This window comes from Arvicanthis niloticus (genome assembly GCF_011762505.2).
Source record: "Arvicanthis niloticus isolate mArvNil1 chromosome Y unlocalized genomic scaffold, mArvNil1.pat.X SUPER_Y_unloc_2, whole genome shotgun sequence".
Taxonomy (NCBI): domain Eukaryota; kingdom Metazoa; phylum Chordata; class Mammalia; order Rodentia; family Muridae; genus Arvicanthis; species Arvicanthis niloticus.
The window spans coordinates 5,364,778-5,416,933 of NW_023044979.1; the positions used below are offsets into that span (position 1 = coordinate 5,364,778).

General features: G+C 40.5%; 1 protein-coding gene across 1 annotated transcript; it reads right to left on the reverse strand.

Annotated features, from left to right (window-relative positions):
• Positions 1-16,905: 16,905 nt before the first annotated feature.
• LOC143433975 (uncharacterized) lies at positions 16,906-38,153 on the reverse strand. Its single transcript, XM_076928158.1, has 5 exons — positions 38,120-38,153; positions 37,865-37,925; positions 36,517-37,185; positions 17,084-17,622; positions 16,906-16,922 (listed from the first exon to the last, which is right to left on the reverse strand). The coding sequence occupies exons 1-5, from the start codon at positions 38,151-38,153 to the stop codon at positions 16,906-16,908; spliced, it is 1,320 nt and encodes a 439-aa protein (XP_076784273.1).
• Between the last annotated feature and the right edge of the window lie 14,003 nt (positions 38,154-52,156).

Here is a 52,156-nt window from a genome sequence, read left to right on the forward strand (position 1 = left end):
TTAAACAGCAACATTAATTAAATTTTATTAGGAGGGAATGTATGTTTAAGCAGTTAAAAATAGACAGGTGAAAATATTAGTAATGTATATGTTGATCAGAAATAAAGAACGTAGTTCAGGAGATATAGCTCAGGAGTTGAAAGCTCTTGCTGGTCTTCCACATAATTGTGGTCAATTTCTGACATACACATGTGGACCAACACCTGTCCATTTCTTCATGATCATGAATTCTGAGGCCATCTTCTGACAACAGTAAAGATGAGGCACACATTCATAGTCACGCACACATGTATAACACTATTAAATAAATATCCAAAATTTCAGAAGAAACACAAGAGTTAGGCAGAACATCATACACCTGCAATTCAATGACTCTGAAGAATCAGATAATATTGATGACGTCAGCAGAAGCCATCTGGAGAAATAGAATATAATCTATAAATGTTTGCCAAATTTCAAAATGAAAGATGTAGACTAAGAGCAGCACAAAAGCATGTGCCTATTTAACAAAAATATGTCAGGTGGCTTATGTGGTTTCTACATCTACAATTAGAACAGGAAGTGCTTCACAAGGAAATTTGGTCTAGAAAAGCAAAAACAGAATGAATAAAGTTAAAAATATAAAACCACCAGGTTTGCAAAATAGCATAGCATTGAACAGCAAATGTGTGCACAGTATCTTATGTGATTTAGGGACAGAGTCCAAATGGGGAATGTATGGGAGCATGAGAAGAAAGCTGAAGGATCAGATTCAACCATAGCACTGGAGACACCCAGAACAAAATTTGTCCTGGCTAAGAAAAATTTCTAAGGTAATTCTGGAGCAGAGACTGAAGGAATGGCCAATGAAAACTCATCCAATTGGAGACACACATGGACAAGCTCCAATCCATGACATTATTAAGGATACTCTTTGATGCTTTCACACAGTAGCATTGCATAATTGTCTATTGAGAGGCTCGACCCAGCAGTTGACAGAAGCAGTAGTGGATCCACAGTCAAACATTGCATAGACCTTGGTAACTCTGATGGAAGGGTGGGGGGAAAGATTGAGGGCCCTGAAGAGGATAGGAACTCCACAGGAAAACCAGCAGACTTAACTATCCTTGATCCTTGGGGACATTCAGAGACTGAGCCACAAACAATAACACACACAGGCTGGACAAAGGACCCTGGCCCTTAAGTAGCAGATTGCAGGTCAGTCTTCATGATGGTCCTACAACAACTGTAGCAGGAGCTGTCCCAAAGCTGCTGTCTATCATTGGAATCTGTTCCTTTCACTGGGCTGACACTTCTGGCCTCAGCAGCGAGGATGCACATAACCCAATACAGACTTGATACACCATCATGGGTACCCAGGGGCCCACATCCTCTCAAAGGACAAACAGAAGATACAGTAGAGAGTCTGTGAAGGCAGGTGACCTAGAGTAGGGACTCCACTAATTCAGAGCCATTTTAATTACAAAAACTTAAAACTGGAGAGAATCCAGATGCCCTTCAACCAAAATATGGATATGGAAAATGTGGTTCATTTACAAAATGAAATATTATTCAGCTATTAAATACAATGACATCATGAATTTTGCAGACAAATGGACACAGCTAAATACTATCATCTCTGTGAGGTAACCTAGACTTAAAAGCATGTGCATGTATGTACTCACAAGTGAATAATAATCATAAAATACAGGAAACCCACACTATACTCCATAGATACAAAGAAACTAAACAAGAAGGAAGGCCCAAATGAGAACGGTTGAATTATTACCACTCAGAAGGCGGAATAAGCAATCATAGGAGGCAGATGGAAGAGAGAGAACTGGATAGAAGAGCAGAAAAGAAAGAGGAATTGGGTAGAAGCAGCAACAGGTGTGGTGAGAGACAAGAGAGGGCCAGAGGGGAAAAATGAATCAAAATCTGCAGCTGCCTGGGGAAGGGAGGGAGTACATTTAGGATGTGCTAGAGAGCATGAATTGGAGGGTGACAAGGAGTCTATGGGGTTGATCTTAGCTGAGATGCATAGCAGTAAAATATGGATGGTGCAGAGGCCACATCTGCAGTCAGGCAGGACACCCAGTGGAGAGTTAAAGACACCAACCAATCCAAAAACCTTTATACCCAAAATTTGTTCTTATCCACAAGAATGCAATCTACAACATAGATTCTGTACAGCAGCAAAATAACCCTTTGATACCATGTTGTTGTTCTAACTTGCTACTCTGCTGCTGTGATTGAATCCTCTGAGCAAAAGCATCTCAGGTAATAAGTGGTTGTTGTGCATGGTTCTGTCAGATCACAGTCCATCATTTTGGGAGCTTAGAGTAGAAACTGAAGGCAAAAATCATGGACAAACACTGTCTCCTGGCTTGCTCTTTTGCTTGGTCCCTGTCTCATGCTCAGCCTGCTCTCTCATGCAGCTCAGGACCACTTGCTTAGGGATAGTGCCACCCTCAGTGGAAGAGCCTTCCTAATCAATCATCAACACTATCTCTAACAGACATAGTAACCAGCCATTCTGATGAGGGCACGCCCTCGATTGAGTATCCTTCAGATGACTGAAGCTCTGAAATGCCGAGAATTTAAGACAACTATGACACAGACACAATAATAAATAAGAAAGTTGTAACATCCCAAAACCAATGGGCTAACCATATCAATACAAGAGGCCATGCTACCCCATGAGGGAGTTGGAGTTGTGGCTGAGCAAGGACAAAATAGGGAGGGCACCTGTCTCAGAGCAGGGAAGGATACACTGGAATGGGACCTCAGAGACTGTGCTGCTCTGGGGTGAGGTGTCTTTAACCCTGGGTTCCCAGGCCAGCACTACCAAAGATGTGGCTAAAGCAGCTGGAAGGTGGACAGAAAAGCAGATGGTCCCACACAACTCAAATGACCATCAACAAAGGACAGGATCTCTGGTCCAAGGAAGATATGATAAATTTGTTAGAATTGATGAAGAATGACTTTCCATCTTATGACAACTAACAAGTTCAAATCTACAGAGTCACATATGGACTGGGCAGAGGGTAGTTCATGAGGTGGGAAATGAGATCTTTCTCTTTCCACCCTATGAAACAAGGTAGGCAGAGCCTGACTTTGCCCAGGATGCTGTCTGGAAGAGCTCTCTGTCATGGACCAATCAATGGGTCTAGGTCCTGTTGTTAAGAAAGATTTAACCCAAGGTGTGGGGCTAGTAACTAAATCGACTAGGGTGGAGTCTGTCTTATTTCATCAATGAGAGAATAACAAAGTGCCACACACAAAGTAAATAGCCACAAGGGGACAGTAAAGGCTACCCAGCAGATTCTACCACTTGGACAGTGGAGAAAATAAAGACAGGCAGGTAGCTGTGAGCACTGTAGCAGGGTTCCAAGTCTTCTCTACCCTTACCAGAAATTAAGACCAGAGAAACACTGTCCACTATACCAGGCTCTAAAACATCTTTGAAGCCCTTAGGGGCTAGGAATGTCCAGCATATCCAGTATAGCATGGTACCATGTTCAATTTAGTCATCTCCCTCCACATATAATCAAGAAAAACCTGAAAACGAAGGCATACACAAAAATCTGGCAGAGAAGCCACTGACACAGGAAGAACAATGGTTCATTTTAACAACCGACCTTTCAATCCTTTAGTTGGGAGTCCTGAGGATCTTGGGTCAATGCACTAAGATGTTATGTCCAAGCCACAGAGAGCACAATGACCAACAAGGAGCCTATTGCAATGCAAACACGTGGAGGTCTTTATTATGAGCTCTTTAATAAGGATTTTCACCAGTCAGCCTCACGTGAGATCTAAACTGAGACACCAAGTCTAGAGGTGCTGGATATTTATTGTAGTTACAGCGAGATTGGGACATTAACACACAGGTCAGCAACTTAACATTTTAAAAACTACATGTCTGGCATAATCTGTAGGAACCAATCAAAAGGGCAAAAAATCATCTGACAACCATGATGGATAGACTAACTTTGTCTCTGTAAGGTGTATTAGTTATCAATATGTAGCTTAACCCTGCAGTTGTACCTTGACTGGCTGTGGACAAGGTGGGCTTGTCATAGGATGTTTGCTCAAGTGGACTTGGTGCACTTTGTGGACTTTGTGATTTACAAACTCATCTTTGTGCCTGAGGCCCTTATTATTGAAAGATGCTCCTGTTCAACCACAAGCCATGCAAGGCAGTAGAAAAGGTAGTTTGTCCAAAGACCTACCTCACTATCTGTTACTGCAGATCCTAATATCAGTTGTACTTACTTTTAGACAGAATACAAGTGGAAGTTGCCTCTCCCCCTGTGCATCATCTTATAGATAAGATAGACAATGCCCAGCTGCCCTTCCTTTCCTGCCTCATCCCTGTGTCTCAGCCCCACTTGAGCAGATAGTCCCTGTTCAACCACATGCTTTACCTGCCAGGAAACAGGTAAGCTTTCTATAGATCTACCACACTGTCTGTTATCCGAGATGTAATGATCACAGTTTCCCCTAGCACTGTACTAAACACCAGAGGCAGCTTTACCTCTGTCCTGACTCTATCTCCTTGTGGATTGCTAAGATCATCTCTTTCTGCCCACTGCTTCTTCCTGCTCCCAACATTAGCAAGCATTCCCTCTTGAGGATACCCACTAAACATGTCAGTAAAAGAGGCTACATCAGGCAACTTTCTCTGTAAATCCAGACATCAAATAGCAACCCAGGAGCAAAACTCCCACCCAAGCAAGACAAATCCAGAAATCAGTACCAAGATAATAATCACTTCAAACCCAGAGGCCTAGACACCAGCATAGGAATATAATAAATAACAGCCATAAAAATAAGTCACCAAAAGGCCCAAGCTATCCTATCACAGCAGGTCCTGAGAAATTAAAACATGCAACAGATATGGTACAAAAGAGGTTGTTTGGGGGCAGGGAGACGAGTGAGAACCTGGGGAAGAGATAGAGGCACAGAAGAGGATGTGCAGACAGACAGACAGACAGGCAGACAGACAGGGGGCAGAGAGAGAGCCCTGAGAGTAAACAAAGAGAATAGAGAGGGGCATGAACTAAGACAGGGAACAAACAGAGAGAGCTGTGTACCTGGTGGTTCCTGTATATAAAGCACACCTGACAATACCAGCAGGTGATGGAGGCAGGGACTGACTTAAGCTGTTGCTAAGTCCCTGAGAGCAGAGCATTGAAATTGCCTGTGCACTGGCAACTACAGAGACAAGGTTCACTCAGAGAACAGGAAAGAAAGAGAGAATCTCAGACATTAAGAATGACTATGACAAAATGGATACATCATCAAAAAATGTGGATTTGAAAAATTTTCTGGCCCTAAACAACCAAAAATTCTGAAACATATGAGAAGGGAAAACTACAGATGATTGGAATAGAGAAAGGTGACTATCAGCACAAAGGGCTGATAAAAATTATTTTCAATGAAATCATAAAGGAAACTTTTCCTAAACCAAAGAAGATGACGGTTAATGTACAAGAAGCATCCAAAACTCGCAACATATTGGAGAAAAATAAAAGTCCCTTTACCACATAATAATCAAACACTAAACGTAAAAAATAAAACATAAAAAACTGTTCCAGAAAAAAATTAACAAAAACTAAACAAAACAAAACCAAGTAACATATAAAAGCAGATCTATTAGATTTATGTTGGCTTCTTAATGTATACTATAAAAGACAGAAGAGTTTGGACACATGAGATGCAGAGTCAGAGAAACCACACGTGTTTCTACAGGAAAGTAACTGGTCCAAATGTTTTGTGCAGATTCAGAATCAGTCATGATAGTGATGTTACTCAGAGGTCACCTCCTGATCTAACATGTGAGGAGCATCACCAGGGACCTCACAGGTGGTCACATCTGGCTGATGCTTCCCATGCAGCCCCAGAGAGGACCCAGCACCCCAGCTCCCACTGCTTAGCCACCTGCCCCTACCCATTGTGGGCAGTGATCCTGTGCTCACCATGACTCGATTTCAGAGCTTCCCTGAGGTCTCCACATAGCACCAGACAGCAGGGCTCAGAGAAGGGCACAGATGACCATTCAAGCCTGCACAGGCACAGTGAACTTGCAGATTGACACCCGGAAGAACCCGCCTCCTTGTCTGATTGGCAGGTCTGGCTGGAAGCCTTGATTGGCCAGTGAGTCTTACCACTCCTCAAGGTTAAAGTGAGCTTCCAGTCCAGGGTCAGATTTTTCCAGAGCTGGGGGGGAGGGGTTGGACCCCATTAGCATTTGTTTCTGTCTTTAAAGAGGAATCTCATCCCACCCAGCCCTGGGGGAGAACCCAGCATTCCAGCTCTGGCTGTTCAGCTGCCTGCTCCTGCCCTCTGAGAGCAATGATTCTGCAGATACCAGGACCTGACTTTTGATAAGTACATCCACCCGTGTTCAGGGACAATGTCTAGATACATTGAGGCAGAGAAATGGAAGCCCTAAAAAATTAAATAAATAAATAAATAAATAAATAAAAGAAATGGAAACCCTAATAAAAATAAATACATAAATAAATAATAAAAGCAAGGAATGGAAGTCCTAAATAAAAAATAATAAATAAATAAATAAATAAATAAAAGAAAGAAATGGAATTCATAAAAAAATAAATATATAAATATATAAATAAATAAGTAACAGAAAGAAATGGAAGCCCTATAAAAAATAAATAAATAAATAATAAACAAAAGAAGTCTCTGACAGTTAAGCCGTCCCACTGATTATAGCTGATGATTCAGTGAATGATCACACATTTCCAAACAAATGCATGAGCATGACTACTGTTTGAAGCTCTGAACTGTGGTGATTTTCCTTTACTGGTGTCTTTCAGGATTGTCCAAGAAACATGTTTTCATGCTGCAGTTGTTCACTTTTGGATGGGGCCTGCATAACAGGCAGAACCTTCAGTAAAGCAGGAACTAGTTATTTCTTCCTCAGTCATTTGATGATAGGACCTACACCAGAAAGGTCTAGGTGCATGTATAATACCAGGAGCATTGTACAGGAATAGAAATTATAGGCTTCTAGGCAACTCAGGTACCTAGCATTAGTGTCCAAATTGCCCTCTCCCCAGCAAAACCCAAGCCTAGCTTCACTCTCTAGGCTAATCCCAAATAAAACTAGAGTTTTCAAGTTACACCCTAAACAATACCAGCGTCTCCAGGTTATTCCCCCAACAAACCTGCACCTCAGGTTACAAGACCATGCCTAACAACCACTAATGCAGAGGGGAGGTGAAGTTAAGTTTATGATGTGACTCCCAGCACCAGCCAATTATGTTAAAGACCACAGCAGCTTTCCAATTAGATGCTTACACACATCCTCCCAATTGCAAGAGATATTTAAAATGGCAACATTCAATCAGGCTTTTCTTAATTCCCTGCCATGTTCTTGAATAGCCTAGGCCTGTGGCCAGAATTGGCTGTGGCTGTACCCCCCACTGCACAGCTCAAGCAGTCTGCTCAGGTGGTCAGAGACACCAGCCCTGCTACCCATGAGATGCCAGCATGGGAGATGGCTCTGCCAATGCTTAGGTTATCCAAAGGCTCTCTATGTTTGGCAATGCTCAATAACAAGATGCCTATACAATCAGAGATGTAATCCAATACCCAATCTAGATATACCAACTACCTTTGACTGTTAAAGACACTCGTACTTCTGCTTCTATGTTCCCCCTCTCATGTCACCCTCCCCTAGCTCCTCCTCTTCCTCTCCTTACTCCTCCCACCTTAGCTACTCCTACAATTCCCCACTTGCTGCTTACAATAAATCCTTTCCCCATAGACATATGGGGTTCCACCATCACCAAAACAGTCTTGACTGATGCTGGTGCATTGGGGATGGGGGCAAGCTAGGTCAAATAGAATAAAGACCCTCCTGTGATTTGCAGCAGATCGGCTCCTATGTGTGTCTTTTTGGGGATCACTAACATTTCCGTGGCATGATGTTCAATTTCTACTAAGATGGAGTAGCAAGTGAAGATATTTTTTTCCCAAGGAAAAATAGTTGGATAGAGTTGATGGTAGAGCCTTGCTCCATTATTCAAAATCTATGATTCACAATAAACACCTGCCAAAGGCTCCAAACAACATTCCTTTCTAACCATGAAACTGGTCCCACAGCCTGCACAGCATCCTGGTCCTGTTACAGAGCCTTCTCCTGGTTTTGGCCACCAACAGAAAGCTAGCAGCTTTCTGAGCTACTTGATACACTGTCTGGTGTAACACACACAAGTGAGGAGTGTGCTGTCTCCAGAATCCTAATCAGCAGGTGGATGTTCTGCTTCTTTCTATGCAGTGGGATTGGCCAGGTGCACTGACTTATCTTTCACCTTAAAATTATTATCTCTGAAAAACCTATGGCACTAGATTCCTAAGCATTTCACTAAATTAGAAGACTACTGCCTGGAAGTGGTGGCACACACCTTTAATCCCAGCACTTGGGAGGCAGAGGCAGGTAAATTTCTGAGTTTGAGCCAAGCCTGGTCTACAGAGTGAGGTCCAGAACAGCCAGGGCTACACAGAGAATCCCTGTCTCGAAAAACCAAAAAAGAAATAAAAAAGACTACTAAGTTTTGGTTGGATTTATTTTCTGTCCTCTGGTGCCCTTATGGGTTTGCAATTAGTATAATTTGGTTGACATCTCATGTGCCCTAGGTCAGTTCTACATAATGTGCACTTTAGATCACTAATATCATATTTTATGGAAGACACAGATGATCAAGATTCTTTCTAACTAAGTTAATGACACAGAAAATGATGAAATACAGATTCAAATAGAAAACCCAAAAGCTAAAGTAAACTTTATTTTCCCCACACAGAGAGTTATTTTAATATATTATTATTGATTCTACTTGTTTTCCCATTGCTGTTATACACAGCATTGTATTAATATTGTATTCATATAGTAATGTGAAAATATTAATTAGAAAGGTATATGTACATATGAATGGATGCATATAACAAATTTTTCCATCTTCTTTGGATGAACATAGTTGAGGTGGAAGTGAGACTGGGTTTAATTTAGCTTAGGCTAGCCTCAAATTCATTACATAGCTAAGTTGCGTCTTGGCCTTATGATCATCAAGCCTTGTCTGTTAGGTTCTGAGAATTTAGGCACGATTACCCCAGGGAGCAGCCCCTTGTGTTTCAGCTTAAACATCTAATAATGGGTTACTGGAACAATCCCTTCCTTTTATCTTCTTTAAAGAAAAGGTGTCTGAAAGCACAGCATGACATTTTCCAGAAAGAACCAGAGCCAGGACTACTGAGTAGTCTCTATCATCTCACTTTCAATTCCATTTCAATCGCTGGACACAAACCATAATAACAGCCATTTTGTTGTGGTTAAATATTATTTGGGAGTTTCTTATCCCACTTATAGTGTTACCAAATAAAAAACACAAAAGATTTGTATTTACCATAAGCAGTAAAGCAACAGAGCTGGGCAGATATCAACCCTCCATTCCTATTTTGTCTATTTCCCTGTTAATATCTGTGAGATATCATGGGCCATGTTCTCCCTAGGCTGCTCATACTCCCAGGCCAGACCTACTGGCCATGCACTAACACTCCACCTACCCCATGGTGCCTTCTTCCTTCTTCCTTCTCTCTCTTTCATGGTCTCTTCCCCAGACACCTAACATGGGACCTGAAGCACCATCTACCTTTCTTCTCCCCAGCTTCAGGCTTTAGGCATTTTTATTAAGCAATCATGGAAGACAGGAAAAAAATGTAGAAATGATTTAATTACAGTCCCAAAAATTATTGTACAAAGTTGAACCAGGCTTTATGGCCATGTGTCAAGAGTCTACGATCCTGTATTAGAGCACATCAAATATTATTTTTACTTTTTGTCTCAGGCTGAACATTTTAAACCTAGAAAATAATAGTCTTTAAACAGGGACATTTCATGATTCCCAGATTTTCTATCTTGGTTGACATAGTGTAACTAGTGTAAACTGATTTAACATAAATTCAGTCTTTTTATTAAGATGCTTTTTTGTTGTTGTTTTTTTTTTTGTTGTTTTTTTTGTTTTTGTTTTTGTTTGTTTGTTTTGTTTTGTTTTGTTTTGTTTTTTTTGCGACAGGGTTTCTCGGTGTAGCCTTGACTGTCCTGGAACTCACTCTGTAAACCAGGCTGGCCTTGAACTCAGAAATCTGACTGCCTCTGCCTCCTAAGTGCTGGCATTAAAGGTGTGTGCCAACACTGCCCAGCCTTTATCCAGACTCTTGATTGACTAGTGTGCAGACACAAAAAATTACCAATCAGGATATTTGCTGATCATCTAAAATTAATTACCTCACAACTCCTTGCTAATATCAATCACTGTCAATTCAGGGAAGCTTTTACCCTCTTTTTCCATTAATTTTTTGTGCTGTGAGTAACCCTGCTTCAAAGTTGGTCATAGAACTTGATTCTTGCACAGGCCTCTCTTTATTTTAAGACCCAAAGAAACCAGAGAGGTTAGAGGAAACTCACTCAGTGTTTTATTTTTGTTTTGCACTGACCAGTCAAGGACCAGTCAGGCAGAGTTGCAAGACACTCTTTCCAGCACTGAGCAGCAGAGAAAGGATTGGGTGCTCAAAACAATTCTCAATCACATACAAAGAGGCAAGCCTCAACTACAGGCAACATTCCTATGAACAAAAATAAATAATCAGCCGAAGTTGAAATAAATGGAAAGAAATTATTAATGACTTGAAATTGAAGGGGAATGAAAACAAGAGAATATAGCAGTGTTGTGTTTGAAATCAATAATTAACTTTTAAAACGAATAAACATATAATGAATTAGTTAGTCTTTCTTCTGTTTCTATTTTGTGGAAAAAACAAGATGTATTGGTCTTAGCTCTTCTTTGAAGTACTGGTAGAATTCTGCACTAAAACTACCTATCCCTTGCCTTCTCTTGGAAAGGAGATTTATAATGCCTGTTTTGATTTCCTAAGGGGTTATACTACAGTTTGGATAATTTACCTGATCTTGATTTAATTTTGTTTCATGGTATCTGTCTAGATATTTATCCATTTCTCTAGCTACATATTTTATCTAGATTCTACAGTTTGTAGAAAGAACTAAGGATTTTCAGAAGTTTTCTCAGTTTCTATTGTTATGCCTCCCTTTTCATTTCTGATTTTGTTAATTTGGATACTGTCTGTGTGCCCTCTGGTTAGTCTGGCTAAGGATTTTTCTATGTTGTTGATTTTGTCAAAGAACCAGCTGTTGGTTTTATTAAGTCTCTGCACTGTTCTGTTTGTTTCTAAATGGTTGATTTCTGGTGAGTTTGATTATTTCCTACTGTCTATGTCTCTTAGGTGTGTTTGCTTCTTTTTGTTCTAAAGCTTTCTGGTGTGCTGTTAAGTTGCTTGTGTAGGATCTCTCTGGTATGTTTATGAGGCCACTTAGAGCTGTGAATTTTTGTCCTACCACTGCTTTTATTGTGACTCATAAGTTTGGGCATGCTGTGTCTTCATTCTCATTAAATTCTAGAAAATCTTTTATTTCTTTATTTCTTCCATGAGCAAGTTATCACTGTGTAGAAAGTTGTTCAGTATGTGGCTTACTGATGTTTTTGTTATTATTGAAGTCCAGATTAGTTTGTAGTGATTTAATAGGATGCATGAGAATATTTCAGTCTTCTTGTATCTGTTGAGCCTTGATTTGTGACAGATTACATGATCCACTTTTGAGAAGATACCATGAGGTGCTGGGGAAAAGAATATATATATATATATATATATATATATATATATATATATATGTTTGGCTAAATGTTTATCTATCTTGTTGAATCTATCTATCTATCTATCTATCTATCTATCTATCTATCTATCTATCTATATATATGTATTATTGTAGGGTGAAATGTTCCATATGGAAGAATCAGAAGAAGGACTTAAGGAGGTAAAGAGGATGGCAACCCCATAGGAAAAACAACAGTGTCAACTAACGTGGACACTACAGGGCTTCCAGAATCTAAGTCAAAAACCAAGAAGCATATAGGGGATGGTTCATGGCCCCAGGCATGTGTGCAGCAAAGGACTCCCTTGTCTGCTCAAAATGGGAGAGGATGCACTTAACCCAGTAGAAACTTGGTGCCACAGGGAAAAGGGAAGCTGGTGGAGGTGAGGTCCTGGTGGGTGTGTGGGCGGGTGGGAGAGAAACCTCTCAGAGGCAGCAGGGAGAAAAATGGGAGGAAGACCTCAGGGAAGAGGGACCAGGAAAGGAGACAATTTGAAATGTAAAAAAAAATTAAAATTTAAATACAAAAGAAAAAAAAACATAATTAAAAAATATACGTCTACATTGAATTTGAAAAAGAGCAGATGGTTTTTGGGCAGAAAATGTGGTATTAATACAGTACATTTTGACCTGGCTGCTATGTGCAATGTTAGCTTCTGTGATCTGTAACATGACACACACAGCTACAGCCAATGAACTGTGTCTCAATCATCTGACCTGATTTAACACTGATAGTGCATTGGACATATCTACAAATTGGAAATTCAATATTCCTTGGATCATGCTAAAGTTATTAAATTGTATACCTATCAATCTAGTTTGTCCTCATTCACCTGATGTGAATAAATACACACTGACAAATTAGAAAATTATTACCCTGAAACCACCAGTTTTGTTTTGTTTGTTTGTTTGCTTGTTTGTTTTGGTAATGGTGACTCCAGTTTTAGTAATTGGAAGTCACATTATTAAAACCATCATCGCTTCAAAAGTAACTTGTTTTAAAAAGTGCTTTACTTGCCTCTCTGCCCAATGTAAGGAGAAAAAACAACCATTGCATCAATCTAACATTGGGTTAAATGTAAGCTGAATACTTCACGGAATCTATCATGGAGCCTATGGTGGGTCCCACCATAAATTTCATTGTGTGGAAACAAACTATTGTATATCAAGTGCATTGACATAAAACGGACCTTTTCACTTCCAGAATTTATAACCACATTCCATTACATGATGTTGGTACTTGATTACGTAATAAGGGGTAACATTTATCACCCTCTGGTTGATGAGTGTGAGCCCATTTATGTTGCCAAAGAGGGTCTTAAATATTCCAACATAGCTGACATACTAGAAAAAGGCTTTGAAACCACCTATGTGAAGATAATATAGGCCCTTAAAGTGAAAATGACTAAATCACTTAAAGAAATACAGGAAAACACAAACAATTGGAGGAAATCAATAAACACCTCAAAGACATCCAGGAAAACATAAACAAAAAAGTGGAGGAAACCAACAAATCTTATAAATAAAGCCAAGAGCTGGGCGGTGGTGGCACACGCCTTTAATCTCAGCACTTGGGAGGCAGAGGCAGTGGATTTCTGAGTTTGAGGTCAGCATTGTCTACAGAGTGAGTTCCACGACAGCCAGGACTACACAGAGAAACCTCATCTCAAAAAAAAAAAAAAAATCATGAAAATAAATAAATAAATAAAGCCAAGAAAAACAAACGAAGATTAGAAGGAAATAGAAACAATCACAAAATCACAAACTGAGGGTAAAATGGAAACAAAACTTTAAGACTGCAAAGAGGAACTCCGGAGGCAAGATTCACAAACAGAATACAGAGATGGAAGACAAATCTCAGGCACTGAAGATACAATGGAAGGAATGGATATATCACACAAAGAAAATGTTAACTCTAAAACTTCCTGACATAAAATATCCAGAAAATCTAGGACACTGTGAAAGGGTAAAACATAAGGATACTAGGACTAGAGGAAGAATAATATTAGATCAAATTCTCCTAAAACATTGATAACAAAATCTTAGAAGAAAAACTTCAAAAATAAGGAGGGAGGTGCCTATCAAAGTAAAAGAATCATGAAAACACCTAACAGAATGGACCCTAAAATAAAGTCTCTTTCCTGTATAATAATCAAAACATCCAGTACAAAGAAAGAATACTAAAAGCTACATTGATCAAAAGCCAATAAACATTTAAATGAAGATCTTTTAAAATTGCAGATGACCTTCAAGGAAGTTAACAATACACATGAAAACATAGGTAGTATATAATCTTTTATTATCTGCAAAAGAAAGGAAAGCACACAATTACCCCAACATCATCACCACCAGCAGCAGCAGCAACAACAAAATACAAGGAGTTAACAATCACTGTTCATTGACTCTCTCAGTATTAATGACCACAGTTGACCAGTAAAAAGACAAAGGCTAACAGAATAGATGCTAATAAAATCTATCCTGCAATTGCATACAAGAAATATAGCTCAACATTGAGAATAGGCATTAATTTTAGGTAATGGAATGTAAAAAGATTTTCCAAGCAGATGGACCAAAGGAGCATGCTGGTGTAGTCATTTTGGAATATAGCAAAATAGATTTTAAACAAAATTAATCAAATGAATTGTAGAAAGACACTACAAATTCGTCAAGTTCAAAGTCTGTTTTGAGTTTTATACAATCATGTAACTGTAATCTCCTATATTGCCAAAAACAGATAGCATATCATAATCATCCAAATTTACAGGATATACTTCACCATTCTTAAATGCCATTGTGAGGAAACACTGGGCCAAAAGAAGACCAAAAGCCAGCAAGGCAATCTCCAAACTGCATCTTCATGTCTGATGTCAAAGCATTCTTCAGATCTCCAACTCCTTCCTGCTTTGCTCACTGCAGCACAATTCTTTCTCTTTGGCTGGTTTTATTCCCTAAAACTGTTTTCCTGAGCAGGTACCCCAGAGCTCTGGAATCTCAAAGTATTAGGGTTTCAAAGGTAACTTCAATATTACAGCTTCTTGTTCCAGTATCTGGGATCCACATATGATCAACTGCACTCCTCAAAAGAGATTCACTGGCTCTTCCACCTATTCCACTCTAGCTTCTGCCTGACTCCACTTTACTGCTACTGCTGTTCTTTCTGCTCGTCCCATGGGACTGACATCTTCAATATGCTGGGTTCTTCTGCTGTAACTAAGATTCACTGTGTTCCTCTCATGCACTCACTTTACAGGACCAAGCCTTAGCTGCTCTGCATGGCAGATTCATTTATGCCTCTGAAACCAATACTGCCTGGGTGATTCTCACACATGATCAACACCAGGTGCACAACAAGGTACAAACTTGGCTGTCTCTGGAACACAGCTTCTTTGTTCTCTCAGAAATCACTCACCACAAGATTTCACCTCAGTGATGCTGGTTTCTTCTTTGTCACCACTAATTTTCTAACTACAGCCAACCAACATCAATTGTCTCAGTCACCCTGTCTCTCCTATCCTCTAAAAGCAGAGACACATGGACAAAGCTGCTGAGTTCCTCTGCTTGCTAGGGCTGGAACATGGCCCCCTCTATTACTTCATCACCAGCTTTTCATTTTTCAACAACTTCACTGCCTAAGCTTGACTGTCCTGGATCTTACTCATTATATTAACCTTGAACTCAGAGGTCTGCATGATTTTGTCTCTTGAATGCTGGAATAAAAAGTGTATAACACTTGGCCTGTACCTAAGCTTTTCATTACCTAAAATTTGTTCTATACCAGGATGACTTTAACCAGAAATCTGATTGACTGTCATTTCCTGGGATTTAAGGCACAAACCACCATGCCTGGACCTAAGTATATCCTTTTTCATTTTAAATTGAAAACCCAGTATAGTAATAACAATCTGTCCATTGTAAATTTTACACATACTTGTATCTCCTTATGTCTGCATAAAAACAATAATTAGTTAATAAAAATGTCTAATATTATACAGTTCTCTTTCATACAACTTCACAATATATGTTTAGGAGGATGGAATCTTGCCATATCACCATTTCTTTAATACCATTTTGTATCTTTCATCACAGGATTTAGCTTCATTCAACTTCCTGGTGACATTTTCTCTTTGAGCCTAACATTTTATACTTTTCCTTTCTAAGTTTACTAAGCATGATCAAAACAATCACCATGAGAGTAAACACAGGCCAAAGGCTATGCTTGGCTTTCCTGAGACTTCCTTTGTCAATGCAATTAACAAAATAAACCTCTTTACTTTCAGATGAGAGCAAAACACAGGAACATTCTTTAGCAAAACATTATGAAAATTATATACAAAATTCAAACCACCCTTAATATATATGTGTTCTACTACCATGGCTCATGAAGTTCCACTTAATGAATGTATAAATCCAAATCTAATAATCCACACTGCTTCCAACAAAAGCATGGTAAGGCCTACCAATAAGAATACTTAAGTCTGGGATACCAACTTCTCTCTTAGATAGAATTTCCATTGCTAAGAAGAGACACTGTGACCAAGGCAACTGTTTTAAAGTCAGAGAGTTAATTCGGTCTGTCTTACACTTTCAAATGTTTAGTTTGTTACCAACATAGCAGGAAGAATGGCAGAATGCAGGCAGCTATGATGCTAGAGGAGCTGAGAGTTTTGCATTTTCATAAGAAGGCATCCAGGAAGAGACTGTCATCCAGCAAAATATTAGGAGAGTCTATTTTGGACTGGCTGGAACTCCAAAGACCCCCACTCTAGGAATTCACTTTTTTTCAAAACAGTAATATCTAAGTAGGCCAAACATACTAATATTGTCACTTCTTAGGGCCAAGCATATTCAAATCATGGCAGTTTATTTCTACTATAAATTCTTTCATGCATTTAAATATGATTATGACATGCAGACACTTTATCACACTGATTACTTTCAGAAGGTTTCTCTCTAGTATGTGTTGATTTTTGTATTCAGAGAATACTGTGGCATGTAAAGGATTTTCCAACTTGAGAACATTCACAAGATTTCTGTCCAATTTGTGGTCTTTTCTGTCCTTGTAGACTACAGTGATAGACACAGGCTTCTCCATGTTTGTTACATTCATAAGGTTTCTCTAAAGGATGTGTTACTTGAAGTATTTGGAGACTACATTGTCATGCAAAGACTTTACCTCATTCATGGCATTCATGCAGTTTCTCTACATTATGTGTTCTTTTATGTATTGGGCGATGCCTGTGACATGCAAGGGCTTAGCACCTTGAGGACACTGAGTGACTCTCTTGAATGTGTTCTATTATGTAGTCGCAGATAAAAGTGAATTGTCAGTTTTTCCACATTGATTACCTAACTAAGGTTTCTCTATGGTATGTGTTCTTTTATGATATTGGATATGACCTTGTTGTGTAAAGCCTTTACCACATTGATTACATTCATAAGGTTTCTCTCCAGTATGTGTTCTTTTATGATATTGAAGAGTACTGTGATCTGAAAAGGCTTTACCACATTGATTACATTCATAAGGTTTCTCTCCAGTATGTGTTCTTTTATGACATCGGAGACCATTGTGACATGAAAAGGCTTTACCACATTGATTACATTCATAAGGTCTCTCTCCGGTATGTGTTCTTTTATGAGATCGGAGATGACTGTGCCATGAAAAGGCTTTACCACATTGATTACATTCATAAGGCTTCTCTCCAGTATGTATTCTTTTATGTCTTTGGAGACCACTATGACATGAAAAGGCTTTACCACATTGATTACATTTATGTGGTTTCTCTCCAGTATGTGTTCTTTTATGAGATTGGAGATTACTGTGCCTTGAAAAGGCTTTACCACATTGATTACATTCATAAGGTTTCCCTCCAGTATGACTTCTTTCATGCCTGCAACAATAATGGACACATGTGAAAGCTTTACCACATTCATTACCTGATCAATCATTTTACCAATATGAATAAATTTTGCAGTTGGTCTAATAGTAAAGAACACTCAGATCTTAAGGTTTTATCACTTTGATGTTCCCGGTTTTTATATTTCTATATGATGTATTTCACATGTCTGAAGATATCAGACTATGAAAATACTGATTGCTTTCTTAGTTTTTCCTGTAGTGTGAATCACACCACAGCAGCACTGTGAGCCAGGACAAACAGAAGAATTTCCAAACTTCTAGTACCCATAGAGATTTTCTGCAGTGTGACATTGGGGATGTCCCCAGTTATGTCAGAAAACCAATTTGTTGCAAATGTCTATCGTATTCAGAAAGTCTGCCAAAGGCAGAATACTATATATCTTCTCATTTTTTGAGTAGAAAGAGGTATGTTGCTTCTTTCAACATCCCTATGATCACAAGGTTTTATCTATTCTGACAATTGATTAAGAGAAGAACGAGTGAAAGGTTTTTATATTGAATTCACACCATTTGACAGTTTGTTCTTTGTAGACATGTTGTATATAGAATAAGGTTTCTCCACAATTTCTTCACTCTCACTAACTGACCCCTCAATAAACTTAGAAATGTCACTACAGGAATATGAGTATCACTAAATTTACCATGGACTATTGCTTCTTGGATGGCTTTGGATATATATTTATCACTATTCAATGTGCAACATCTAAATATTATGAGACTATTTGGATTGGTAGTTCCACAGCAAAGCTCTAATGGAGCTACACATCAATTAAATGTATCTCTTAATGCATTGTTTCCATGTCTTCTTCCTTAGAAGAATGCCTTAAAACATAAATCAGATAACTGACATTGAGGCACGTGGCTTTGTGAGAATATTATAATCATAGCTATACTTAAAGGAGTGATTTCTTTTTACACACTTGCTTTTCTTTAGAGCTTCCAGAACACATTAAAATTTCCTCACAGGCATATTTGTATCAGCTTGTACATGAAAACTACCTTTCACGCCTTCTAGAACTTTGATGTTGTTCTTCAATATGATGATCTTCCCAACTGTAACCTAAAACACAGTTCCAGAAAATGAATGATATAGTACTGGAAATTAAGTAAAATGCAAGTTACTGTGAATTTTGACAGCACTGGACCTGATTTATTCAGCTTAATCTTCCTCATTCTCAATTGAAATAACAGAGGATCATCAATAACCAAGAATCACTTGTTCCATTATTTTGAAAAGCAAAACAAAATTCACAGTTTTACCTATAGCAGTGAGGTTCTGGTAGGTCTCCAGCATCACATCTTTGTAGAGATTCTTCTGGGAAGGATCCAGCAAATTCCACTCTTCTGCAGTAAAGTTCACATGCACGTCCTCATAAGTCACTGCATTCTACAATATCCCATACATGTGTACAACAGAATGCATGATTGTGACATCACTGTAAATAAATGGATACTTTCTAGGCAATCTATTAATGTAATTCTTGTGCTTCCTCTACTTAATTTCTGAAACAGAAGTTATAATCAAATCATTCTATTATTTTAGAAGGAAATTGAATTATAAGTTTCACTTCTGTTGCTTCCCTTTGAATAGGATAAAGCCTTGCAACACAAATGAGAGGGATATACAGGGGGAAACAGATCAACTGTACTGAGCACACATCTGAAAAGCTGTATGAACAATTACTAACTACAAAACTGACGGGCACGCTGCGTGTATTTGCTCATGTCTTTAATCACAGAAGTACAGGCAGGTGTATGTCATTGAGCTGGCGTAGTCTATGTGATGTGTTGCAAGATAGCAAAAGTTACATATTAAGACCCTCACTCCCCTGTAAAAGTCAACAAAGGAAACAAAAATGATAGAGAGAACTCACAGTTCTTTACTGAAGTTCCTATGAAGAATTATACATTCACTTCAGTTCTGATTTCATCTTGCAAAAACATGAAGTAAACCAGTTTAAACAGCAATATTAATAATTTTACTAGAAGGAAATGCATGTTTAAACAGTTAAAAATGGACAGATGAAAATATTAGTAATGTATATGTTGATCAGAAATGAGGAACATAGAGCAGGAAAGATAGCTCAGGAGTGGAAAGCTCTTGCTGGTCTTCCACATAATGGTGGTCAATTTCTAGTATTTATATGAGGATCAACAACTACCCATTTCTTCAAGATCAAGAGGACTGAGGCGATCTTTCGACAACAGTAAAAATGAGGCACTCATGATATTCATATTCATGCACAGGAATAATACTCTTATTTATTCTAAAATTTCACAACAAACACAAGAGTAAGGCAGAACGACATACACCTGGAACCCAATAAGTCTGAAGCCTTGGGCAGTATTGATATCATGAACATATGCCATCCGGAGAAATAGGATATAATATATATATATTGCAGAATTTTAAAATTGAAGATGTGGATGAAGAGCTGCACAAAAGCATGTGCCTATTTTACAAAAACATGTCAGGTGGCTTCTGTGGTTTCTATATCTAGTATCAGCACAGGAAGGGCTTTCCAGAGAAATTTAGTCACAAAAACAATAAACAAAAGATATAAAGTTAAAAATATAAAACCACCAGGCTTGCAAAATAGCTTAGCATTAAATAGAAAATGTTTATACTGTGTCTTATGGGAATTAGAGACTGAGACCAAATGGGGAATGTATGGGAACATGAGAAGAAAGCTGAAGAATCAGTTTCAAGTACAACACAGTAGACACATAGAATAAAATATGTCCTGTCTAAAAGAAATGCAGGGGTAAAGCTGGAGCAGAGACTGAGGGAATGGCCAATGAAAACTTGCCCAGCTAGAGACCCACCTTATAGATAAACACCAATCCATGACATTATTAGAGATACTCTGTTATGCTCCCACACAGGAGCCTTGCATAATTGTCCATTAAGAGGCTCCACCCAGCAGCTGACTTAAAACAGATGCATAGAACCATAGTCAAACATTGAATGGTCCTTGGGGACTGTTATGGAAGAGTTGGGGGAAGGATTGATGGCCCTGAAGACAATAGGAACTCCTCCACAGGAAGACCAACAGTCTCAACTAACCTGGACCCTTGAGGATACTCAGACTGATCCACAAACCAAATAACACACACAGTCTAGACTAAGGCCCCTAGAACATATGTAGCAGATGTGTAGCTCAGTTTTCATGATGGTCCTCCAACAACTGTACCAGGGGCTGTCCCTAAAGCTGCTGCCTATCTTTGGAATCTGCTCCCTGAACTGGGCTGCCATGCCTGGCTTCAATTGAAAGGATGAACTTAACTCAGCAGAGACTTGATGCACCATGGTGTTGAGATACCCAGGGACCCACACCTTATCAAAGGAGAAACAGAGGATATTAGATAGAGGGACTCTGTGCAGGCAGTGGACCTAGAGTAGGGACTTCACAAAGTTCATAGCCATTTTATTTATAACAGCTTGAAGCTGGAAAAATACCAGATGTCACTCAAACAAAATATGGATATAGAAAATGTGGTTCATTTACAAAAGGATAAACTATTCAGCTATAAAATACAAGGACATCATGAATTTTGAAGGCAAATGGATACAACTAGAAAATATTATCCTGAGTGAGGTAACTCAGACCTAAAAGCACACGGATGTATGTACCCACTTACAAGTGAATAATAATCATAAAAAAGGAAACACACACTATACTCTTTAGACCCAAAGAAGCTAAAGAAGAAGGAAGGCCCAAATGAGCACAGTTGAATCTCACTCAGAAGCGGGACTAAAAGAGTCATAGGAGGCAGATGGAAGAGTGAGAATTGGGTGGGAGAGCAGATAAGAAGGGGAATTAGGGAGAACCAGCAACATGTGTGGTAAGAGACTATGGAGTTGATCTTAGCTGAGATGCATAGCAGTAAGATATGGATGCTGAAGAGGCCACATCTGCAGTCAGGCAGGACCCCCCAGTGGAGAGTTAGAGACAACAACCAATCCAAATACCTTATTACCCAACATTTGCTCCTGTCCACAAGAATACAATCTACAACACAGATTTCATCCAGCAGTAAAATATCCCTTTGATACCATGTTGTTGTTCTAACTTGCTACTCTGATGCTGTGATTGAATCCTCTAAGCAAAAGCATCTCAGGTAATAAGTGGTTATTGTACATGGTTCTGTCAGATCACAGTCCATCATTTTGAGAGCTTAGATTAGAAACTGAAGGCAAAAAGCATGAACAAACACTGTCTCCTGGCTTGCTCTCTTGCTTGGTCAGTGTCTCATGCTCAGCCTGCTCTCTCATCCAGCCCAGGACCACTTGCTTAGGGATATTGCCACCCTCAGTGGAAGAGCCTTCCCTTTTTTTTGGTTTTTCAAGACAGGGTTTCTCTATGTAGCCCTGGCTATCCTGGAACTCACTCTGTAGACCAGGCTGGACACAAACTCAGAAATCCGCCTGCCTCTGCCTTCCAAGCGCTGGGATTAAAGGTGTGCGCCATCACTGCCTGGCATAGAAGAGTCTTCCTAATCAATCATCGACACTATCTTTCACAGACATAGCACCCAGCCATCCTGATGAGGGCATGTCCTCAATTGAGGTTCCTTCAGATGACTTTAGCTCTGAAATGCTGAGAACCGAAAACAAGTATGACACATATACAATAATAGATGAGGAAGTTGTTATAACACAAAAACAATGAGCTAACCATATCAATACAGAAGCTCCTGCCACCCCATGAGAAACTTGGAGTTTTGGCTGAGCAAGGACAAAATAGGGAGGGCACCTGGCTCAAAGCAGGGAAGGATACACTGGAATGGGGAGCTTAGAAGCTGTGCTGACCTGGGGTGACGCATCTTTAACCCTGGGTTCCCAGGCCAGTGCTACCAAAGCTGTGGCTAAAACAGCTGGAAGGTGGACAGAAAAGCAGATTATCTCACAGACCCAGAAATGATCACCACAAAGGACAGGATCTCTGTCCCAAGGAAGATATACTAAATTTGTTAGAATCGATGAACAATGACCTTCCATCTCATGACAGCTCCAAGTTCAAAACTACAGACTCACATATGAACTGGGCAGAGGGTAGTTCAGGAGGTGGGAAATGAGGTCATTGTTTTTCTACCTTGTAAAAAAGGTAGATTTTGACCTAGATGCTGTCTGGAAGAGCTCTCTGTCATGAACTGGTCAATAGGTATAGGTCCTGTTGTTAAGAAGGATTTAACCCAAGGTGTGTGGCTAGTAACTAAATCCATTAGGGTGGAATTTGTTTTATTACCTCAGTGAGAGAATGGCAAACTTCCACACAAAAAATAGCCAGCCACAAGGGAGTGGTAAAGGCTTCCCAGTAGATTCTTCCACTTGGACAGAGGAGAAAATGAAGAGAGGATGGCAGCTGTGAGCCCTGTAGCAGGGTTCCAAGTCTGCGCTAACCTTCCCAGAAATTAAGACCAGAGAAATACTAGGCTCTGGAACATCTTTGAAGCACTTCAGGGCTATGACTTTCCAGTCAATGCACTAAGATGTTATGTCCAAGTCACAGAGACCCCGACAACCAACAAGGAGCCTATTGCAACACAAACACATGGAGGTCTTTATTATGAGGTCTGTAATAAGGATTCTCACCAGTCAGCCTCACATGAGATCGAATCTGAGAGACCAAGTCTAGGGGTGCTGGGTATTTATTGCAGTTACAGCAAGATTGGGACATTAACACACAGGCCAGCAACTTAATATTTTAAAAGCTGCATGACTGGCATAATCTGCAGGAACCAACCAAGGGGGTAAAATTATCTGACAACCATGATGGGTAGACTAACTTTTTCTCTGTAAGGTGTGTTGGTTATCGATATGTAGCTTAACCCTGCAGTTGTACCTTGACAGGCTTTTGACAAGCGGGATTTGTCATAGGATGTTTAGTCAAGTGGACTTTGTGCAATCCCAGAAACAGAATTGATTGGGCTTCACAAACTCATCTTTGTGCCTGCAGTCCTTATTATTGAAAGATGCTCCTTTTCAAGCACAAGCCATGCGTGGCAGTCGAAAAGGTACTTTTTCCAAAGACCTACATCCCTATCTGTTACTGCACTATCTGAAACTGTTTTCCTGAGCAGGTACCCCACAGCTCTGGAATCTCAAAATCTTAGGGATTCAAAAGTAACTTTAACATTATAGCTTCTTGTTCCAGTATTTGGGATCCACACATGATCATCTGTCCTCCTCAGAAGAGATTGGGTCCCTTCACCAGCGCTTCCATCTATAGCACTCTAGGTTCTGCTTGACTCCACTTTACTGCTGCTGCTGTTCTCTCTGCTCATCTCTTGGGACTGACATCTTCAATATGCTGGGTTCTTCCCCTGCAACTAGGATTCACTGTTTTCCTCTCATACACTTCCTTCACTTGGCGAAGCCTTAGCTGCTCTGCATGAGATTCATTTATGCCTAAAACCAATACCACCTGGGTGATTCTCACACATGATCAACTCCAGGTGCACAACAAGGGACAACCTTGGCTACCTCTGGAACACGGCTTCTTTTTCCTCTCAGAAAACACTCACCAGAAGATTTCACCTCAGTGATGCTGGTTTCTTTTTCATAACCACTAATTTTCTAACTACAGCCAACCAGCATCAATTGTCTCAGTTGTCCCTTCTATTCTTCCCTCTAAAGCAGAGCCACATGGACAAAGCTGCTGAGTTCCTCTGCCTGCTGGGGCTGGAACATGGCCCCTTCTATTACATCATCACCAGCTTTATATTTTCAACAAGTTCACTGCCTAAGCTCGGCTGTCCTGGATCTTACTCAGTAGATGAACCTTAAACTCAGAGGTCTGCATGGCTCTGTCTCTTGAATGCTGGGTAATACATGTGTAACACTTTGTGTGTATCTAAGCTTTTCTTTACCTAAAACATGTTCTATATCAGGAAGACTTGAATCAGAGATTTGCTTGACGCTCATCTCCTGGGATTTAAACATGTACATGATGTTTCCCACATGTCCGACTGAATTAAGGACTGAAACTTTCCACTATTTTTATGATACCCTTTCTTGTTTTCTCCCTAACCTGCATGATTTGTGTTTTTTTCCTTTAAATACCCTTCTCCCCCTGGCCTCGAGGTCGACATTCCTTGCTCTGAGTCTCGACCTCAGCTGGATGACTCCTAAAATAAAGCCTCTTGCTGTCTTGCCAGTTATTGGAGACTAGAGTGAGGGTCTCCCCTCCTGGGGTCTTTCAATAACAACGCCCAAGGTGATATAGTTCTTTTTCCTACAGGTCTGGGGGCGTGTCCATAGGTCTCCCAGCCACAGTACCTGGAAGCAGCTCCGGTCATGCTCCTGCCTCAGATTCACAGGCACCGCCACCCGCTCACGGGCAGCCCGGGGCCTCTGCTTCCACCCGCCGGCCACGGTACTGGAAGCTCCGGTCATCTCCCCGGTCTGTGGCGGGTGATAGGATTGTGTTGCGGTGTCTGTGACATCAGAAGGAGCCCGCCGATGCCACTGGGACCAAGGTGATCCTCCCTGACTGCGGTGGCGGCGGCAGTATGGGTAGTGCAGTCACTCTGGACCTCGGTGAAGTCAATCACATCTGGCAGGGGATTTCTAAACATCAAGCCTGTGCACAGGGCCAGAGGCTTCATGGGAAATGTAGTCTTCGGCCCACCGCCATCTTGTTTTTACTCACAGCATCATGGGATATGTAGTTTGAAGACTAGCCGCCATCTTGAATTACGTTTACTGCGCATAAGCAGTTAGTTTTCTGACCACAATCTTGGCACAAGTCCTTATGGGAAATGTAGTCACAGGCTGCTATCTCTGTGTAGCCCTGGCAGTCCAGGAACTCACTCTTTAGACCAGGCTGTCCTTGAACTCAGAAATCTGCCTGTCTTTGCCTCCCAAGTGCTGGGATTAAAGGCGTGTGCCATCAATTATTGATCGTTATTGGCTATTGATTAGTATTGATTATTGATTAGCACTGGCTAATGATTATTGATTTTTGATTATCATGATCTTTGATCACTTTTGGTTAGTGATTAGTATTGCTAATTGGTCATTGATTAGTATTGATTATTGATTAACATGATTATTGATCATTGTTCCATCACTGTCATCCCCTGACTCTGCCTCCCGAGTGCTGGGATTAAAGGCATGTGCCACCACTGCCCAGCTATACCTGTCTTCTTAATGTAAACTATAAAAGACAAAAGGGTTTGGACACATGTGCTACAGAGTCAGAAAAACCACCCGAGTTTCTACAGGAAAGCAACTGGTCCAAATGTTTTGGGCAGATTCAGAATCAGCCAAGATAGTGACATTACTCAGAAGTCACCTCCTGATCTAACATGTGAGGAGCATCACCAGGGACCTCACAGGTGGTCACATCTGGCTGATGCTTCCCATGCAGCCCCAGAGAGGACCCAGCACCCCAGCTCCCACTGCTCAGCCGCCTGCCCTTACCTATTGTGGGCAGTGATTCTGTGCTCACCATGACTCAATTTCAGAGCTTCCCTGAGGTCTCCACACAGCACCCACAGCAGAGCTCAGAGCAGGACACAGATGACCATTCAAGCCTGCACAGGCACAGGAAACCTGCAGAATGGCACCCGGAAGAACCCACCTACTTTTCTGATTGGCAGGTCTGCATGGGAGCCTCGATTGGCCAGTGAGTCTTACTACTCCTCAAGGTTAAAGTGTGTTTCCGGGGCCTGGGTCAGACATTTTCCAGAGCTCAGGAGAGGTTTGCACTCCATTAGCATTTGTTTCTGTCTTCATAGAGGAATCTCACTCCACCCAGCCCTGGGGGAGAACCCAGCATTCCAGCTCTGGCTGTTCAGCTGCCTGCACCTTTCCTCTGAGAACAATGATCCTGTACTTACCAGGACCTGACTCCAGACCTTACCTGAGCTTTCCTCACAGCACTTGCCTTCTTCTTCCTGTAATCAGGGTGAACAGCTTCCATAGCCCAGTACTCAGTGTGCAGTGGAGGTATCAATCTGACCCACAAGAGGAAGGATGCCCTGGTTATTTCTTAGCATTCTATCTAAACTCCACCCCAGTTACCTGGCAACAGCCAGGTATGCTCCTCCCCACAGTTACCTGGCAACAGCTGGGTAGGCCTGATCCCCTGTAAATGTGGCTGCTTGCCTTTTCCTCTCTCTTTTGATCTCTTGCACTCTCTTTCTCTTGCCCTCTTAGGCTCTTCCCTTCCCCCTTCTCTCTGCACATGCTCATGCCAGGCCTCTACTTCTCTACTCTCTGCCACTCTCTGCTTTTCTCTGCCTCTACTACCCTCTTAACTCTCCTCCCCATGTCCTGAATAAACTATATTATATACTATAATGTCTTGTGGTGGGTTGCTCCTGGGGAAGAGCTGTCTCAGCATGAGGCATTGAACCACCCCCAGGAAGAAATATCTCAGGAGGAGGCATGAGCCTGCTGAGACATTTCCTTCCTCCATACCTCCCCACACATCTATAGAACCAATTCCATCTGTCTTTAAAGTGAGGTAGTGAATGACCCCCAAAGGCAGATCCCCACTCAAGTCTCAGGATGGTGCACACCCAAAGACTCACGAGAGACCGGCTTGATGTAAACACATGAGGCAGTTTAATATCAGAGCTCTGGGTCAGCACATATCTTACTCAGGAGAAAGTGGAGCTGACCCCAAGGCTCAAAGGATTAGGGATTTTATAGGCAATGGGTGGGGGAAGTGGTAGATTTTCATGTGGGTACACATGATTGGTTGCTTTACATTTTTGAACATCAGCAGGCTGTGTATGCCAAGCGGGCCCAAAAGGGGGAAGGGTGGAAGAACACCAGATGGCCCATTACTCATTTGGACATATCTCTGTTCTTTTAAAAATGTCCTTGCATGCTTTTTATCTTTCATGCCCAGCCAGTTTCTTGGATGATTCAACAGGCCTTTGTCTTGTAAATCCACATCCTCTGTAACTAATTAACTGGGTCCAAAACTGCTGACAGGCATTTTTAACTATTTAGGTAATAGAAAAAGAATCACAGGACCCTGCTATTCTTATTAGTTTGGGCCTATTTCAAAATTTTCTTTCAATAGCTACGGGGAGGAAGATACCTGGCTGTCACCAGATAACTATGAGGTAGAGTTTTAGACAGAATGCTAAAACCATTAATATTAAAGAGGGATTTTAGAAAACATAGAAAACAAACATCATGCTGGGCTCAGGGAAACTACAGCTTCCTTTTACCAGATGATAGTATCAATCAACCCTGGAGAAAATCCAGAATCATAACGGAAACATAGTTGAGCATCAAAGGGTTAAAAAATTTTGATTAGATACAGGCTCTTAGAGAATAGCCAATACAAAATGTTCCCCAAGAATGGGCTGGTACTTTCCACAGGTGCTCTCCAATAGCCCTCCTTTACTCCCCCTGGGTTGTGGTTTCCCCCCTGAGTTGTGGTTTTTGGCTTTAAATTCTCTCTGTCTCCAAAGCCCTGGGTGTTAGACCCTACTGCCCCTGCATGGGTCATGGCTCTTGACCTCAGTATACTGATTAAAATATACCATTGCTGATTACATAAAGTTCGGTGGTGTCTTGTGAGTTAATGGGTGGCCACGAATTCCCGAGGCTTGGGTGAGGTTCTTCCTTTGTTTGGGCCTTACAAGCACTATTGTTAGCCAGCACATCTTCATCAATGGCAAAGTGAAGAAAAAACATAGTCGAATTAGTACAGGTTCTGTAGATAAACATACCTCAAATCATAGAATGAATCTTTGTATACAGAAAGGCTATTTAATAGAATGTCCCAATTAAAGCTGTTAGACAAGGTAAATTAGAAAAACAAGAACTGGTTCTTTTCATGTTGTAGGATATTACAGCTGATAATCAGTGTATACGAGGATTCTGAAGAGATAAGTCCTTACTAATGCCAGTTTTAAAACACAAACAAACTACCTTTGTTTTGTAAAAAAGTAGGGCAAGTACAAAAAACAAAAACACCACCCTGTTCAATGTCCTTTATATATGTAGGTTGTCAAAAGAATTTATAGCACAGGTTAAAGGTGGATCTGAACATCTCAAAAGATCAAGATTAATAAAGGCTTTCTCATGTCAAAAGTTGTAATTGAGAAATATGCCCCACAGCAAGCAGGATTTGAGTTAGGGTTAGGGGATTAATCAGTCATGGTTAGGATTAGGATAAGGGTTTTTAGAATTAGGTTTAGGAGGTTAGGAAATTAAGAGGTGAGGGTTAGGATAGGGTTAGGCTCAGGGTTAAGGTTAAGGTGGCCACCATTATTCTTGATGGTCCCACTGAATCAATATTATCTCTATTACACAAAGAAGAAATATCAAGCCTACAAGATATTCATTTTATATCTTAATGGTTTGTTTTATTCTTATTCTGATAGCTTCTCTCTTACTTAGAGAAAGGCTTCTCAAAATAACCTAAAAGTTTTTTCCAGCCATTTACCTCCAAAACTAGCATACTAACAAAGGATGCAAAAACTTTGATATTCACAGAACCCCACAGATAATCAAAGGATAAGTTGCTAACAGCCAGAGTGACTGCTTCCCGCAAAGAACATTTATGCTACCCTATGCTGGGTCTCACCATCAACTATTTCTGCAGTTAATTTTTCTCTGAGATAAAATGCCCTAAGTACTATTCTGCTCTAGACATGTCTGGTTTATTTTCTTCCCATCCTAAAAATATGCTGAATAAAGATTTTTTTTGGTTTCTCAAGACAGAGTTTCTCTGTGTAGTCCTGGCTGTCCTGGAACTCACTCTATAGACAAGGCTGGCCTCAAATTCAGAAATCCACTGCCTCTGCCTCCCAAGTGCTGGGATTAAAGGCATGCACCACCACCACCTGGCTACATATTTTAAATTTTATGGAGGCATATACATGTTAATAATTTAAAAGATATTTATATTTAGTAAAATCTTTTTAAAAACAGATAAATATACAAAGATAGGAAGATGCAGCACAGGGCTTATCTTCTAAATTAAACCACAAACATTTTCATATCTTTGGCTCTGTTGAATTAAAATAATCAGAGCAGGGCTTTTTAAATATTGCTAAACACCTGAAGGGGAGAGAGAGAGAGAGAGAGAGAGAGAGAGAGAGAGAGAGAGAGAGAGAGAACATGTTTGGCCAGTATTTGTACAATATGGAAGTGGAATAACTATTTAGGTAATGTGAATTTGCCTCCTGACATACTAAGTAAAATATTTTTGATGTGACCGATCATTTCTTTCAGTGCTTTATTCTTGTGAAGATCTCTAGAAAGAATCTGATTTCTGAGACTGGCAGTGAATCACTGGGTCAATGTGTGGGACAAGAAACCTTATGGGTCACCAGACTGGTGCTGTAAAATCAAGGATTCAAAGAATCTCCTGTCACCTGATCTTCATGTGAGTAGGGGTGCCATGTCTTAGACTACAGAAGCTAAGATATCATGTTTCCCATTACTCACTTAATCTTGAATCTCTCTATCTGAGGTCCTCACATAATTGTATTATTTGTGTTACAGCTGTGATACTTTACACTATTGACTGTCTTTTCCAATAGCTGTAACAGCCCAACATCAAAGCATCACCTGAACAAAAGGTTAAAGGAAGGTGGCCATTTTGAATTTGTATCTGAGCTGAGATGGTTGCGGGGCCCAAACTGCTGTAAAAGTATTCAGTGCTTGTCTAGTATATTAGTCAGAGTTCTATAGAATACCAAACTAATAGAATAAATTTCTCTTTATTTAAAGGCTATTGTTTAGGATGACTTAGGGCTGTGATGGCCTAGCTAATTCAACAATAACTAGCTATAAAGGCCAAGTGCAAGGATCCAGTAGTTGCTCAGTCCACAAGGCTTGATGTTTCAGCTTAGGAGTTTAGAATCAGCTGGAATTCCAAGTAAGGTGGCCCTAATGTCAGCGAAGGAATGGATTTGCTATCAAGTTGAGAGCAAGCAGCTAGAGCGAACACCTTCTGTTGTAGTAATTATTTAAAAAAGCAGCCACCGGTTAAGCCAACTGACTCAGGTGCAGCGTCTCTGTCTGTAGGGCAGTGGGCTGTGACAAGCAGCTGGGTGTTTGGTTGAGCATGAGTTTTGAACCCCAGAACCTTTATTGGACGGCAGAAGTTCAGCTCTGCTCCCAGGCCCTGGTTCTTTTCACTTAGCTTTAGTCCTGCAACAACCCGTCCCACAGAGAGTTCTGTGGCCATCAGTCACAAGGAACAGTCCCTCAGTCCCTCCCACATGCAGATGAGATATCTCCATGCTCTCAGGTCAAGCCAATAGACACTATCTGCTGTCAGAACCTAACAAGAATCATCCTGGTGTCCGACGGTTTTTGTCACAAGAGCTGTAACACTTGGGGAGAGCTCTGCTCTCCCAGAACCTGCCTGGGACACCAAGCTGCCTCCTTGCCAGCCAGCTCCTTACCGGCCCAGCCTGGACCTGGACCAGCTCAGCATGGAGAGACCGGGCAACACCTTGGAGAGACCGATCAGTGACAGAGTGAGCAAAGGCAGCAGCAGGGGCAGGCAATATCCCCTCCTGCCTGCACTCTGTGTCCTTTGGCCTCGACCTCCCATATCAGGCCGGGCCAGAGACCTCCAGACAGTGGAGATGCAGGCCGGAGGCAGCGTGGAGACAGTAGCGAGCCCTCCCTGCTCTCACCCTGTCCCCAGCTGGTAGATCGTCCAGGGACACCATCCAGAACATGGAACCCACATCTGTTTATCTCAGCCACCATATTGCATGGCCAGCTAGAAACCGGCAGCCAGAAACACCAGCCCTGCCACCCACAGGACACCAGCGTGGGAGATGGCTCAGCCAATTTTCCATTCTGTCACTGCAAGGCTGGACACTGCCCAGACCATCCTGCCAACCACACTGGCTCAGTACAAATGAGCCTCTAATGCTTAAATTATCCAACAGCTTATATATTTAGTAATGATCAATAACAAGATGCCCTTACAATCAGAGGTATAACCCAGTACCCAACCTAGATGTAACAACTACCTTTGACTGTTACAGACAAGTGAACATAGGCCTCCATGTCCCACTCTCTCATTGTTTGTCTCACCCTTAGCTCCTCCTCTTCCTTCTCCTCCTCCCTTTACTCCTCCTCTTCCTCTCCTTACTCCTCTCACCTCAGCTCCTCCTACAACCTTCTCCTTCCATGTCATTATATAGGCTTGCAGTACAAGTCATGGATCAGATTAGAGCTGGGGCTTTTCAGCTCAAACATCTGGATTAAAGCTGTGTCTTCCACTATCAAGATTGAGATTAAAGTCACTCATGGAGTTTTAGTTAATTCCAGATATAATAGAGTTAACAATCAAGACAGCAGTCTCTACTCTACCCCATGTCAACTTCACACACAATCATATCTTTTTATGTCATGGTTAATTTCCAAATGAAAAAAAAATCATAATAATGCCTAAATGTTACAATTTCAGCAAAAAGAAAAACCATTATGTATTGTACCAGGTCACTATTATGCCTAAAATGATTGAACTACCCCTTGTGCAAGCACAGACACATAAAAATGTTAAAATGCATTGTGGGAACATTTTTCAGTGTAGCAACATCAAATGTGAAAACTACTGATATTCTCTTAATTAATTTCCTGAAATTGAGAAAAGAAATCACAACTGTCTGTAGAAATTCAACATTAACAAAATATGACAGGAGCACTCACATCACTTATAATCCTCATTTCTGCAATTAGCCATGTGGCCTTTGTTTATATTTATAATGACCTTCCCCCACTACCCATGCTGTATTTTCCCCAACCTTGGTAATAACCTCAGCAGATCTGGAACTTTTCCTGGAGGAGTGATTCATACCTTCATTTCTGATGGGTCTGTGCCCTTTGTCATTGTGTCTGGAGAAGGCTGTTGTAGGCTTCCATTGATTTAAATTACAAGATGTTTAGTTGCTTTTAATCATCAAGAGATACCATAAAACGCTAGTTCTCAACCTGTGGGTCACACCCCCTGTGGGACTCTAAGAACCTTTTCTCAAGTGTTGCCTGTGACCAACTGCAAATTAAATATTCATATTACAGCTCATCACAGTGGCAATATTACAATTAGGAAGCAGCAGTATAATTCATTTTATGCTTTGTGTGTCTCTATAATATGAGGAAGTGTATTCAAGGGTCCCAGCACTAGGAAGGTTGAGAACCACCACTAGAGATTCTGCAGTCTAGACATAAGCCTTTGTAACTCCATTTGGAGAAGCAATTTAACTTCCCCATGGTGATTAATCAGCCTTTCTAACACTGTTATTGCTTTCTTTTTTAAATGTTATGCAAACTGCTTTTTTATTAATTAATTAATTTATTTAATGTATATGAGTACAATGTAGCTGTCTTCAGACACACCAGAAGAGGGCATCAGTTTGCATTAAAGATGGTTGTGAGCCACCATGTGGTGGCTGGGAATTGAACTCAGGACCTCTGGAAGAGCAGCCAGTGCTCTTAACCACTGAGCCATCTCTCCAGCCTTCTGTTATTACTTTCTTATCTTGTTGGGTGAAGGGTCTTAGATGCCCAAGTTGACCACTGGGAAGACTGAAGGTTTGTTGTAGTTCCTGAAAGGCGAGCTCACCTCTCTATAACTAATAGGAACAGGTGTGGTGAGAGACAAGAGAGGGCCAAAGGGGGAAAATGAATCAAAATCTTCAGCTGGCTGGGAGAAGGGGTTGTATTTAGGATGTGCCAGAGACCACGAATAGGAGGGCACCAATGAGTCTATGTGGTTGATCTTAGCTAAGATGCATAGCAGTTAGATATGGACACTGAAGAGGCCACATCCTGCAGTCAGGCAGGACCCCCAGTGGAGAGTCAAAGACACCAACCAATCCTAAAACCTTTCTACCCAAAATTTGTCCTGTCTACAAAGAATACAATCTACAACATAGACTCTGTCTAGCAGCAAAGTAACCCTTTGAAACTATTTTGTTGTTCTAACTTGCTATTCTGCTGCTGTGATTGAATCCTCTAAGCAAAACCATCTCAGGTAATAAGTGCTTGTGGTACATGGTTCTATCAGATCACAGTCCATCATTTTGGGAACTTAGATTAGAAACTGTAGGCAAAAAGCATGGACAAACACTGTCTCCTGGCTTGCTCTCTTGCTTGGTCACTGTCTCATGCTCAGCATGCTCTCTCATACTGCCCAGGACCACTTGCTTAAGGATATTGCCAGCCTTAGTGAAAGAGTCTTCCTAATCTGTAGGTATTTGTAGCTGGGAAATGCTGAGAGGGTTGCTCCAGGGTGAAATTAAGTGCCACAGCAGTAGTTCATTAAAGGCCTCTTCCAGGTTTCCTCATGGCTGCAGTCCCAATGACACAAGGAAGTCCATGGGTTTTTACAGGCTTTTATGTCATAGTGGATGGTGGTTGGATCTGGATGCACCCCCCCAACTCAGGGCAGACCTTAGTTAAATAGGGAGGGAGATGGGGGGAGGGGCTGGGGAGGAATGAATAATTGGCTCCACCCTCTGGCCTTCAGGTGCCTCATGAGTATGTAAATCTCTCTAGGGCCTGAGACCTGTTCCTCATGACTGATGGTAGTAAACCTCTCTGTATGAGGGGCTGTGGAGAAGGCTGAAGCTAAATGAAAAGAACCAGGGCCCAGGATCAGAGCAGAACTCCTGCCATCCAATAATGGTCCAGGGTTCCAAGCTCATGCTCGATCAAGCACCCAGCTGCTTCTCACTGCTTCAACTGCCCCACCACCCCACACTAATGAATCATCAACACTATCTCTCAAAGACATAGCAACCAGCCATTCTGACTGAGGCTCCTTCAGATGACTGAAGCTCTAAAATTTTGAGAACTTAAGACAACTATGACCCAGACACAATAAATGAAGAAGTTGTAACAACCCAAAACCAATGAGCTAACCATATCAATACAGGAGGCCATGCTACCCCAAGGGAAAACCCACTACCACAGTCACTATAGTTGTTTTTGCGGGTTGAGATTGACAGGAGCAGGAACAGGGATTTTCTTACTTGTTTTGTTAAGATCAAAAACTATGAACAGTTCTGCATTTCTATAGATTTAGAATCTGCTATAACACATTTGTAAACAGAATAGAAGAGGCTTATGCTTTTTATTCCTCGGACAGAGAGAGTTATATGTTGCCCTTAAAAAAGAGTGTTGCTGTTATGCTGACTATTCAGGCATTGTTAAGTTGATTGTCTTTCGGGTCCAAGCTGTTCAACAAACTGATGGCTTTTGTATGACAACAGATAGACGCTATTCAAATGAAACCCATACACATCCATTATTACAGGCTGGAAGTTGGGGATTCTAAAACCTCTGTCATCAAGACTAATGAAGATTAACCCCTAACTTTTGCACTAATCCGGATAGTCAATGACGGGTAAGAGAACACTTCAAGACCCTTGCCCCTAAAAGGGGAGGCCTTACCATCCTAAGACAGGAGCTCAACCAATGGCTGTTGTGTATCCAAAGACAGGAAAGGGAGGCTGGGGTCCTTTGTTATGACCTAAGATCTAGCTGCCTGCAGCTATGGGACACTGAGTTTACCTGAGAGGAAGGCTGTGAATCAGAGGGGAATGGAGAGCAAGAAAAGCATGGGGCCAAGACAATGTATTCTGATCAAGGCCCAAAGTTTAATATTTTGCTTTCACATATAAAGGGTAAGCCCCACCCCATGAGTCTCTTCTTGATTCAGCCCAGGGGCTGGGTAAGGAGATAGTAGCCTGAAGGTGTCAAGGCAAGCTCAGCAGGCAGTCCATTCTCCTTAGCTCCTGTAGTAGACTGCAGGGCCCCAAGGCCAGCAATGCAATGCATCCCATGTCCTATTGTTTGGTCTATTGAGGTAAATTTGGTCTATTGTGGCCTGCTAGGGCCTGGGGGAAGGGCACACTAAGGCATGCACTGTTTCCATAAGTTTTCTCAGCCTTCCCTTTTGAAAAACAATTTAAAAGGGGGGACCTGTGGAGAGCCACCAGAAGGTGGCTATCATCATTGCAGCCATATCAAGCCATATACCCTGACAAGAGACTTGTTTTCAACAGCCTACTAAAGTTAAGCATACTCTGATAACATCTTGTTTTAGATACCTAGGATTTTCCCTTGGGTGTGTAAGACTTACCGGTGTGACTTAAGAAGTGAGATTTAAGAGTGGTATAAAAAGCAACAGGCAGGCAGAAGAAAGTATTTGGGATTTTGAGACTTGCGATTAAGGACTTGGGACTTGAGACTTGAAAAGAGAGAAGAAGAGAGACGGGAGGAGAGGGAGACATAAGAATAAATGGGACTGAATCACACTCTGTCTGTTCTTCATTCTTCACGTCCATCCTCACTCTCTCTTGCTGAACCCTGACCCACAGACTGGAGCAGCAGTATGAGCCAGAACAATTTAGCCCCCAATCTTGGGACAGTTCAGGCTCTAACAATTTTGGCCCCCAAGCTTGTGGCACTAAGGATTCCAACATTTGACAGAGCAGTCCTCTACAGTAAAGTTGTAAAAAGTCTTTAGCACATTGGTTACATTCATGAGGTTTCTTTCAATATTGAATTTTTTATGTTTTCGTGACTAATGGAACATACGAAGGATTTAACCACAATGATTACATTCAGAGTTATGTCCAATATGGCTTCTTTTATATTTTGGGGGACAATCTTTATTAAAAGGATTTTACCACAATAATTACATTCATAGGTTTTTTTTTTTCTAATATACATCCTTTTATGGTTTTAGAAACAAAAACATTGTGAAAAAGGCTTTTAAAAGATTACCTACATTCATACAGTTTCTCTCCAGTATGTGATCATTTATGTCTCTGGAGACTTTTCACTTATAAATAGGTTTTTCCACATTGATTATATAACTAAAGTTTCTCTCTGGTATGGGTTCATTTATGATATTGAAGATGACCTTGTTGTGTAAAGCCTTTACCACACTGACAACATTCATAAGGTTTCTCTCCAGTATGTGTTTTCTTATGACATTGGAAACTACTGTGACATGAAAAGGCTTTACCACATTGAGTACATTCATGAGGTTTCTCTCCAGTGTGTGTTCTTTTATGAGATTGGAGATGACTGTGACATGAAAAGGCTTTACCATATTGATTACATTCATAAGGTTTCTCTCCAGTATGTGTTCTTTCATGTATTTGGAGACCACTGTGACATGAAAAGGCTTTACCACATTGATTACATTCATAAGGTTTCTCTCCAGTATGTATTCTTTTATGATATTGGAGACCACTGTGACATGAAAAGGCTTTACCACATTGATTACATTCATAAGGTTTCTCTCCAGTGTGTGTTCTTTTATGTAATTGGAGAGTACTGTGGCATGAAAAGGTTTTACCACATTGGTTACATTCATAAGGTTTCTCTCCAGTATGTGTTCTTTTATGTCTTTGGAGATGACTGTGCCATGAAAAGGCTTTACCACATTGGTTACATTCATGAGGTTTCTCTCCAGTATGTGTTCTTTTATGAGATCGGAGATGACTGTGACATGAAAAAGCTTTACTACATTGATTATATTCATAAGGTTTCTCTCCAGTATGACTTCTTTCATGCCTGCAACAATAATGGACACATGTGAAAGCTTTACCACATTCATTATCCTGATCAATCATTTTATCAATATAAATAAATTATGCAGTTGGTGTAATAATAAAGAACACTAAGATCATAAGGTTTTATCACTTTGATGTTCATGGTTGTACTTGCTCACTGTGGGTTGTTTTCTGTCTTTGAAAATACCTGTGATGGTGGGAACATTTATTACATGTCTCACATTTATAACATCCTTTTTCTATATGAGATTTCTATATGATGTATGATGACCTTGCAATAAACTTAAAAATTTCACTGAAGAATATGAATGTCAGCAACTTTATTATGGAATATTTGCTTATTAGAAGGTTATGGATACATGTTTATCACTATTCAGTGTGCAACAACTAAATATTATGAGACTATACAAATTGGTACTTCTACAAAATAGCTCTAATGGAGATACAAATCAAATAAAGAAATCTATTAAGGCATTTTTCCTTCTCTTCTTTCTTACAGAAATGCCTTGCAAATACCAATCAGATAACTGACATTGAGGTGCACAGTTTTGGGAGAATATTATAATCATAGCTACAATAAAAGGACTGATATTTTACACTCTTGCTTTCCTTTAGAGCTTTCAGATAAAATTAAAATTTTCTCACAGGCATATTTGTAATAGCTTAAACATTAAAATTACATTTTGTGACTTCTAGAAGTTTGATGTTGTTCTTCAATATGATGGTTTTTCAAATTATACCCTAAAACACAGTACCAGAAAATAAATAATGTGGTATTGGTATTAGGCAAAATATAAGTTACTCTGAATTTTTGCTGCAATGAACCCAATTTATTCAACTCAATATTACTTGTTCTCTATTGAAATAAGAGATGATCATCAGTAACCAAGAAACATTTTCCCTTATTTTGAGAAGCAAAAAAAATTCAGTCTTACCTATAGCAGTGAGGTTCCAGTATGTCTCCAGCATCACATCTTTGTAGAGATTCTTCTGGGAAGGATCCAGCAAATTCCACTCTTCCTAAGTGAAGTACACATGCACATCATCAAAACTCACTGCTTCCTAAAATATCACATGCATGTGTACAACATGGGAAGAATCCAGCAAATTCCACTCTTCTGCAGTGAAGTTCACATACACATCATCCTCAGTCACTGCATCCTAAAATATCACATACATGTGTACAACACAAAGCCTGATACTCACATAACTACAAAGTAAATGTATGCTTCCTAGACAATGTAATCATATAATTCAGGTGATTCCTCCACTTATTTGCTGACATATAAATTATAATAATCACCATGTCAGATTAGAAGGAACTTGAAATATAAGGCTCACCTATGTCACTTCTGATCTTCTTTGAATGGTATATAGCCTTGTAACACAAATGACAATTGAGATGGATATACGGGGGAAACATATCAACTGTACTGAGCACACATCTGAAAAGCTGTATGAACCATTACTAACTATAAAAGTGATGGGCAAGCTGCATATATTTGCTCATGTCTTTAATCACAGAGGTACAGGCAGGTGTATGTCATTGAGCTGGATGTCAGGATGATCTATGCAATGAGTTTCAGGAAAGCAAAACTTACTTGTTACGAACCTCACTCTGCTACAAAAATAAACCAGGAAACAAAAATGATAGAATGAACTCACAGTTCTTTACTGAAATTCCTACAAAGAATGAGACATTCGCTGTAGTTACGTATTCATCTTGCATAAACATAAAGTGAACCAGTTTAAACAGCAACATTAATTAAATTTTACTAATAGGGAATGCATGGTTAAACAGTTAAAAATGGACAAATAAAAATATTAGTAATATATATCTTTTGGTTTTTTGTTTTTTCAAGACAGGGTTTCTTTTTATAGCCCTGGCTTTCCAGAAGACCCTTCTGTAGACTGGGCTGGCCTTGAACTCAGAAATCTGCCTGCCTCTGCCTCCCAAGTGCTGATATTAAAGGTGTTCGCCACAAATGCCCAGCAGTAATATATAGGCTGATCAGAAATAAAGAATGTAGTTCAGGAGATATAACAAAGGAGTTGAAAGACCATGCTCGTCTTCCACATAATTGTGGTCAATTTCTAGCATACACATGTGGACCAACCCCTTTCCATTTCCTCATGATTAGGAGTTCTGAGGCCATCTTCTGACATCAGTAAAGATGAAGCACACATGATATTCATATCATGAACCCAGCCATAATACTTATTTATTCAAAAATTTCACAACAAATAAAAGAGTTAGGCAGAAAATCATACACCTGCAATTCAATGAATCTGAAGCAACAGATAATATTGATGACAGGAGCAGAAGCCATCTGGAGAAATAAAATATAATCTATATATTAGGCTGAATTTCAAAATTAAATATGTGGACGAATAGCAGCACAAAAGCATGTGCTTATTGAACAAAAACATGTCAGGTGGCTTACGTGGTTTTTATTTCTTCAATCAGGACAGAAAGAGGTTCACAGAAAAATTTGGTCTAGAAAACCAAAAACAGAATGAATAAAGTTAAAAATATAAAACCACCAGGTTTACAAAATAGCATAGCAATGAATAGCAAATGTGTGCACAGTATCTTATGTGATTGAGGGACAGAGTCCAAATGGGGAATGTATGGGAGCAGGAGAAGAAAGCTGAAGGATCAGGTTCAACCACAACACTGGAGACACCCAGAACAAAATTAAGCCTGTCTAAAATAAATGAGGAAGTAAAGCTGGAGCAGAGACTAAAGGAGTGGACAATGAAAACTCAAACAATTGGAGACACACATGTACAAGCTCCAATCCATGACATTATTAAGGATACTCTGTGATGCTCCCATATAGGAGGCTTGCATAATTATCCTTTGAGATGCTCCACCCAGCAGCTGACTGAAGCAGAAGCAGAGATCCACAGTCAAACATTGCATGCACCTTGGTAACTCTGATGGAAGAGTTGCGGAAAGGATTGAGAATCCTGAAGAGGATAGAAACTCCACAGGAAGACCAACAGACTCAACTAACCTAGATCCTTGGGGACATTTAGAGACTGAGCCACAAACAATAACACACACAGGCTGGACAAAAGACCCTGGCCCATAAGTAGCAGATGTGCAGCTCAGTCTTCATGATGGTCTTACAACTACTGTAGTAGGAGCTGTCCCTAAAGCTGCTGTCTATCATTGGAATCTATTCCCTTAACTGGGCTGCTACTTCTGGCCTCAGTGAAGAGGATGCACCTACCCCAATAGAGACTTGATGCACAATCATGGATACCCAGTGCCCACAACCTCTCAAAGGACAAACAGAAGATACAGGAGGAATTCTGTGATGGCATGTGATCAAGAGTAGGAACTCCACTAAGTTCATAGCCATTTTTTATAACAACTTGAAAATGGAAAGAATCCAGATGCCCCTCAACCAAAATATGAATATAGAAAATGTGGTCCATTTATAAAAGAAACATTATTCAGCTATTAAATACAAGGACATCATGAATTTTGCAGGCAAATGGATACAGCTAAATACTATCATCTCAGTGAGGTAACCTAGATCTACAAGCACATGCATTTATGTGCTCACTTACAAGTGAATAATAATCATAAAATACAGGAAACACATGTTACACTTCATAGACACAAAAAACTAAACAAGAAGGAAGGCCCAAATGAGCATGGTTGAATCTCACTCAGAATGGGGAATAAAGCAATCATAGGAGGCAGATGGAAGAGAGAGAACTGGATGGGACAGCAGATAAGAAAGGGGAAAGGAGGAGAACCAGGAACATTTGTGGTGAGAGACAAGAGAGGGCCAGAGGGGGAAATGAATCAAAATCTGCAGCTGGCTGGGTTGAGGGGTACATTTAGGATGTGCGATAGACCACAAATTGGAGGGCAGCAAGGAGTCTATTTTGGGGCTAGTAACTAAATCCATTAGGATGGAGTCTGTCTCATTTCCTCAGCGAGAGAATAACAAAGTGCCACACACAAAATAGACAGCCACAAGGGGGCAGTAAAAGCTACCCAGCAGATTTCTCCACTTGTACAGATGAGAAAATGAAGATAGCAATGTAGCTGTCAGCCATGTAGCAGGGTTCTAAGTCTGCTCTAACCTTCCCAGAAATTAAGACCATGGACACACCATCCCCTACACCAGGCTCTGAACCATCTTCCAAGCACTTCTTGGCTTCAACTCTCCAGTGCATCCACTATACTGTGGTTTCTCATTCACTTTACTCTACTCCCTTCACAAATACTCAAGAAAAATCTAAAACCTAAGGCACACAGACACAAATCTGACAGATAAGCCACTTACACAAAGAACAATGACACATCTTAACAGGTAGCCTTTCAACCTGGCAGTTGGGATTCCTGAGGGTTTCAGAGTTCCAGTCTATGCACCAAGATGTTGTGCCCAAGTCACTGGTACCCCAGGGAGCACCAAGAACCTATTGCAATGCAAATACACAAAGGTCTGTACTATGAGCTTAGTAACAATAATTTGCACCAGTCAATCTCACATCAGGTCCAAACTGAGAGACCGAGTCTAGGGGTGCTGAGTATTTATTGCAGCTACAGCAAGACTGGGGCATTAAAATACAAGTCAGCAACTTAATTTTTTAGAAATGGTATGTGTGGCATAATTTGCAAGAACCAAACCAGGAGACAAAACCTTCTGACAACTATGATGGGTAGGCTAACATTTTTTCCTCCTTAAGTTTTATTAGTTATCTATATGTAGCTAAACCCTGCTGTTGTACCTTGACTGGCTGTTGATAAGAGAGTTTTGTCACAGAACGTCTGCTCAAGTGGACTTAACGTCTGCTCAAGTGGACTTTGTGCAATCTCAAAAACAGAGTTGGTTGAACTTCATAAACTCATCTTTTTGACTAAGCCCCTTAATATCAAAAGATACTACTGTTTACCTGCAAGCCATGCCTGACAGTAGAACAGGTACTTTATCCAAAGCCTACCTCACTATCTGTTACTACAAATTCTAATATGAGTTGCCTTTACAAATAGAACAGAATACCAGTGGCCCTCACCATTGGAAAAGAATATTAGTGGAAATTACCTACTCTCCCCCCCCCCGTGCCTTCCTTCTAAAAATACTGCAGACCATGCCCACTTGCCCTTCCTTTCACGCCTCATCTGTGTATCATGGCCCCAACTTGGGCAGATAGTTCCTGTTCACCCACATGCCATGCCAAAAAGGACACAAGGTTAGCTTTCCATAGATCTACCACAATATTTGTTATCCAAAATGCAATTTTCACAGTTGTCTCTAGTACTGTATTAAACACCAGAAGCAGGTTAACCTCGCTAATGACAAAGTTTCCTTACAGATTCCTAAGATCATCTCTTCCTGCCCACCTCTGCTCCCAGCTTTCAACATTAGCAAGCATTCCCTCTGGAACATAACAAACAAACAGGTCAGTAAAACAGTCAACACTCAGCCAAGGCTCTATGCAAATCCATACAGTAAACAATAACCCAGAAACAAAACTCCCACCCAAACAAGAGAAATAGAAAAATCAGTACCTAAATCAATAATCACTTCAAACCCAGAGGCCTAGACAACACCATTGGAATATAATAAATAACAACCAGGAATATATGTCAGCAAGAAGTCCAAGCTATCCTATCACAGCAGGTCCTGAGAAATTAAAAAATGCAACACATAGGGTACAAAAGAGGTTGTTTGGGGAAAGCGATAGAGACACAGAAGAGGACTTGCAGACAGGCAGACAGACAGGGAGCAGAGAGCCCTTAGAGTAGAGACATAGAATAGAGAGGGGCATGTGCAGAGAACAGAGACAGGGAACAAACAGAGAGAGCTGTGTAGCTGGTGGTCTGTGTATATAAAGCACACCTGACAACAGCAGCAGTTGATGGAGGCAGTGAATGATTTAAGCAGTTGCTAAGTCCCTGAGAGCAGAGCATTGAAATTACCTGTGCACTGACAACTACAGAGACAAGGTTCACCCAGGGAACAGGAAAGGAAGAGAGGGTCTCAGACATTAAAGATGAATAGGACAAAATGAATACATCAATCAATAATAAAAAAGGTTGAGTCTAGAAGTTTCCTGGCACTAAACAACTAGGACAACTAGAAATTCCAAATGTTTTGGGCAGATTCAGAATCAGCCAAGATAGTGATGTTACTCACAGGTCACCTCCTGATCTAACACATGAGGAGCACCACCAAGGACCTCACAGGTGGTCACATCTGGCTGATTCTTCCCATGCAGCCCCAGAGAGGACCAAACACCCCAGCTCCCACTGCTCAGCCACCTGCCCCTGCCCATTGAGGGCAGTGATCCTGTGCTCACCATGACTTGATTTCAGAGCTTCCCTGAGGTCTCTACACAGCACCAACAGCAGAGCTCAGAGCAGGGCACAGATGACCATTCAAGCCTGAACAGAAACAGCGAACTTGCAGAATGGCACCCGGAAGTACCTGCCTCCTTGTTTGATTGGCAGGTCTGCCTGGGAGCCTTGATTGGCCACTGAGTCTTATCACTCCTCAAGGTTAAAGTGTGCTTCCAGACCAGGGTCAGACCTTTTCCAGAGCTCAGGAGGGGTTTGCACTCCATTAGCTTTTGTTTCTGTCTTCAAAAAGGAATCTCACCCTACCCAGCCCTGGAGGAGAACCCAGCATTCCAGCTCTGGCTGTTCAGCTGCCTGCACCTCCCCTCTGAGAGCAATGATCCTGCACCTACTAGGACCTGACTCCAGACCTTACCTGAGCTTTCCTCACAGCACTTGCCTTCTTCTTCCTGTAATCAAGATGAACAGCTTCCATAGCCCAGTACTCAGTGTGCAGTGGAGGTATCAATCTGACCCACAAGTGGAAGGATACCCTGGTTATTTCTTAGCATTCTGTCTAAACTCTACCCCAGTTACCTGGCAACAGCCAGATGTGCTCCTCCCCATGGTTACCTGGCAACAGGCAGGTAAGCCTGACCCCATGTAAAGGTGGCTGCTTACCTCTTCCTCTCTCTTTTTTCTCCTGATCTTTTGTTCTCTTTCTCTTGCCTTCTTGGGCTCTTTCCTTCCCCCCTCTCTCTCCTCATGCTCAACGCGAGCCTCTACTTCTCTACTCTCTGCCACTGTCTGCTTTTCTCTGCCTCTACTACCCTCTTATTTCCCCTCCCCATGTCCTAAATAAAATATATTCTATACTATACTTATAATGTCTTGTGGCTGGTTCCTCAGGGAGAAGAGATATCTCAGCCTGAGGCAAGGGTCTGCTGAGACATCCCTTTACCCCACACTTCCCCCACACTCATAGAACACATTCAATACATTTAATATCTCTTTAAAGAGAGAAAGCTGTGGGGAGGATACCTGGCTGTCACCAGGTAACAGTGAGGTAGAGTTTTAGACAGAATGTTAACACTATTAACATTGAAGAGGGATTTTAGGAAACAAGAGTCTAGTTTTGTGGCTTCATTCTGGGCTCAGGGAAACTGCAACTCTCTTTCACCAGATGACAGGTATCAATCAACCCTGACGAAAATCCAGAATCATAAGGGAAACACAGTTGAGCACTATTGATAGCCAGCACATCTTTATTAGTGGAAAAGTGGAGAAAAACAACAGTTGTACTAGTACAGATTCTGTAGATAAACATAGGTCAAGTCGTAGAGAGAATGAAACTTTGTATATAGAAAGGTTATTTAATAAAATGTCCCAATAAAGGCTGTTGGACAAGGTAAATTAGAAAAATCAAGGACGGGTAGATTTCATGTTGCAGGATATTACGCCTGATCATCAGTGTATACCAGAATTCTGAAGAATTAAGTACTTACTAATACCAGTTTTAAAAAGAAAATAAACAAATCATTTTTGTTTTGTAAAAACGTAGGGCAAATACAAAAAACAAAAACACCACCCTGTTCAAAGTCCTTTATATATATAGGTTGTCATAAGAATCTGTATCCCAGATTAAAGGTGGATCTGAACATCTCAAAAGAGCAAGATTAATAAAGAGTTTCTCACTTCAAAAGTTATAATTAAGAAATATGCCCCACAGCAAGCAGGGTTTGAGTTAGGGTTAGGGGATTAGAAAGTCATTGTTAGGATTAGGATAAGGGTTTTTAGAATTAGGTTTAGGAGGCTAGGAAATTCAGAGGTGAGGGTTAAGGTTAAGGTGACCACCATTATTCTTTATGGTCCCATTGTGTCAATATTATCCCTATTACACAAAGAAAAAATATCAGGCCTACAAGGTATTCATTTTATATCTTAATGGTTTCTTTTATTCTTATTCTGATAGTGAAGACCCCCATACTCGTGAGACCCTTCCTCAAGTCTCAGGAAATCACTACCAACCAAAGATCACAAGAAACCATACCTGGATGCAATCAGCAGAGGCTTTATTAGGGAAGTTGGCTGGCGGTCAAACCATAAGCTCTCTCTCAATAGCAAGGTTTGGCCCCGAGTGATGGGTTAAGGGGTCTTTTAAAGAGGAAAACCACAATCCAGGGGAGTGGGGAGGCGTACAGGGGTTGCCAAGGATACATAACATAAGAATAGTGAAACATTCCATAGAAATCCACCCTGAATTGTTTTCCATGTCACTGTGTCCCACCCTGTCATTTACCAACTATTTCAGATTAACTATCTTCACTTCTTCTGGCTATAGCCCCACCTAGGTGGCAGCATTTTTATCTATGGTCAGGAAAATGCTTTCCTGCCTTGGGCCTCTCCCACCCACAGGTGGGCCTACTGCCTGAGGCTTGATGAATGTAATTCATCTAGCAAGTGTCCTGGGGGGCTTGAAATCTGTGTTCTGTGACCTGTATTTTTTTGCCCAGGTCTAAGGCAAAGAAATCTACACATATTTCATAAAACGACCTTTATAACTTTTCACTCTACAATAGCATCTCTCTTAGATAGAGAAAGGCTTCTCAAAAGAACCTATAAGTTTTTCCAGCCATTTACCTCCAAATCTAGCATACTAACAAAGGAAGCAAAGACTTTGATATTCACAGAACCCCACAGATAACCAATGATTAAGTTTCTGAGGGTCACAGAGCCTGCTGCCAGCAAAGAACATTTATGTTACCCTATCCTGTGTTTCACCATCAGTTATTTCTGCAGTTAATTTTCCTCTGAGATTAAATGTGCTTCAGTACTCTTCTGCTCTTGACATGTCTGGTTTAATTTCTAACTAACCTAAAAATATACTTACTAAAGATTTCTATGTGAAGTTTTCACATGACAATGAAAATTCTGAAATAGGAATCCGAGACAAGCATTAGACACAAACTCATGGCTTATAAATTTTGACTTTTTATTAATTACATGTAGAATATCCACAGGAGACATGGTTTGTTATTCACATGATGTACTTAATAGCAAATGAATTACAAGTAAATTAAACTTGTTAACTTGATCCTACTTCATTTTTTACCTGATGAAAATAAACTTAAAAATTGATATGAAAGGACAAAAATATATTTAATTCTTATATCTACACAGGTAGAATAAATATAAACTGATAATATGGGTCTGAATCTTTCCTTGGAATAGATAACATATATTAAAGAGTTTACTACTCCTAGACCAGAAGATGTTATTAAATTAGACATTCTCCCCACTCAAACAAGACTAACAAATCTATGTTTTTGAACTATGATATAGATATCTTTTAAATTTTATGCAGGCATAAACATGTTAATAATTTAAAAGATATTTACATCCAATAAAAGCTCTTTAAAAACAGATAAATATACAAAGATAGATAGATCCAGCACAGGGCTTATCTTATCTAAATTAGACCACAACCATTTTTGTACCTTCAGCTCTGTTAAAATAAAATAATCACACCAGGGCTTTTTAAATGTTACCAAACCTCTATCAAAAAACCTCTATCAAAAAAATGACATGGCTGGCCAGTACGTGTACAACTTAGAATGGTAATAACTATTTAGGTAATGTAAATTTGTCTCCAGATATACTGAGCAAAGGATTTTTTTTTTTTTGGTTTTTTGAGACAGGGTTTCTCTGTGTAGTCCTGGCTGTCCTGGAACTCACTCTGTAGACCAGGCTGGCCTCGAACTCAGAAATCCGCCTGCCTCTGCCTCCCAAGTGCTGGGATTAAAGGCGTGCGCCACCACCGCCAGGCTCGAGCAAAGGATTTTTAATGTGACTGATTGAAGGATGTCTACAGTCTCAGTAGAAACACTTTGTCAATTGTTTGCATGTAAAACGTATTATTTCACTGTTATTGTAGAGTGAACAATGATAATTTTGAAATGCAGTGCCACTGAGAACTTAGAAAGAGGGGATATAAATTGCTTATTTTCCATCACTGAATAAATATTCTCACAATAGATTGTGAATTTGTTAAGCCTATTGTATGCTATAGCATTAACATTTATAAAATGTTAGAATGATCTAAAGTTGTAAATGGTTTCAATAAAGAAGTTATATATAGATTACGAAGGTAATTACCCAAATGAGAAGAAAAGAAAACATACAAAGAAATTGGAAATTCTGAAAGAATAAATGAAGTATTTAAGGCACTTAGATGATAAAAGTTTTGGAAAATACTTATGGGATTAAAGTATTAATCATTAATTATTAATCATTAATTACTAATAATTAATTAATTATTAATCATTAATTATTAGATCACAGCCAGTTTGTCATAAATGTTGATCTGAACACAAAGTTTTATTCTATCCTGTGTTTAGACTACATTGAGGAGATTCAAAGTACAGGGATAATTCCCTCAGAGCTTCCAAGGGAAGTCACACTCAGTCCAAGCAATGATATCAAGTAACGTTCACTAAGACATAAAATAGTATGAAGACAAACTTGAAGATACAGAGATACTTCAGAAGATCAAGGAATAACCTAGACAGGAAATTTCAACAGACCTTAACAGAAGGTCAACAGAAGTTGATTTTGCTAAATGTGGAATCTTAAGCCGGCATATGTAAAGGATGATCTCTTTCAGAATGCAGTGTGTCTCTTTAGCAAGTGAAGGGACAAGAGTCCTCAAAAATTATGTTTGATCTTGTGAAATGTTATTTAGAAAATAAGTTCTCACTCTTGATCCTCTTTGTCATATATAGATGTATCTCAATATCCCAGATGAAAGAAAAGTCCATGGAATACTTCAGCATGGCAGGGTCTATATACAGCTGAGGAAAACTGAACAACCTTATTAAATACTGAGGCCAAATCTAAAACCTATATTTAGCAAATATAAAACACCATCTCATTATCAAAGAGAAATTCTCACTAATAGATTGTGTCCTTCATTACACTAACCATGCCTGCTCTCTGATTTAAATAATGGCAGGAGTTTCTACCATCAGATTCACAGATTTATAAAATTATTCAAATGTCCTATCTCACACACTTGAACTTCAACTCTCTTTTTTTATAAAGCAGCAGATACATGTGCTTCATGTGCACAGGGAATCCAGAATGCGACTTGTGTGCTGAGTTTAAGCAGCTCTGAAAAAAAGATATTTATTAGATAAGGACAGCCACCTGTGTTCAGGGACATTATCCAGACAAAGTCAGGCAGAGAAATGGAAGCCCTGCTGATAAAGGGAGCCCTGCACTTTGAGCTGAGTTCCACTGAGAACTCAGTGGCCTGAGAACTGTGTGGCCTGCGACCTTCACACAGGTTTTTCAAAACCTTGATTCCTGAAACCATGGATCTTGGCTGTGAGAGAAACTGTATCAAATACTGAAATCTGATTCAAAATACATACAGCCTAGGACCCTGCCCAGGTCTCCAGGTGGCTGTCCCATAACTGGCTGTGTAAAAGTGTCTTCTAAAGGTCATTGTATTTTACTATCAGTTCAGGACCTTTATGGTAACAAGGACTATGGTATTAATAGTAATTAATACCATTAGAATCCATGATCATTGGCCCACTGTCTCACTTCTCTCCTGTGAAATGAGTTCCTTGGTCAGAAGCAATACTGTGTGGAATGCGATTTTGGTGAATGAGACACTCAGTATGTCCATGTATCATGGATTTGGCAGAAGCAATGTGTGCATAAAAGTCAAAATCATAAGCAGAAAACCTGTCTATTCCAGGAAGAAGAAAGCTTTGTTCTTTGCCCAAGAGAAATGATCCAATGTAGTCAACCTGCCACCAAGTCACTGGCTGGCCAACCCAGGATATAGTTCCATATCTAGGGCTCAGTGTTGGTCTCTGCTGCTGGTAGATCTGGAACTCAGCAGCACATGTGGCCATGTCAGGCTTGGTGAGAGGACGACGCTACTGTTGTGTCCATGAATAAACCCCACTGCATCCACCATGGCCACTATGTTCATGGTCCCATTGGAAAATGACAGATATAGCTGAGGACACAGCTGACTTCCCACAGAATAGATCACACTAACTACTTGGTTACTAAATGTAGGATCAGCTGAACTTACGTTCTGATCAGCATTTACATGGGACATAATTATCTTTACATCCTTTGACCATTGTGAGTGATCTATTTACATACTTCTTCCTTTTATGTCTTTCTTAACAATGTTGTAATCGTTCCATCTCCAAGTCTCTGACAGTTAAGCCATCCCACTGTTTATAGCTGATTCAATTAATAATAACACATTTCCAAACAAATGCATGAGCATGACTACTGCATGAAGCTCTGAACTGTGGTGATTTCCCTTTTCTGGTGTCTCTCAGGATTGTCCCAGAAGCATGTTTTTGTGCTGCAGTTGTTCACTTTTGGATGGGGCCTGCATAACAGGTGGAACCCTTAGTAAAGCAGGGCCTAGTTATTTCTTCCTTAGTCACTTGATGATAGGGCCTATACCAGGAAGTCCTAGGTTCATGAATAATACCACATGCATTGTACAGGAATAGAAACTAGGCTTCTAGGCAACTCAGGTACCTAGCATTAGTTTCCAAGTTGCCCCATCTCCAGCAAAACCCAAGCCTAGCTCCACTCTCTAGGCTAATCCCAAACAAGACTAGAATTTTCAAGTTACAACCTCAACAATACCAAGGTCTCCAGGTTATTCCCCCAACAAACCTGCACCTCAGGTTACAAACCCATGCCTAACAACCACTAATGCAGAAGAGAAGTGAAGTTTATGATGTGACACCCAGCACCAGCCAATTATGTTAAAGTTCACAGCAGCTTTCCAAGTACATGCTTCCATACATACTCCCCACTTGCTGCTTACAACAAATCCTTTCCACATAGACATTTTGGGCTCCACCATCACCAATACAGTCTTGGCTGATGCTGGTGAATTGAGGATGGGGCAAGCTACCTCAAATAGAATAAAGACCCTGCTGTGAGTTGCATCAGATCAGCTCCTGTGTGTGTCTTTTTGGGGATCACTAACATTTCCCTGGCACGACATGTTCAATCTCTATTAAGATGGAATAGCAGACCAAGATATTTCTTTTTGAGGGAAGATAGTTGGATAGAGTTGATGGTAGAGCCTTGCTCCAATATTCAAAATCTATGATTCACAATAAACACCTGCCAAAGGCTCCAAACAACATTCTTTCAGCACTGAGCAGCAGAGAAAGGATTGGGTGCTCAAAGCAATATTCAATTACATACAAAGGCAAGCCTCAGCTACAGGCAACATTCCTATGAACAGCAATAAATAATAAGCAGAAGTTTAAAAAATGGAAAATTTTTTTTTTTAAAAATTTATTTATTTTATGTATGAGTACACTGTTCCTGTCTTCTGACACACCAGAAGAGGGTATTGGATCCCATTACAGATGGTTTTGAGCAACCATGTGGTTGCTGGTAATTGAACTCAGGACCTCTGGAAGAGCAGTCAATGCTCTTAACCACTGACCCATCTCTCCAGCCTGGAAAGAAATTCTTAATGACTTGGGATTGAAGGGGAATGAGAACCAACAAGAGAGTATAGCAGTGTTGCATTTGAAATCAATAATTGACTTTTAAAACAAATATATGTAGAATGAATTTGGTAGCATTCTTTCTGTTTCTATTTTGTGGAATAGTCCAAGGTGTATTGGTTTTAGCTCTTCTTCGAAGGTCTGGTAGCATTCTGCACTAATACTACCTAGCCCTTGCCTTCTCTTGGACAGGAGGTTTATAATGCCTGCTTTGATTTCCTAAGGGGTAATACTACAGTTTAGATAATTTACCTGATCTTGATTTAATTTTGGATTATGGTATCTGTCTAGATAATTATCCTTTTCTCAAGCTACACATTTCATCTAGATTTTCCAGTTTATAGAAAGAACTAATATATATTTTTTTAATTTCCTCAGTTTTTCTTGTTATGTCTCCCTTTTCTCTTCTGATGTTGTTAATTTTGATGTCTCTGTGCCCTCTGGTTAGTCTGGCTAAGTGTTTTTCTATCTTGTTGATTTTGTCAAAGAACCAGCTCTTGGTTTTGTTGAGTCTATGTACTGTTCTCTTTGTGTCTGATTTGTTCATTTTTGCCTGTGGGGAGGTGGGCTGTGAGAAGTAGCTGGGTGCCTGGTAGAACATAAGCCTTGAACCCCAGACCTTTATTGGAAGGCAGGTGTTCTGCTCTGCTCCCAGGCCCTGGTTCTTTTCATTTAGCTTCAGCCCTCCAGAGCCCACAGAGAGGTCTATGGCCATCAGTCATGAGGAACAGTGCCTCAGGCTCTCCCACATGTAGATGAGGTATCTCCAAACTCTCAGACCAAGCCAATAGGCATTATCTGTTGACTGACCATAACCCATCCCAAAAGTGTATATAAGGGCTCTATTCAGGGGAAGTAAAGTGCACAAGAATCACCCTGGTGTCCAAGAGTTTCTGTCACAAGAGCTTGGGAAGAGATCTGCTCTCCCAGAACCTGCCTGGGACACCAAGCTGCCTCAGTGCCAGCTAGCCGGCTCCTGATCTTCCCAGCCTGGGCCAGCTCAGCTCAGCATGGAGACAGGTGCAGTGCCTGGGAGTGACTGGGCAGCAACAGTGGAAACTCAGCAGAGGCAGCAATGGAGGCAGGTGATCTCCCCT

Excerpts from the sequence above, each read along its gene's own strand:
- LOC143433975 (XM_076928158.1), bottom strand. The coding sequence starts at position 38,153 with ATGCTGGAGACATACTGGAACCTCACTGCTATAG. Across the intron at positions 37,926-38,119 it reads CTGGAACCTCACTGCTATAG|GGTATAATTTGAAAAACCAT; the intron begins GTAAGACTGAAT and ends ACTGTGTTTTAG. Across the intron at positions 17,623-36,516 it reads ACACAACAAGGTCATCTTCA|CAGGCATGAAAGAAGTCATA; the intron begins ATATCATAAATG and ends CCATTATTGTTG.